Raw genomic sequence first — 72089 nt, 5'->3', positions numbered from 1 at the left:
GGGCTTTGAATTTTTTTATCCTAAATTTCCCAAAACTAGCTTTCAGAACCTCGGCCAGCATTTTGTTTTGATAGCTAAGTTGGAGAAAATTCAGCACAGGTGGCCTAAAAGAACAAATGGGGTAGAAATTAACAAATTAGTGTGCAGAGATTTCCTTATTTAGAAAAACACATGTGCTTGTAAACAGTGTACTTTCATGGGGGAAAATATACAGTATAAAGCATTTGACAGACAAGCTAAGATAAGCTCTGGCATATAACTGTCCTTTTCACTGTAGACTTCCTCTATACTCTAGAGAGCCCACACTGGCATGCATGGCCTTGAAACTTTCAAAAGCTCTTTTTGATGGTGCAGCAAGCATTTTTCAATTAACTCACTTTTACAGAGACATTCAACTCTCTGAATATGTCAATACTAGCCTTGGCTTTCTTTGACCTTTGGGAGAGTTTTTTTACATTTTTTTTTACTTTTTTCATCATAACCTTCACTATTGTGTGCTAATACTGCAAATATGTGGAGGAGGTTTAAAAAAATAAATAAAAAAAACACAGTTCTACTCCAGCTGCTATTCGCTAGGTGCACACCAGCTCAAGGCTAAAGCAATGGAATCTGAAAAGAAAAGGTGGAGGTAGCGCAAGTGTACACACGAGGATGCGGTAGAGTTAAGCGGATTCATGTGCAGAGCTTAGAGGTTAACAAAATCTGCAGCAGCCAAAAAAAAAAACACCAGAATCAGAAGCTGTTCAAGTTCAAACCAAATAGCAGGGGAAATGAAGGCACATAGAGTAATATAAAGCCAATTATTAGAAAAACAATTTAGGGTCAAAAGTACAGAAAATAAATATATCAGTGACTAAAGAACCATTAGCTTAGCCTAACTGTTGAACCTGCAACACTTTGCAGCAATAACTCTGACAAATGGCTTTTAGATAGAACAGGAGTAGCAGGTGTAAAAGCAGTCATTACACAAAGAATGAGTGCTGGACTCCAGTGAAATACTGAGGCATCTGGTATTCGGGTTTGCAGATCATTTTAAGAGATTATTTTCCCTATTTTTCTTATAACACAGTTCCTGCTGACACAAGTTTTAGAAAAAGACACTAATTTGGACTGTAATGTGTATTCTCAGCTTGCGTTATGGGTTCTGTGCAAGGTACCATGCCATTAAACAGGCTCAAGTCTTTGTTTTAATTCTCTGAGTGAATCTGAAACCAGTGCTCACAGTCAGCCCTCTCACCAACCACATTACCATTGACTGTTTACCCAATTACTCAGTCAAAACGAGTCCAATAGTGGAATTTCACAAAGAAAAGTCAACATTTACATACTAGCAAAAACACATGTTAAGCTGTAAAACACTAATAATTTATAATTGCCACACAAAACATGGGGAACCATTTTATTCGTATGTAAGACATTTTGCATTACATATTATTAGGGGCTTCATAAAATTAGCATTATTGTATGAAACAGAAAATATTTGCCCAAATTATGTCTCCGGAAATAAGTACGTTCATGAACATTTCTTTTAAAAAAAAAAAACAGTGTGGTATCCGCACAATGTCGCTAGAGGGTCAAAACCGGTACATTGATTGCTCAGGAAGAGGGTTCGGGACCACACGCCAGCCCATTTAGCTCAAGAAACGGTAAAACTTGCGGATGACTCTAGACTCTGGAGGTGAGTCGCCTTAGGTGGAGGATATGTTAAGAACGACTAAGCTCACGACCAAAGTTTTTCATTACATTCGTATTTCTGCGCAATAATAATTTTATGAACGCCCCTCATTCTCAGTGTAGCCTTTTTATACCAGCTGCATAAACCAGCTGCATAAACCACCTGTAAACTCAACCTGCCACAGAAGGAAAGGTTTGTCTTAAGATATTGGAATATGTAAAATAGAAAGATCATTTTGGTTTTGGGTAGTGAGTTAAAAGTTCTAGACTATAGATCAGAAGGTTAAGAGTTCCAAACCAGCAAGCTATTAATGTTAGAATATTAAGAAAGCCTGTGCTGATGTATCATTGCCATGTTCTATTCCAATAATCTTAGTTTTGCTAAGAAATTACAAGATTTGGGTTTTTCTTATTTTAAAAAAGCAACACATCCTCTATCTTGGTGGCTCGTGCATTTTTGCAAAACTTACTGGCCTTTATGCAGACATGGACTCGCCGGTTGTGCAACCAAAAAAATTGTTTGCTCTGTTAATGAGATATCACAAGTTCCACTTCTAACAATGTCACATACATTTGTAATTGGGAGTCAAGAGATCAAAATTGGTCATGCCCTCTGGGTGGTAGGGGTTCCAGCGACACTAAGCAATTGTGGCTGATGGATGCAGATGAAGGCCAATAACACTATCTGTTAAATGTGTTACACTGAACAGAATCACAGCATGAACTGTACCTCAAAAAACACATGGGGTGTTTGTACCAACCTGTCGTGTTGTTAGTTGTCTTGGTGGAAATTGACAAAATCATATTAAGAGAAAAAATGGGGGAATTTCTTCTTACAGAAAACATTACCATATCCACAGTGTTGCATTTTCCATAGTGAAATAACATCGATTAAGATCCATTAATTAATGTATTAGCAACCAAAATATGTTACTATAGAAACAAAAACATATTTGAACAACCATATTAATATAATCTATTCTTTTTCACCAATACCTTAACCGTTGTATAATAATCAACACCTTCTGGCCAGATTTTTTAATAAATCTTTCTATTTTATTCCTTCCCTTAATCATCATTATCATCATCATCAATCTGTAAGTTGATATTTGTGCAGTAGGTTCCAAGTTTCTCCTATGTGACACTTGTGTGGCATGCTCGCTGTATCCCAGTGTTTGCTGCTAGCCCTGCATGTTTCATTATGTCTGGTGCAAACCGCATTAAACTGGCATGAAATCAAATTAGAATTATATGACATTCCATTGCTGTTTAACACTGTACAGTAAACACTACTGTGCATCATAGATATTTGTGTGCACCGTTCACTGGGATATGCTATAATCTCTAAAATATTCTGGCATATTAATACAAAAAATCAATTCTACAAATATCAAGTAATTAACACAGCCAATAATGTAACCTTTAAATTATATACTAGCGCATGGGTCTTTAATCGGGGGTCTGGGTCCCTGTTAGATTTGCAGAATTTCCTTTTACTATCAGGTGATTCTGCAGTCAAAATAATACAACTTAACAATTTATTAAATTGCAATATATAATATAACTAGTAATATGATTGGTTTCTATTAATATCAGTGGCTATGTTTGACGCATTTTGAATCAGGGGGTCCCTGCCTCATGTCTCTATTGCCTAAGGGGTCCTTGACCTGAAAAACCTTGAAGACCCCTGTACTACTGCATTGGATACTGTGTAAGTAGGATGTGGGGGCATTTACTACAGAGAAGACAGATCAATCCTTCTTCTGATTTAATCTACGTTTGTCAGCTGTGTTCAATATAAAATATGTTTCAATTGTATGTATAGTGTACATTCGAAATGAATATACCATCAATAAATGCAAATTAATGTCTGACATTTCAAACTGTAGTTGAGCAGATAGACCAATTACCTACTCTTGTAGTTTTGCACTCATATCCGATTTTCTCAGACACTCACACACACACACACACACACACACACACACACACACACACACACACACACACACACCAGTCTCAAAAGCAAAAGAACACAGTATCCTATAGATGACAGGTACCTGCAGTGCCATCTCTGTGCTTAGAGAACTAAGTGCACCTGAAACTAAAATACACTATGTTTTGTTGCTCGTTCCCTGGAGTTGCAATTCCATTAGTTTTTAAATGTTCAGGCCAATGAAGTCAGACTTTGATTTTTCTTTTGCCAAAATGTCAAGCTACAAACATTAAATATAAATATAAACTCACTTTTCACTTTATAAGGAAAAGCAAAGTGATACTTGGTAGGACCTTTGCTCAACAGCCTCATTTCTTCTTGGCAAATATTCCACATTTCCGTTAAGATTCTGGTCCATATTGACAGAATTACATTGCATAATTGCTACAGACTTGTCTGTAAATTAATGCTGTCAATCTCGTATTCTACCACATTACCCCCAGGCTCTATTCGATTTAGGTATAGTATATCGGTTAGGTCAATGAAGTACACTGAAGTCAGTGTCATGTTCAGGGAACCACTTGTACTTTGTGACATGGTGCACTATCATAGTGGATAATGCTGTTATGAGCTGGAAATTGTGAAATTGTGCCCATAACAGGATGCACATAGTCACCAGTGTCAATGTGCTGTGGCATTCAAGCAGTGTATTATCAAGAAAAGACTCCCCACACTAAAGCACATCCACCAGCCTAAACTGTTAACACAAACCAGGTTAGGTCCATGGATTAATGCTATTGATGCCTACATATACATTTCAAAAAATTTGAATATCTTTAAAAAATTAATTTATTTTATTAATTTAATACAAAAGGTGAAACTCATATATTATGTAGATTCATCACACACAGACTGATATAATTCAAGTGTTTATTTCTTTTAAATTTGATGATTATGGCTTACAGCTAATGAAAACCCAAAATTCAGTATCTCAGAAAATTAGAAAATGTGTAAAAGTTCAATATTGGAGACTCGTGGTGTCGCACTCTAATCAGCTAATTAAATCCAAACACCTGCAAAGGTTTCCTGAGCCTTTAAATGGTGTCTTAGTCTGGTTCAGGCTACACAATCACGGGGAAAGACTGCTGACTTGACAGTTGTACAGAAGACAATCGTTTTCACCCTGCACATGGAGGGTAAGACACAAAAGGTCATCGCTAAAGAAGCTGCTGTTCACAGAGGGTATCTAAGCATATTAATGGAAAATTAATTGAAAGGAAATAATGTGGTAGAAAAAGGTGAAATGAAGCCCATTCAAGAATTTGGGGAAGATGTACAAATAGTGGACTGCAGCTGGAGTCAGTGCTTCAAGAGCCACCACGCACAGACGTATCCATGGGCTACAATTGACGCGTTCCTTGTGTCAAGCCACTCCTGAACCAGAGACAACGTCAGAGGTGTCTTACCTGGGTAAAGGACAAAAAGGACTGAACTGTTGCTCAGTGGACCAAAGTCGTCTTTTTAGATGAAAGGAAATACAATTTAGCATTTCATTTGGAAATCAAGGTCCCAGAGTCTGGAAGAAGAGAGGAGAGGCACAGAAATTTGCACAGTTAGTGGTGGTTTGGGGAGTCATGTCTTCTGCTGGTGTTGGTCCACTGTGTTTTATCAAGTCCAAGGTCAGCACAGCAATCTACCAGGATGTTTTAGAGCACTTCATGCTTCCCTCTGATGACCAGCTATACGGAGATGCTAATTTCATTTTCCAGCAGGATTTGGCACCTACCCACACTGCCAAAAGCACCAAAAGTTGATTAAATGACCATGGTGTTGGTGTGCTTGACTGGCCAGCAAACTATTGTCAAGAGGAAAATAAAAAACAAGAGACCAAAAAAATGCAAATGAGCTGAAAGCCACTGTCAAAGAAACCTGGGCTTCCATACCACCTCAGCAGTGCCATAGACAGATCACCTCCATGCCACGCCGTATTAAGGCAGTAATTAAAGCAAAAGGAGCCCCCATCCAAGTATTGAGTACAAATACAGTAAATGAACATACTTTCCAGAAGGCCAACAATTCACAAAAACATTTTTTTATTGGTCTTACGAAGTATTGAAATTTTTTGTGAACTGGTGGGTTTTTCTTAAATGTGAGCCAAAATCATAAAAATAAAAATAAATAAACACTTAAAATATATATGTCTATGTGATGATGAATCTATATATTATACAAGTTTCACTTCTTGTATTGAATTACTAAAATTGATCAACTTTTGAATGATATTCGGTGCACCTGTACATTTATTCATCTTTTATTCCCACTTTATCTTGGTTAGGGTTGCAGGCAAAATAAAATTGGGTTCATAAACAAGTACAAGTATACAATAGTTTGCCAATTAAGCACATTTAAAAGTAAAATGAACACCAAAATCAAAACAACTGAATTGAACCCAGCTTCCTAGAACTATGAGGTGACACCTGTTTGTGCTCATGCTACCATGGGAGTATGGTGCTAATCACCACTAGAGCCATAAAAAGGAACATTTGTGCTAGCGTTAGCTTTAGAAAACTACCTGCATTACTGACCAGTTAGATGCAGGCAAGCATGTCTAGAAACATCTAGAAATTCAAAATTTAAAAGAAAAAAAAGATGCTACTAAACATCAAGATTAAGGTCAGAATATTGATTTAGATATCTAATAAGCAAGTCATAAATGTGGAGCTGTGTTTTTCCAATTTTCAGCCGTTTTTTTGCTTAACCCAAAGATAACACTATGGATATGTAATGGTTTAACAACCCATATAACCACAACATGTAAAAAACAAAACAAAAACAGACATGCAGTTCTGCAGTTCACCAACATCTTCAGAGCAGGCCAAATAATAAAGATATTACTCTATAAATTGAGCAAAAGTGTACACTGGAGAGCTGCTGTCAGCAGTATCCTTGCTTGAGTCTCAAAAGTTCACCACATTACACAAAACAACCACAAAGCAATTCCTGGCAAATGCCTTAGTTGTCAGCAAAAGGAGTTAATAGTCAACAACAGACTGCTCTTTCTAGTCAGTTGACCAATTTATGACAAAAATAATTATAAAATTCAAATACAGTGCGTTCAAAAAGTCAATCCGCAGTGGTCGCGTACAGTAGGCTGTGGGAAACTATTTGTTTTTTTGAAACTCATAATTATTCTCACTCATATATTTATTTATTAAATCTCGCACAGAATCACAATGTGGTTTTCTTGTCTCCGGAAAAGCCACTTGAAATTTTCCACACACTAAATCCATGTATTTATCTATTTATTTGCAGAGTCTTCTGTGTTACAGCATTGGATGTTGGTCTGTTGGATGGCTTTGGGGGTGAAGAAGAAGAGGAAGCGAGTGAGTACTAAAAAAAAAATAAGATGGTGGAAACTAAAGAAGGGAGACTGTAGTGTGAGATTCAGGGAAGAGGTCAGACTGGGGATCGGTGGTGGTGAAGAGGTGCTGGATGATTGGGCAACTACTGCAGAAGTGATAAGGGAGACAGCTAGAAAGGTACTTGGTGTAACATATGGAAAAAGAAAGGAAGACGAAGAGAGACGTGGTGGTGAAATGAGGAAGTGCAAGAAAGCATAAGGAGAAAGAGCTTGATGAAACAGAATTGGGATCGGCAGAGAGATGAGAAAAGTAGGCAGGAGTACAAGGAGATGCGGCAGCAGGTGAAGAGGGATGTGGCAAAAGCCAAGGAAAAGGCATATGAGGAGCTGTATGTGAAGTTGTACACTAAGGAAGGGGAAAAGTATTTGTACCGATGGGCCAGACAGAGGGACCAAGCTGGAAGGATGTGCTGCAAGTTAGAGCAATAAAGGATGGAGATGAAAATGTGTTGACTAGTGAGGAGAGTGTGTTGAGAAGATGAAAATGAGAGCGAGAGATGGGTGGATGATGTGTAGATGGTGAAGCAGGAAGAGGATAGGATTAGTGAGGAGAAAGTGAGAGCAGCAATTAAGAGGATGAAGAGTGGAAAGTCAGTTTGACCAGATGACATACCAGTAGAAGCATGTAAATGTTTAGGAAAGATGACAGTGGAGTTTTTAACAAGATTGTTTAACAAGATTTTGGAAGGTGAGAAGATGAATGAGGAATGGCGAAGGAGTGTGCTGCTACCCGTTTTTAAGAATAAGGAAGATGTGCAGACCTGCAGTAACTACAGGGGAATAAAGTTGATCAGTCACACCATGAAGTTATGGGAAAGAGTAGTGGAAGCCAGGTTGAGGAAAGAGGTGACCATCTGTGAGCAACACAGGCTTCATGCCGAGGAAGAGCACTGTGTATGCAATATTTGCTTTAAGAATGTTGATGGAGAATGTCTCTAGATTATGTATTTAACCCTTGTTCCCTGAGGGAACGAAACACATATGGAGTAAGGCAACGGCAGCTTCTGTAAAGGAGAAGGAGGCGCTGCAGGGACAACGGAGGTGTGGCATAAAGACGCAGCATCTCGTTCCCTCAGGGAACTTGGGTTACATACGTAACCTAGAGACGTTCAACAAGTGTCCAATCACGCCAGACTGACCAGTCCCTGCCTAGTGTGTGTCTGTTCAAACATGGCTAGCATAGGACAGGGGGGCCGGGAGTGGCACTGCGGTCCAGGTTATAGTATTGCACAAAGGTCAGCGGGGAAGACCAACCCGCAGCCTTACATATGTCTTGGAGGGGTACTCCAGAGGACCAAGCTTTTGAGCAGCCACACTCCAGGTGGAGTGAGCTCTGACCACAAAATGAGGCAGGAAGACCAGAGGATTTATAAAATGTGATGGCATTAACAATCCACCTGCTCAGAGTCTGCTTATTAGCAGGGTTGGCATTTCCTGGGAGGGAGAGGCTGACAGTGAGAGGCTGCCCTTCTCTGACCTTCCTGAAGGCCGTAAGGATGGCCACAACGTGGGCAGGGGAAAGCTGTGCACACAAAGTAGTCGAATCCCATATGGCATCAAGATAGCTGGTTATCTGTAATGGAGAAAAGAACACTCTTCCTGCCATTCAGCCGAAACCCCAACACCTTCATCTTGTTCTAGCACATTATCTGTGTAAAGCTGCTTTGAGACCATGTTTATTGTTAAAAGCGCTATACAAATAAAAATTTATTGAATTTAATTTAATTCATGTTGGCGAGAACGACATCTCGATGCCGGACAAACCAACTGCTCTGATTGAGATCAACCAATCGTCTATGTAGTTGTTTAATGCATTTTGTGAAGGTACGGGGCGAGAGGGCAAAGCCAAACCAAAAAAAGAAACCGATATTGGTAAGCTTCGACCCTGAAAGCAAACCTCAAGAACTTGAGGATCCTCGGATCCGATTTGAATCATGACCTGCTTGAAGATCAGCTACTTGAACCTGAGTCTCATGAGAGAGCGGTTCCGCTGACATAGATCTAAGATAGGACGCAACCCCTCCGTCCTTATTGTGAACTATGAAGTACCGGCTGTTGAACCTGGAATTTCGTTCTGATGGAGGGACCACCTCAAATGCCTCCTCCAACAGAAGAGTAGTTACTTCTTGTTTTATGACCAAAGCCTGCTGGCTTCACACCAGGGTGGGAAGGATCCTGTGAAAATTGGGCGGAAAAGACTGTAACTGAATCGAGTAGCCTCACTCTACAGTGTGCAGGACCCACTGAGACATGTCTGGAAGAGCTTTCCAAACTGCCAGAAAGTGCCTTAAGGGTATCAGACTCTCATGACTGACCTCTTGTGTGCCTACACCGAGACAGTGCCCTAAAACAACTCTAGGGGCCTCGAAGGAGGCGGCGAGATCTCCTGAAGGCTGAGGCCTGTTTCTTATTCTCCTGAAACCTCTTGACCAAGCTGTGCTTTACTTTTTTTTGAGACAAATGATTGATAGACAACACAACACACAGAGCACTCCGTGAATAAACAGAAGCTGGCGCTGCCTTACTCAATATGCGTGTTATACTTTCTGGATGGCCTGCGTCCAATTTTTATTTTTTTGACTGAATTTTGACGCAGCTCGAGTTCCTGAAAGAGAAGTATAGAGAAGGTCAGAAAGAATTATTGCATGTTTGTGGATTTAGAGAAAGCGTAAGACAAGGTGCCAAGAGAGGGGTTGTGGTATTGTATGAGAAAGAACTATTTGAGGGTGGTGCAGGACATGTATGAGGACAGTGTGACAGCAGTAAAGTGTGCAGTAGGAATGACAGACTGGTTTAAGGTGGAGGATGGACTGCATCAATGATCGGCTCTAAACCCTTTTTTGTTTGCAGTGGTGGTGGACAGGTTGACGGATGAGGTCAGAGAGTAGTCTCCGTGGACTATGTTATTTGCTGATTATATTGTGATTTGTGATGAGAGTAGGGAGCAGGTTAAGAAGAGCCTGGAGAGGTGGAGGAACGTGCTGGAGAGAAGAGGAAGGAAAGTCAGTAGGAGTAAGACAGGGTACATTTGTGTGAATGAGAGGGAGGGCAGTGGAGTGGTGCGGTTGCAGGGATAAGAGGTGGTGAAGGTAAAGGAGTTTAAGTACCTGGGGTCAACAGTGCAAAGTAATGGAGAGTGTGTTAAAGAAGGGAAAAAAGTGCAGGCAGGGTGGAGAAGAGTGGCAGGAGTAATGTGTGATAGAAGGGTATCTGCATTAATAAAGGGGAAAGTTTGTAGAATTGAGGTGAGACCTGCTATGTTGTACGGTTCAGAGATAGTGGCATTGAGTAAAATACAGAAGGTGGAGCTGGAGGTGGCAGAGCTGAAGATGTTGAGGTGTTCAATGAAAGTGGATGGATCGAGGATGGACAGTAGAAATTAGCTTATAAGTGGGGCAGCACATGTAGGACATTTTGGGGACAAAGTGAGGGAAGCGAGATTGAGATGGTTTGGACATGTGCAGAGGAGGGACATATGCGACCCCTAATGGGAGCAGTGGCAAAAGAAGAAGAGTCTTCTGTGTTACCTATCCAGAGCGCTCCAGAGTTTATTTTATTAAATAATAATAATATTATTATTTATTAAAATAAATAATAATAACAATTTTAATAATAATTCTATTGTGTTAAAACTGTAATAATTCCTTTTAATCTCTTCTGGTTCTTTGTGACTTTCTATTGGTAGCATGTTGTATATAGATACCATTAAGGACCAATAGTTAGATCACATGCTGGTGTCTACTGGACACTGTTAGGGACCATTTGGACGTCATTAAGCATCCAGATTCCAATAAAATTCAACAGTGGATTCTTCAGTTTGATAATAATGAACTAATGACTGTGTATATCATTAGTTCATCAATATCAAACTGAAGAATCCACTGTAATAGATACCAACATGTGATCTAACTCTTGGTCCCTAATGGTATAAATACTATACCTAAATGTATTTATATTTTATAAATATATAATATACATTTAGTAATAGTATTTATAGCAGAATAAATTAGATCGTCTGTGACAGTATCTTTTATCAGCAAGGTAGATTTAGTCTTATGCTGATGCATGTTACAAACACATCAGCTCCGACCAAGAAAAATCTAAAACTAATAACTAAAATCTCTCAGCCTGACTAAACTACAATGGTTCTAATTCGCTGTTTGATACATTACGTGCATATAAATATAGTACAACACTTATATTGTTTAGTCTTTACTGACCTCTGTTGGCGCATTAGAGATGGGTACAACGAGAATTCCTCAACATGCCAAATACATAAGGGTCTTTAAAACGTATTTATATATATATATATATATATATATATATATATATATATATATATATATATATATATATATACTCTATATGTATATATATATATATATATATATATATATATATATATATATATATATATATATATATATAAAATATTTTTATTTATTTTATTTTTCAACACTGTCTATATTAATTATCAAACTTTAAAGAAAAAAAATATATATATATATATATATATATATATATATATATATATATATATATATATATATATATATACATACATACAAACATACACATGAACACATACATACAAAACACATTTAGTAAAAAACAATGGCACATTAATATCCAAAATTAATATGTTTATCCAAGTTACCTGGAAAATAGATTCGAATCGGCTTCCTTCAAAAAACCTATAAACGGATTTCATATTCTGAAAAACTTTTCAAGTTTTCCCTAACAATATATATGAGTTTTTTCAAAGCCAAACAATGAGACAGTTTTTGTAACCATTGTTTAAAATGAGGGCTTTCTGTATTTTTCCGAAGATGAGCTAATACAAGTTTTGCTTGAAATAAACAGAATATCAACATTTTCTTATCCGAGCTAATAAAGGTGCACGTTGCAGGATACATATTTAGTATGCAGAGTTAAGGACACTTGGAAACGTTTTGTTTTAACATAAGGGATAAAAAAAAAATCTAAAAACTTTCCCCCAAAAACATTCAACTTGAGGGCATTTCCATATAACGTTCCTTTCTCTAGATTACATTTTATACATTGATCGAGAATGTGGGGATTAAATTTGTGTATTAATTCAGGAGGGATGTATACTTTTATAATCCATTTATATTGCAGAAGCTTGAATCTTATTTTCCTTGCAGTTAGTGTAGTAGATTAGTCTATAAAGTATAGAAATTTGCCTACCCCCATTGAAGTGGTTTAAAGTATCGATCTGGCAATAAAGAGAAATGATGTTGTATCTTGTTAATAAAATTCCTAATCTGGAGATATTTAAAAAAATAAATTGTTTTAGGTAGATCAAACTTTTGTTTTGATTCCTGGAAACTGAGCATATTTTCATTACAAAATAAATCTCCCTCCTTACACAAACCTTTTGCTGCCAAAATTCTGATTCCAGCATCGTGTGTCCCAGGTGTAAATTATTATTACCCCAAATAGGGGTAAATTGTGATAATTGAGGAACCTCTTCTTTGTTTTAAAACTTCATACCATACCACAATAGTATTTTTAACAAAGGGATTGGAAGTAGCGGTTTTCAATTTTGGTAGGGGTGCCGAGTACAAATACAGATTCAGGGGCAGTTGTCCGGAAAGACAGGCCTCAATCCGTAGCAAAGACTTTTTATCCGTGAACCAGAACATTGCTGCTCTTAGTTGAGCTGCCCAGTAATACCATTTAAGATTAGGCAGCTGCAACCCTCCACGTTCATATGGTAAATACAAGAGTCTCTTTCTGGGACGCCATTTTACCCAAATGAAATCGGAAAAAAGGTTTTCCAAGCAAGAGTTTGGGGAGTACATTCATTTTAAGTATATTAATTTGTCCAATTTCAGAAATTGGTAGAAGTGACCATTTATTAGTTGACTCAGTGAATAATTTAGTTATGTAATTATAATTACTGGGGGCCAAATTATATATGTCTGGGTTAATTTTTATGCCAAGATACAGAAAACATTCATGAGCATTCATAAATGGGGTTTGATTTGGGGGGTGTAAGACATTCCGATTCTTTAAGAAATAAAATCATAGATTTGGACTCATTTATTTTATAGCCTGAGAAAGTTCCAAATATTTTAATTTGACACAATAAACATGGTATGGATGTAAATAAGTTGGATAGAAATAATATAATATCATTAGCATATAAAGCTAATTTAATTTCAAGATTATAATTGTAATCCTATATATCTTTATTTCTTCATATTGCACTAGCCAAAGGTTTAATAGCCAATGTAAAAAGGAGCGGTGAGATCTCTGGCATGTGCCTTGTGAGAGCTGTAGAAAGGATATTACTCATAATCTTACAATCCAGGGTTAATGTGTCATGAATAGACCACGCGTCAGAAACCAGGAGTAAAGTAGAAGGGGGAGGGGGGGGGGGTGTAAAGGGGAATGTAAATGGGGAACAGGTGTTGGTGATTAGTAGGAGGGAGAGGCTGAGCGAGAGTGTTGAGTGCAGGATGGAGGCGTGGCTGGTGGTTCTCTGACATCATGTTAGTTCTCACACTCCAGTGTTCTGTATTGTTTTAAAGACTATAATCACACCCTGGATATCACCCAAATGAGGATGGGTTCCCCTTTTGAGTCTGGTTCCTCTCAAGGTTTCTTCCTCATAACATCTAAGGGAGTTTTTCCTTGCCACAGTCGCCACGGCTGCTCATCATAGATAAATACACATCATTCACCTTACTGTAAAGCTGCTTTGAGACAATGTCTGTTGTAAAAATAAACTTGACATGACTTGATCCAATGCAATTGAGTCTTCCTCAGACAGAGAGATTAACTGAGTCCAAGAATGTTTATAGAGAGGTGTTTTCCTTGGGGAAAATGATAACAGCTTTCCAGCTTTTTCTCCCTAGTCATAATATGTTTGTTTGAGTTTAGTCATATTAGCTAGAGCCTTATTAGTAGAGATGTCCTTCAATTGTGCTTTAAGCATCAAAAGTTCCTGTTGAAGTTCAGGAGTATCTTTTTTTTTGAGAATTTCTTCTTCTAAATTCTTAATACTTTACTCTAATTCTATCATTTTATGAGTGGCTCTATTGGTTTTGGAACTAGTTAAGCTGATCATTTGCCCCCTAATAGGCCTTAATTGCCACGCATCTTATTAAAGGTCTGAATTGTATTACACTCAAAAAAATAAGTACATTTGATTTTTTTTTTAAATCAAGAAATTCAGGTTTATGTAACCATTTTATATTTAGATGCCATCAAACTGTGTCTGTAAGAGTATATTTTAGAGATAAAGGTGCATGATCTGATAAAATACTACTACTGTATTTACAATTAGATATATATTCAATCAGGTCCTTTGAAATAAGAAAATAGTCTATTCTGGAGTAAGTATTAAAAGATTTGGAGTAGCAAGAACATTCTTTCCTTGCTGGATTTTAAAACCTCCAGATATGCATTAAATTAAGGTCCTTTATGTATTGATTTAGTATATTCCTACTCTTTGAATGTGAAGCATCAGTACCAGTAGAACGGTCCAAATTAGGATTTAAGGTGCAATTTATATCGCCACCAACTATTAAATTATCCTGAAGAAAGGACAGAATTAAGAAGAGATTATGAAAAAATGTTGTTTTATCTCTGTTTGGACCGTAAACAAGACTTCACAAGATTACAATACAGTGGAACCTCGGAGCTCGTGAGGGTTAGGGACCAAGACCGGTCGCGAGTTCCGAATTTTCGCGACCTTTTGATACGCCCCTTCCAACCCAGTAAAAACCCAAAGAACACTATACGAAATCGATTTAAATGAGTAAATAACACTATTTCACTCCATACATAATAAAAATAGTTTTAAAGCATTTTTTAGACAATTTTAATGAGATAAACCTTGATTAGAAATGTTAAAACTAGCGTTTTGAGCAGCTCGCGGTTGCTCACGAGCCGATCTGAATGAGAGTCGCCGGTCGGAATGAAAGTCGCGAGCATGCGAGGTCGCGAGCGCTGATGCCGCGAGCTCCGAGGTTCCACTGTATTCATAAAGCATCCTACCTGCAATAATTATCTTTTAGGTGGATTACGAATAGTTTTTAATACCTGTAACGGTACTGATTAATGTATCAACACAGCTACCCCTCTTGAACGTGAGCTATAGGATGCAGCTAAAACATGGCCCGGCCATTTTTTACGTAATTTAATAACTTCATCTGGCAATAAGTGTGTTTCCTGTAGAAACAATATTTTAGAAATGAGATATTTAACTCTATTCATCACTTGCTTTAATTTGATTAGATTACAGAGCCAACATTCCATGATGTCAGTGTGAAACTAAAAGCCATTGACATTTACAGCAAAATGTAATAATATACTGTATTTTTCGGACTATAAGCCGCTACTTTTTACCCACATTTTGAACCCCGCGGCTTAAACAACGAATCGACTTATTTACAAATTTTTCCTGGGTTTTTCCCGGTTTCACAAACTCCAAGCCAAAAAAACTGAGCGACATAACATTAGACCAATGACATTTCCGAACGGAAACGAAAAAACGCACCTCATCTGTGTTCTGAGCTGCACGGCATCGGGAGAAAAAACGTTTTTTTTTTTTTAAACGCACAACGATGCCAAAAGATAAACTCCTGAGAAAAATAGTTGTGAAAGGAAGGTGGAAGACAGTGAACAATGACTTACTTGGTAGGCTACTGTTTAGATACAAGTTGTTGTAACGCGTTGAGTCTGGGTTAAGGGAGAGCTCGCTAACTCCAGTTGCAACAGAAATCATATAAGCACAGACAGGTTTCCAAAACTCGTGCTTTTTTATTTTTCATGGCAACAGCGTTACGGGTTAGTCAAAGAAACTTAGAAATGAGCATCAGAAAATAATAAGGACATATTCCTCGGTCTTGCACACATGCAGTAATAGCGGAAAAATGTGGCAGCAGGCTATTCCCAAAATGCCGCTCTGCTCTTAAAGGAGCCACAACATATTTCGCCTGTGTAAGAGACACTGTCTCTCGTTAAAGCCTGCGTAAAGTTCATTAGTTTCAGTGCGGCTTATACACAGGTGCAGCTTATTTATGTTCAAAATAAAAATCTTTGTCAAATTCAGAGGTGCGGCTTATATATGGGTGCGCTTAATAGTACGGAAATTACGGTACACATTTTGAGTGTAATTATTATAATGATCTGAACCACTGTGCACCCTGTTCGTTTGGATCGAACAAAAATGTAGCGGACAATTGAAGTGTGTAAGTATACATGCATACATAGTAAGGCAAGAGAGAGGGAAAAAGGGGAAAGGAAGAGAATATAAGGGGGAAGAAATAATAAAAAAGAAAAAGCACATCCGAACTATACAACAAAATAACTTCCCAGCACATTTACATCAAGCCTTACATCATGAAATCCAAAATTACCAACCTTACTAGCTTACATTGTAGTGAGATTAAACACATGGAAAACGTAAAGAGCAGATAAAAAACCTTCAGCGTGTACAAACAACTGCTCCGCTCCTTCAGCATCCTTTTGCAGGCCAGCGATGAATTTGTTGTGTTGAAGAAGCGACGACGGTGTTCGTAGTTGGCTAGAAGTTTGGCGGGGAAAAACAAACCAAACTTAATCTTCCTTTTTTGAAGATCTCGCTTTACGTCGTCACTTCAACACCTCGGGTGATAAACCAGGAAAAAACATAATGCGATGGTTCTGGAACATTACCGTATCCTTTTCCCAAACTGCTCTCAATACTTTGTCGGCATAGTTGAGAAATTTTTAGTATAATTGCTTTTAGCCTTGTTGGTGTATTTCCAGTTTGATTACCACTGGGTAACCTGTGTGCCCGTTTAATGATCACTGGTGCCGGGAAAAAGTCCGCACCCAGAACCTGAGGGAGCCAGTTTTTTAAAAACGAGGATTATTTCCCTCAATTCTATTTGAAAGTCCCAGAATGCGAATATTAGAGTTCCAGCTTTTACATTCGGCCTAGTCAAGAGCAGAAGCAAGATCCGATACAGTTTTCTCGTGTTTGGAAACCCCGCCTTGAAGATCGTCAATGTCGGCTTCGGTTTGACCGACCCGGTTCTCTGTCTCGGTAAGTCTAAAGGTAGAGAAAGCCTCTATGGCTTCTTTCACGGTTGCCAATACCTCCTTGTACTGGGATAAAAATTTTCTCTTCAGACCGTTTATAGCCGAGAGAATTTCGCTGTTATCAGGTTGAGTTTCAGACTCAGAGTTAGCAATGGCTCCAGCTTGTATAACATCTGATTCAAAAGTGGATCCTAGATCATCCACAGCCGAATCCATGATAACTTTTTTATCTCTCATCCTCTGCGGTCACGAGGATATGCTCAATGTTTTGCAGAGCACAAGTCAAAAAGAAAAACAAGTACTTTGGTCATCAGGCTTGGCAATTATGGGAATCCACAGAGTGTTGAAAAGCACAACCTAACCGTAAGTCCTGTATTCATATTTTCTGCAGATTTTTCATTCCTGATGTTAAACAAATATACATTAGATAATGCAAAATACCTTTTAAAAGACTCTTGTTTGAATCTATATATTGGGAATTTATATCCCAGCGTATCCAACTGCATTGCATCTGCCTGTCCAATATACGACACATTTTGCATTTTCTTTGCTATTTATCTCAACAGAGAAAAATAAAGTACAGAGGAAACGAGTCATGAGTACTGTGGTGTGGAAAGCACAAACTTTTGAAATGCAATCATATATCAATAATACAGGCCTATTTTAAATTTGTCCATAGTTCTTTGGTAAAATGGACAAGACCACATTTAATTACTCTGAATGTATTGGAACCATTAAGTTTAAAAAATTAAGCCAATTTTTTTATTTTTTTTTATTTTTGCTATACAGTGAAGATATTTGGGTTTGATCCAAAAAGACAGGAACAATACATACAGTGAGGAAAATAAGTATTTGAACACCCTGCTATTTTGCAAGTTCTCCCACTTAGAAATCATGGAGGGGTCTGAAATTGTCATCGTAGGTGCATGTCCACTGTGAGAGACATAATAAAAAAAAAATTCAGAAAAAAAAAAATTCAGAAATCACAATATATGATTTTTTAAACTATTTATTTGTATGATACAGCTGCAAAAAAGTATTTGAACACCTGAGAAAGTCAATGTTAATATTTGGTACAGTAGCCTTTGTTTGCAATTACAGAGATCAAACGTTTCCTGTAGTTTTTCACCAGGTTTGCACACACTGAAGGAGGGATTTTGGCCTCCTCCACACAGATCTTCTCTAGATCAGTCAGGTTTCTGGCCTGTCGCTGAGAAACACGGAGTTTGAGCTCCTTCCAAAGATTCTTTATTGGGTTTAGGTCTGGAGACTGGCTAGGCCTAGCCAGAACCTTGATATGCTTCTTACAGAGCCACTCCTTGGTTATCCTGGCTGTGTGCTTCGGGTCATTGTCATGTTGGAAGACCCAGCCTCGACCCATCTTCAATGCTCTAACTGAGGGAAGGAGGTTGTTTCCCAAAATCTTGCAATACATGGCCCCGGTCATCCTCTCCTTAATACAGTGCAGTCGCCCTGTCCCATGTGCAAAAAAACACCCCTAAAGCATGATGCTACCACCCCCATGCGTCACAGTAGGGATGGTGTTCTTGGGATGGTACTCATCATTCTTCTTCCTCCAAATACGTTTAGTGGAATTATGACCCAAAAGTTCTATTTTGGTCTTATCTGACCACATGACTTTCTCCCATGACTCCTCTGGATCATCCAAATGGTCATTGGCAAACTTAAGACATGCCTGGACATGTGCTTGTTTAAGTAGGGGAACCTTCCGTGCCATGCATGATTTCAAACCATGACGTCTTAGTGTATTACCAACAGTAACCTTGGAAACGGTGGTCCCAGCTCTTTTCAGGTCATTGACCAGCTCCTCCCGTGTAGTTCTGGGCTGATTTCTCACCTTCCTTAGGATCATTGAGACCCCACGAGGTGAGATCTTGCATGGAGCCCCAGTCCGAGGGAGATTAACAGTCATGTTTAGCTTCTTCCATTTTTTTTTCACCAAGCTGCTTGGCAATTTCCCCGTAGCCCTTTCCAGCCTTGTGGAGGTGTACAATTTTGTCTCTAGTGTCTTTGGACAGCTCTTTGGTCTTGGCCATGTTAGTAGTTGGATTCTTACTGATTGTATGGGGTGGACAGGTGTCTTTATGCAGCTAACGACCTCAAACAGGTGCATCTAATTTAGGATAATAAATGTAGTGGAGGTGGACATTTTAAAGGCAGACTAACAGGTCTTTGAGGGTCAGAATTCTAGCTGATAGACAGGTGTTCAAATACTTATTTGCAGCTGTATCATACAAATAAATAGTTAAAAAATCATATATTGTGATTTCTGGATTTTTTTTTTTTAGATTATGTCTCTCACAGTGGACAAGCAACTACGATGACAATTTCAGACCCCTCCATGATTTCTAAGTGGGAGAACTTGCAAAATAGCAGGGTGTTCAAATAATTATTTTCCTCACTGTATCTCATACCTGGTGCTTCCAATTTCATTACCAGTTGTTGTCTTGGGGTTCAACTATTTGGACCAAGGTTTGTTGTTGAACACCATGGGTGTTCATTTGTTTGATGTGTAAACAGGTGTGAGTTCGAGTCTGAATGATGCAGTGTCAGATTTGTATATTTGCATACAAATGTTTGTACTGATGCTCATGGTAACTTCAACTGTTTGAAAATTGCTCCTAATGAAAAAAACAGATTTTTAAAGGTGCACACTTCTTTTTCTGTTCTGAATTGCTTGGTATTTCCCATTAAATCAAGGGCAAAAATGCCCTCACTCTAAAGGCAGGCTGTTGTTAGCCAATAGCATACCCTTAATTAACTCATTATCATGTGATCTGTCAAATTTAAACATCTAAAAGTAATGACTTCAAGTTCTGGAATCTCAAACTATCAAGAGGCAGTCAATGTGGTGTAATATAGTAAGTTAAATCTGTCTTTAATCACTTGTATTAAAATGACCTTGTACGTGAACAGATCATATGCCCTAATTGATGTCACAAAAAATTTACAATAACATGAAATGTGTAAAGTTGTAAAAACCTGAGATTAAATATCTTTAGCTTAGATGTATGCAAACCTTTGACCACAACTGTGGCTCTTTCAGGGAATCCAAGTTTAGGAACAACCTCAAATAATCATATATAATTTGTCAAGTTTATTTTAATTTGATCATGCTTTTCATTCATTCTTTGGAACTAATTTGTATTTAATGTTAATCGACAGGATCAAATAATTTGCCCAAGTGAGAATTGAATGCAAAAGACACATAGATGCCACTTTGTCTAAATAGAACAGAACAGTAGTCTCATCCTGTTATGGTAAACATCAGGATTATGTTTGAAATTTCTATATATTTCTACATTCAATAAAAATAAAATCTCTTTACATTCTGTCACGTGTGTGATAATGCAAAGCATGGAAAGAGACGTGTAAGCCATTTGTTCCAATTCAGTCAGAAAACACGCAACAATACAATTCAAAGTAACAATATATATATATATATATATATATATATATATATATATATATATATATATATATATATATAAAATTACTAACTGTTCAGTGCAAAACAAGATTACAGCTATATTCTGAATACAGTAAACATCTAGTCCACACTGACTAGAGTAAAGCCGAGAACACATTTGGTACCATATTCCAGTTTCATAATCAGTGGGACGGCTCACGCACACATTGTTACTATAACCTGCTATAGTGGAGTTTATCATCTTACAAAAGTGGAAGTTGTTTGGAAGTTGCAGTCAGAAACTAACAGCAAATTAAAAAGATCAAAATCTTGAAAATTCAACAAGAACAAAAAAAAAAAATCAGACTTACATAAGAAAATGATTAGCTCCCTAAGTATTGTTATTCTAATTCCTGTATTTGTGTTTTTTTTTCCTCTTGAACCTCTTCTGTACGTACAAACTCATAATTTGCTTACAACTATTGCCACATTTTGCCCATCATGTCTATGAGCAAGGCACCATAAAAGTCTAATGATCAGTTAGAACTCGTAGTGACAAGTTCTATAAACCTTGGCCACACCCACTAAAGAGACTGTGGCATTTCACCCAACATGACGAATGTTATTTAACACTATTGGCACAATAGCATACTGTAAACTGACACACTTTGGTGCTCCAAACTCTGTCCAAATGACATTTCATTTTATACATTCAGCAATTGTCTTTAAATAAACCTCTCAGTGATGATGGCTGAAGATTAAGTTTCTCCACTATTCTCCAGCCGGTCCAGTGTTTCGGTGCTGTGGCTCTCGGGTAGTGATGGGGAAGCCCAAGCAATAGAGGGGTAGGGACGCCCTTGCTCCAGGTTCACGTAAGTCACCTGCAGGTTAACATAGTGTTCTCCTTCCAGCATAGAGTGAATCTCTTGCAAACTTTTCACCAGCGTAGAGAAGGTTGGCCTGAAATCAGGCTCAGGGTTCCAGCACTGCAATAGGATACACCACCTGTAGGGATTCAAGAAATCACACTTTACACATAGTCAGTAAACCCCCCTTTATGTCAACACCCTTGAGTTATGCACAGACACATGGCAATGAGTGCTCACAACAACTGATTTTTAATCCTGCTATGAACTGAACTTCTGACTAAAAAGTTTTCTTTATTAATGTAACTATAAAAAGTAACAAATGAAGAAAACAAACATCTCTCAATTATAATAAATGGCAGTCCATGCAAATATTTTGACCTATGAAAATGATTAATAGTCCATATAAGCAACATTCAACAGTTATATTTTTATTCTATGATCATAGCAGATTTCCACGTTCTCTTACAGAGAGTCGAGGCAGTACTGAGGCTGTGCTAGTCGCCGTCCCTGTAACAGATACGATGTTATATCATAAGGGTCAACATCAGGATATGGACTCGCTCCTCTGGTCAGCATCTCCCACATTAGTACACCAAATGACCACTAGAAAACAGACCAGAGACAATGTGTCAGAGTTACGAGCTAAGATAATATTGTTTTAGAATAACATGATCACTATAAAGAAATAAAAGCACCAGTATATTGCTAACAATTGCAAAAAACATTTACAATAACTTACCACATCAGATTTGGTGGTAAATTTTTGAGTCTGTAAACTCTCGATGGCCATCCATTTGATAGGTAGCTTGGCTCGTTTGTGGTCTTGAATACTGTAATACTCTTTATCTAAGATGTCCCGTGCCATGCCAAAGTCAGCCACCTTGACGGTAAATGTTTCATCCAGCCTGGAACCACAATTGCACAAGACTTCAAATATGCAGTGCAATATCCTGCTTTGCTGGTGCTACTCTGTGATTTAATTTCAGTCTAGGCTGAACATGTCAGTGCTTTTCTTCATCTTCCTCGGAGAAAAATACAACTAGATTAACAATTTACTGTTTTCTTTTTTGCACCAAACTCCAAACTCTGCGGTCATCTGATTTAATAACTATCCATCAAACTACACAGTTCCATCACTTTCTATGCAGATGATACATTGCATTGGAAAAAAAAGTAATAATTTTTTAATATTATACTGCATATAAATATTTGGCTGCTGCTATTTGCTGTGTTCATTTTTTCTGCGTGCTTATCAACGACTGTTCCCCAAACACTTCCCGAATTGGAAAATAATGAAAATAGAAGCTTTAGAAAAGGCACTTCATCATCTGGGTCATAAATCCTCAACTATACACAGTGCCTGGGAAAGCATTTAAATGAATAAAGGATTAAAGAAGCCAGTATAAAGGCAGGTAAAGGTTGAAAACATTACCTTACAGTATACCGTATTTTCCGGACTATGAGCCGCTACTTTTTCCCACGCTTTGAACCCTGTGGCTTAAACAACGAAGCGGCTAATTTATGGATTTTTCCTTGGTTTTTCCCAGTTGACCAAGCTTCAAGCCAAAAAACTGAGCCCCATAACATTAGACCAATGAAATTGCCGACCGGGTTCAGGTGAACCAATGAAATACTTTATATTAAATCAGATGCGCTCCCACTGAATCGGGCCGCACCACATCATAAATATGGATGAGGTGCCTCTGACATTTGACCTGCCGCTCACTCGGACTGGCAACAGGAAATGCGAATCATTCGTCACGCTGAAAACAACCGGGCATGAAAAAACGCACCTGTGTTCTGAGCTGCACGGCATCGAGAGAAAAGATTCACCGATGGTGATTTTTAAACGCACGACAAAGCCAAAAGAGAAATTGTTGTGAAAGGAAGGAGGAAGACAGTGAACAATGACTTTCTTGGTAGGTTACTGTTTAAATACAAGCTGTGTAACAGACACTGTCTTTCGTTAAAGTCTGTGTAAAGTTCATTAGTTTTAGTGTAGACATATACAGGTGCGGCTTATTTATGTTCAAAATAAAAATCTTTGTCAAATTCAGTGGGTGCGGCTTATATTTGGGTGCGCTTAATAGTCCGGAAATTACGGTATTCACATATGCCTGGTATTTAAACCTTTTGGTTTTCTATAGATAATGAGTATTTATATCATTGCAAATAAATATATATGACACTACTAAGAGCAGCCAGAACATCACCTCATTTATACCAGTAACTCCTTAACAAACAATCCTTCCGGTTACCACACTGTGAACCTGAATAATCACTCACATGCAGTTGCGTGCTGCCAGGTCTCTGTGCACAAACTTCTTTTGTGCTAAATATTCCATTCCCTTAGCAACCTGAAGCCCAAAACCAATCAGGTCCTTTACAGTAGGATTCTGAAAAAAAGAAAAAGAAAAAAAAAAACATGAAAGTTATGTGGCTATATTTCCAGTATCAACCAGTAAAGCAAAACCTCCTATGTTCCATTTTTCTACATAGCAATGAGTGTCTATTTAAGTCTGGTCACCTCTTTGGCTTTATAGCAATACAGTTATAATTGGCTGCCCACGACCCTGTCACCAGTTCCTTCCTTGGACCATTTTGATAGATACTGATCACTGCAGACTGGGAACAGCCCGTGAGAGCTGCAGTTTTGGAGATGCTCTAACACTTTGGATGTTTTCCTCAATTTTCCATGACAGACCTGGTGTAACTCCTATTTGCCCAGACATGCGTCTTCAGTACAGTCCACCTATGTTTTATGCAAGATGCCATCTCCCATTTACAACAAAACATGACTCTGCCACCCCCATGCTTCACAGTTGAAATGGTGTTCTACAGATTACAAGCCTCAGACTTTTTCCTCCTTTTTTTCCACCTGGTCAAAAAACACTCCCCCGAAATAAAGATGCAATCTTCATTCTGACTTTTAATGCTGGCCTCAGAATAGGGGCTTTATTGCACAACAGCCTCTCTGGTCATGATGATGAATACAACAGATTTTCTTTGCTGTTGTTTTAGAGAACAGTTGAACCTACTGGTCTTTCCAACATACATTTTATAAAGATGCTAGTGGTATCTTCAGTCATTTTCAATTTTCTCAATAGGAAAATAACTTGTGGAGTCTTTGCCTATGTATAAAAGGCACTAGCTTTTCAGCAAGAGGTGGACTAAAGATGAACCCTTGGTTTTGACAATTGGTCAGTCAACTTGGTGTATCAATGCTAAAATTGTGACCCACTAGAATTGTGTTACGGCTGTTAACAAAGAAGACGACTTAAGTTACCCGGCATTAGAAATGCATGGTCAAATAAAATATGTGGATTTATAATATTCATGTCAATTCTAAATTTGGAATACTTAAGCCTTAACTGTATATAAAATCGTGGAAGAAACACACATCAATTCAATACACATAACACAAATCCTTATATATATTTGAATGAAGGCAGGAATGTCCAATAAGAGATGGAGGTCATGTATCAGGAGCTAAAAAAAAGTTTCACAGGTTTAAAAATCAGTCATTTGAATAGTTGCTTCAAGCTATAAGTGCCTGTGATTGCTGTTCATTTGTATTCTAGTATTACAGATGAGCTGAAGAAGTCAATTATGGAAAATACAACAACAACATCTAGCCATCCTTACCCTTTCTTTAGAGCGGATAAAGTGCCGGAGATCTCCATGTTTCATGTATGGCAGAACCACAAGAGGAAGGCCTTCAGCAGGTAACAGGATTCCCAGCAGTGACAGCACATGAGGGTGGTGAAAGGCTTTCATCAGGATGCCCTCTTTTAAGAAGAGCTCCACCTCTTCCACATCTGTAATTCCTGTAAATACACAGCCTTCATATCAAACTATAATCGCTTTCAGTTAAACTCTACAAATATAATTAATTTGTAATACAGTGGAACCCGTTTATGTCGATGTCCTAGGGGGTCGCCAAAAAGCATCGAGGTAACCGATGATCGAGATAAACGAAAATCAAAATGGCGGCAATATATTAACGTGCTTGAAATTTCTTTATGTACATGATGTGCGTTAATAAATGAGAATGTGCATGCACGTGTTTTTGAAGGTTTTTTTTACACAACAGCATTGCCGCGATTTGTTGGATGAAGGCATGCTATAAAAATACATACAGTACGTTTATCTGTCAGGAATCCACCTGCCACGCCCCCTTCGGCCCCCTTCAGTGTGTCAGGTGCTTTCTCGGCCGCTTTCTCTGAAGCTCTCGGCTTCAATCGCGCACATATGGTGCTCGTTTAGCATCATCACCAGCTCCTATTTAAACTTCCACACTCTCACTGTCCGTTATTGTTGGTATATGTTGGTTCATGGCGGTCGTTGTTATCGCTCATGCGTATCCCGGTACGTGTCTTCCCACCCGCACTCTCGCAACGGCTGCTCTTTTCTTCCCAAAGCCGCACCGGGCCCCTACTAACACTACGAACACATCGACATAACCGATAAAAAATGCTTAGAAAAAGCGAGAATTTGGCGGTTCCACTTCAAAAACGTCGACTTAATAGGGTTGTCGAGGTAACCGAGGGCGAGATAAGCGGATTCCACTGTAGTTTATTATAAAAAACAATAATTGATTAATTTATTTTAAATTGTACATTATCATTGTTACATAATTGAGTACATTGTTAATATTGAAAACTTTCTTCAAGAAATATTAGACACGTATTTGTTAATCTAATATTATAAATATAATATAATAATATTAATAATCTGAATTCACTCACTGTTTAATGACTTCACTGCACAGTGAATTTCATGATTCTCACAGTCTTTAAGGTAGCCGTGATAAACTGTTCCAAAATGACCTGCAGAGATCGGAGACATAACGAGATGGAAGGGGATGTCAGATGAAAGTGGGGTTTATATGACAGTGAATGAAAGATAATGACAGAATTAAAACGTGAATGAGAGAGAATGACAACTCAATACAACTAGATAATCTAGAGCGATAAGCATTAAAATGTTAAATACAGATATGCTGACATGTACCTTTGCCAATAATGTCGTCCCGCTGGGTACTGAGCTGCTCAGGAGGAATCAGCACATCCTTTACCTCCTCCAGCAGTTCAGGCCGCAAGGCCGACAAGCAAATGGTCTGTGGTGACACAAGAGGAAGAGCGGCAGGATCTACACCACTGGCGTACATCAATCCGGAGAATGCCATGCCCGATCCACGAGAGTTATTAATGGACAAATCTAATTTATAGAAAAATTGGTTATGGCTGTAGACTTTACACAGGGATAATTGTAGTGCTGTGTATGTTTAATCAAAATGTAATGTAGTGTTTAATTTGTTTTTTTTTATTTGTTTTCAATCAAATGTTTGACAATTTTCTGCAACCTTACTCATGCCTGTGATCCTAACATACTCTCTAATGGTTTAAAAGCTTTTTACTAGTGTGTCAGAATCATGTTCATTTTACTATGAATTCACTATTTACTATGAAGTAAAATCTAGTAAGGAGATTTGAGTGACCATTATAATAGCATCTACTTTACCTCGTCTGTAGTCTCCCATAGGTGACACTTCCCCATTGCGGGTGGAAAACATCGACAAGCGTAGCTCTGCCTCAACAACTGTAAAATGATTGCTAATATTAACATCATTTATTTGTATATGCCTATTATTTTAATTCCTGCCAGGCAAACTTTTTCACCTAACTTAAATAACAATCAATCCAGCTGGCTGATTTCGTTTAAATGATACAGTATGTTATGTCAGCGATTAGCCTTTAATGCGTATGTGGCATCACATCTATATTTAAATAGCGTTTTACTTAAAATTACATTTTTAACAACTGGATTTAGAACATAGGTTCATAACAATAGGTAGCAGAGTCCTTTATCTAATGCTGTAAGTAACAAGTATCCTGCAGATCCTTAGAATGAACCTAAAATCTTTAGCAGTTACCAAATATAAAGCCTTACCTTTTTTCCTTTTGCGCAGATGGGTCATTACTGCGAATGCTAAAGCAGCCCCTACTGCTATTGCTGCAAAAATCCCTAACACAATGGCAACAGGGAGGATGTCTTGGGAATATGCCACTCGGCCAACATCAAATATCTCCCCGTTCAGTGACACCTATAATGTTTGAGAAGAACTATTTTAAAATGAAATATTTGTCTTTTGCTCTAGGTTAAATTCAACTTAATAAATATGAACAAGAACAAATCTTTATGTTCTATACAGAATGGAGAAGTTGATGCAAATTCAGTTTCTACTTACTTGACCTTTTACCTTACCAACACGATATCTCGTAATACTCAAAAATAATGATTTCAAAATGGTTGGTTCTCTCACCATGACTGGTGCCCCCTCTTTGGGGATCACAACACTTTTAGGGATTCTGCAGAAGATTTCATTTTCCCGGACCTGAGCGTTGCAGTTCACACCATTTATAGTCATGATGATGTCCATGCAATGGCTCACCAAGCTCAGTCTCTCATGCTGAGGTCGAAAACAACAATCACATTCAGTAATAAGCACTTTTAACAAATAATGAACATATCATTTGCCTAATTTGATAAACATTCTTAAAAAGAAGATAGTTTTAAATGCAGACACACATGAAGTGAGACTCTGTCCATTCCTGGTTCGAGCAGAAGCATGTGGTCATCATGTTCAAAGGGAATTGGCTTGCCATTGGGGTAGCATTGAAAAGGCAATGAGATAATATTTTTAGCTCCATCCATGTCCACTGAGAGGACACCATCTGAATCCTCACATGCTGGTGTCACACATTCCATCTGCGTTGGACTCACAGAACCCCCGCACACCTGAGGAATTTCAGCTGAGTTCATATTGGTGGCACAGTACAAATAAGTTATGTAAAAAACAGCCAATGTCTTAAAATGCTTACACTTTGGACAGGATTCGAGTTCTTGGGATTGTAATGAATTGTAGTCTGGGACACGGTGTCCAGATTTTCCCCCAGTATGATGATTCTGGAACCTCTGTATACAAAGTCAGCCAAACCAAAGCATATTTTAGGACCTAGAATTCGCTGCATTTAAGAGGTCTACTTGATACACTATTCAGGCAAATGTGTGTGGATATCTGACCATCAAATCAAAGTCTGTTCTTTACCAAAATGTTGGCACAATGTTGGAAGCACACAGTTGTGTAGAATGACTTGTAGAAAACGCTGTAGCATTACAAATTCCCACACCATACCCCAAAGTGCCAAAACACATTCCAGCATAACAATGCTCTGTGAACAATGCAAGGTTTATGACACAAAGGTGAGAGGAAAAACTCGAATTGCCTGTGGACCCTGACCTCAAGCCCACTGAACACATATGAGATAAATCTGGATGTTAAATGCAAGCTAGGACTACTCATCTGACAACAAAGCCTGACACTAATGATCTTGTATTTGAGTGAGCACCCCAAAGCCATCCTTCAAACTATAGTGGAGAATAATGGGGGTCATTAGAACAACAAGGTGCGACTAAATCCAAAATGAGATTTTAAAGCCATATACAGCTGTGAGAAGGAGGTGGCCACATACTTTTTCCCATATCACCTATATGAGTGAAAATTGTTTTTGTAAGTTCATATTACCAATGTTATGCCTTTGTTGTGGATCCATGGCAACAAGCACTTTAGTTTGCTTAAGTTTGTTTCGGTTTCTTTTTCAGTCTTGTTTTCACCCCATCTTGTCATGAGTGTATTAATCTGTTTTAATTTGCATTAATTTTAAGTAAACCTATGTCTTAAAAAAAAATAATACTGTGCATCCTTTTTCCTAGGCTTGAATTTACATAAAGTACATGCAAATACACAGTATAAAAAGTTCTTAATGTGTAGATTATAAGTAGTATTAGTATGACATCTTATATATAAAAATATACATACATACATACATACATACACACATACACACATACATACATACATACATACATAAATACATACATACATACATACATACCCAATGTAATCCTGGGACTCACCTGCTAAAGCTGCAGTTAGGCTTCAGCTCTTTCACTGTAGGATTCTCTCTGTAGCTGAATTGTTTAGATTCAGATATAACTGATTTGTCAATTAGAAGTGTCACATTCACCTCTGTCAGATTATCCACCCCCTCGGACATGCAGACTACAGAGGACCAGGTCCCATTGTTAGAAGTGCTATTAAAAAAAAATGCTTCAGTTCATGACAGAAGGCCAAGGATAAAGTATATTGCATAATCAGAAACATAATATATTGCTGAAAACCTTTCAACAGGGCAGTTCTTATCTCCTATTCGAACTGTTCTTGTCTGTCCAGCATCCAGGTGTTTCCCTGACAGTGTAATCCTTGTGCCTCCAATCTTGGGCCCGAAGTTGGGACTGATATCCATGAGAACTGGTTTCTAAATAGAAGAAGAATAAAAAAAATACTTTTTTTAAATTACATCAGGGTCATTACTGCAGACTTTGTACAGGCTCACAGCCAAATCAAACACAACACAGTGAATATCAATACAGCTACATTTGTTTAGATTCTGTTGCATTTTTTTGTCTGATTTGGGTCGAAAGGGATTAAAAAATAACCTTTTCTTACCACAAAGCTGAAACCTTGCAAGCGTGCTTGTCCAGAAATGGAGAAACCACGCGCTGTTCTCTCCTCATTCACATTAACGGTAATCTCTGCGGCTTGCGTCACATCGGGAGACTGAGCAAGCATCTGGCATACAAGCCTGAAAAAAGTAAACAGGATATGAGTTTGTTGTTGTGTGCGTGTACTGTATGTATATGTATATGTTAAGGTGTGTGCACTACTCACTCTGTGCTTTTACTTTTGCTTGGTATTATGGAGCAGCTGGTCTGTCCCACACTGACTTGGTGAGTAGATGCAGTGATGGCAGGCTTCATGGGAGATTGTAAATCCCAGCCACACAGTGTAATCTCTGTTTCACCATCAGGTGGTGCAGTGTTTGGAAAAACCTAAACAAAGATTTTGGAAAAACACTGAATAACAGATTTCAGAATTAATCCCTAAACAAAAGATAATAATAAAAAAACAAACAAAAGTTAAATGACCATTACTGTGCCATCCTCTGAATAAAGAAATCAATAGATTTAACTTTAAAATTTAAACTTTAAACTTTTCTTGTACCATTTTATATTATATATATAATATTTGGCCCTGGTATACAGGAACCATGCAGACATATCCAAATGATGATTCAATCTCGCCTGACAAAAGCATGATTCTTTGCAATGTAATGACAAAATGGTTCCCTCCCTCTCAATAAAAGCAGGATTCTCTACCACCAAGTCAAAACTTGATTCCCTTCCACTCGCTGAGAACATAATTCCCTTCCCCCAGTGACATCATGATTCCCTCACACTCAATGAGAAAAATTTTTCCTTCTCTCAATAAGAAGGTGGCCACTACCCAAAAAAAGCATAATTCCCTCCTAACCAATGAGTATGATTCCAAGTGATTTTGTTTCCAGGCAATGGGACTATAATACACACATTAGTGTGTATTAAACTGGTCCTTCATTTAATCTCAATAATACCATAGTTACCAATGTACAATGTATTAACACCACAATTCTTTATGTATGATTTATTCAGTAATAAATGAACATTCAGGATAATTTATATGAGTGTGTAACATGCTCCTGAAAGAGAACTGAATATGTTATATGAACATGTCTAAATCAACAACCTAGTTGTTTTGACAAGCCTCCTACATGTTTTCCCAAATCCAAACAGATGTTGAATTTACCAAACAGTTGTTAAATTTAAGACAACAGTCATTAGTTATTCCTGCAACATCAGAAGGTCTATCCAATTTATTACTGATGATTTTGAACTGCTTAAGAACAAACTCACATCATTCCATCTTGCAAAACATAAAACAAAGTATTTTCATAGAATTGGCAATCACCTCGGTGATAACTGGAGGACAAGTGTTGTCAGTCCACTGGCCCTGGCACTCAGAAAATCTTAAACACCTTCCATCACACCATCCACAGTCCATAAAGCGAGGGGCCTGCATACACTCTGTACAAGTTAACAGATGTTTGCAGCCTGGTCCTTTAGGAGACACAGTCACCATCTATACACACAAACAGACACAAAGACAATGGTACAAATACTTACTTTCATCCTGTACAAAAGACACCACATAACAAGCAAAAATTCATAGAGGACTAAGGATAGAAACCGGGGAAACTGCTTTTCCACTAGACTGGCATTTTAGTGAAAAAAAATGCAATATAATTCTTGTCTGAAGGTCCACTGAACATGTCTAGTGATTTCCCAATTACTACAACGCACAACAAACTTATATATGTGGCCACTGCGCAGACACTGCCACTTTACATGTACTGCTTACTATATGACCACAACTGCTCATTGTTACAGTTTATAACCTGAAAAGTTGTAATATGTTTTGTACAGTTAGGCTTAGTGTATCCTGGTTTATATCAACCTTTTAAATCCTTTCATAAAGGGATATATTGAGATTTTGGTGCGCACTGTTCGTTAAGTCTCCTTATTCCTCTTGCATTGTGGCAAATTGTGCCTCAGGGATTAATAAAGTTCCCCTCTAAACAGGACAACAGAAAGACATTTAAGAGAGGCTTACGGATAAAGCAGACTAGATAATATGGCATCCTGACCTTTACAGATATAGTTAGTCACATAGATATTGCGAATATTTATTTGTAAATATTTAAAGCTTAGTCATTTCGCTCTGATACTTGAATGCAAGTTAGTCAAATTACTTACAAATCGGTCAGCATCCACAAGAATGAGTATGCAAAACAGAGTGAGAAAGAGATAAAGAGACAAAGAGAGTGAAACACAGCATGACCTTAGTATTATTTGGTTCTACCTGAAGGATAGGGAGAGAGATCAAAACAGAGAAACGGTACCTTGTTTCCAACCGCGAAGAGCAAAGACTCATTAGACTGCACAGCAGCAATTCGGGACACTTTTCTTCCTCTTCAACAAGAGAGTAGTTGGCAAACACGATAGGGTTTGACTTAGTTAGAATGACCTGTGTAAAAAAATGAACACACTTAACCACAAATTCATTCAATCAGAAGACGGTTCATTTTGGGCAATTATAAGGTGATCACCTGCAGCAGTCTACCGCGATCAGTCCCAATGTGCGCTATAGTGTCAGAACCAATAGTGGTAATCAAAATGGATGTGAGTAATTCTGTCATCTGCCCACTGAAGAAGTCTGTTCTAGAGTGAGGAGTTGCCACCATGGTGGGCATGGCTTCACATTGCTGTCTGCTCTCTCCCTGATGGGGAACAAGGAAACACATAACAAACAAAATAAAAAAAAACTGTTTTAATACTTATTCAGAACATATTAAGGATTATTTTGTCACCTTAGACTTATCCTCAGTGCATAAACAATACTTGCACGACCTCGCAAAATGGCATTTCTTCACAAATTCATTCATTGAAATAAGAAACGGCCTAACTACAATTTGCTGAGATTAAGACAAATAAGGATGAGACATTTTACATGCCAGTGAACAGAGTTTGCAATGTTTTGTAATGGATACATTCCACATTCAAGCCTGGATAGTGGCCACTTAAACAGGAAGAAGCAACTACATATCAGGAAGTCTTTGGATGCCAGCTGGCCACTTTTCAACACTGGAGTCATAAACCTAGTAAGGTGGGGACAGAGTGTGTCTAACCAATGACAAATGTCATTTATTGTAGATGTTGCAGTATATGCAGAATTTCGTTAAAAAACATCCATGCCTATGCACTATTGACTTGTGGCATTACTATACCTTGCTGTGAACTTGGCTTTGGAAATACAAATCTAATTAAATGATTGTATCTAATTAAATGCTGATGCTTTCTTTCCTGATGTTAAAAAGACGGAAAAGCAGCTTTGTGTCCTGACCCAGTGTGTTTGCAGTAGCAGTCACAGGAAGTGCACACTGTCACTAGAACTGCTTACTGAGCAGAAAACAAGCTGTTCTGCCTACTTGTTAAACAACAGCAGCTGGACACAATAACGTGTTAAATACGCACAACAGGTATTGATAACACAATATATGACGTGTTAGATTTTCAGTATGCACATTTTTTTTAATGCCATAGAGAATTGCATAACCAATACAATATTATAACCTAATACAAGTCATCTTATGAATAAATCTAATTTAAAAAAGCAACCCGATTTCAGTACCTTGGGAAAACTTTAGTTGATATATATATATATATATATATATATATATATATATATATATATATATATATATATATATATATCAATAAAATCTTGAGTAGGGCTGTAGCAAATAATTTTTTTATCGCATATGTCTATTATTTTATTACTTGATTATTAATATTATTGACAGCTTATATATAAGGTATCTATAATGTAATTACAATGGCCAATGTAAATTACAAATAAAATCTTACTAATGACTTAATTGTAATTAATGAATACAAAATTTGTTTGTGTTTTTCATCAGTTTCTTTGTCTTTTTCATCTTTATGATACTACATTGGCACTATACATATAGCTTGCACATGAACACAGACATACAAATAAAATAAATACAATTAAATAACATAAAATAAATGACCAGACTATTGTGACCAAACCGTATAAACAATTTCTGTATCAAACTTTAATGAAAGATGAACGTGGGAAAACATGTAGAAGTAAAAAACTTAACCTTACTACCATTATACCATGTTGTAATGGTTTTAGTACTGGTTAATTAAACCACCCATCGAATCGATGTTGAGTTAACAAAACTCTTCTTTTCAAATAAATTCCATCCGTTTCAAAAAGAAAATAAACCCTCTATCTGTGCACTTTTTTCAACCGCTCATTATTATATTTGGTTTCTGTGTGTTGGACTTCATGACCTCCAGATTACAGAAAGCTATTGTTATCAGTCACAGCAGATACACTGCTCTTGACACACACACACTCAAATACTAACAGGTTTGCCAGTACATTTATAATTCAAACCCGTGTTTGCTGTCTGTGTGTGTGAACAATGCTCTAAAAGAACGTGACTGCATTCGTTTTATATTTAAGATTTTTAAAGATTAAAAGTTTCCAACTTGTATCCACAAGTGGGTGAAGGTTTGGCATTGTTATGCAATCAGTATGTACATTACGTTTTTATAAACAATATAAATGAGTCACTTCCTGGTTCTAGCCACAATTCAATCTCCTCAATTTATGCCACAGGCAATATTACTTTAATTTAAAAAAATGAATGATTGACTAAGGTCCGGCACTACCTAACAAAATGACAACCTATATAGAAATCTGTTTACCTCATGAGGACAGCTAGTACTCGGCTGGAAGTGATCCAAACCCCGGGAAAGTTGTCCAGATCTACTGCTGCAGCATGCATCCATACCTTGTGTGATTAATGTGTTGACATTCACTATGGGAAATGCGCAAAGAGCAGACTTTCTAGTAGGATTTCCATTTTTATCGGTAATAGCAAATACGATGTACAAGACGCCATTCTCGTTCTCATCCGTCATGCCTAGTTCATTGGCCAGGTCCTTCTCTGCTATGCTGAAATGAGCTGCTTGCGCTGCATTGTACACAATGTTCTCAGTACTCCTCCGCTTCCGTTTAGGCCTGAAGTGGCACTCTAAGTTGACTTCGCGATACATCCACGCCTCGCTATCCCTATTTGGCAGCTGCCCCAGATGAGTCTGCAAATCAGAGTTTTTGGCGTAGGGGTTCTCCCTCTGGACAGACAAAAAATAGGTATAGTGCTGAGTGGTGAAGGTATAAATGTAGTCGATAGGATAGGAATCCTGGAACATAGGAAGTACTGTCAGGCCCTTGACGTCGGCATGGAATCCATCTTCTGTTGCAAGCAGACGTCGCATTGAGATAGAACGTCTGCCATAATCTCCTGCAATCGTGCTGTTGATGGTGGCAGCCACAAAGAAGAAAGACGTCTGGCCTTCTTCTACAATGCTGACTTTCGTGCCTAGAGGACTAGCAATGCAATCAGGACAAAGTGTGTCTGAGTTCTCTTTTTTATTGAAAAGGCATATGGCTGTAGATGGTTTGGCACTTTTTTCAAGTTCAACAAAGGCACAGCTCCCATACTGGTTGCTCCCGCAAATGTACAGGAACAGCAAAAAAGGTTTCGAGTCCAAAAGTAGAACTTGATTATCTGTGTTCAATGACGCGTTCGGATCATCCCCAATACCACAATGGCAGGTCTGACACTCGGGATTGCCAACAGGGCCGGTGCGTAACTCCCAGATCTTCTTGAGACTGTTGTCCAGAGCCTCGATCACATTCTGTGAGGCTATATATACCTCGGAGAATTCTTGGTACACTGCTATGTTCTGGATGGGTTTTGACGTTTCGAAATAACGTGACGAATATGAAACGGTAAAATCAACAGCCTTTCTTTCGTCTACAGGACAGGTTTCAGCATTCGTGGTCACATGAATCTGTAGCCAGACACATGCTAAGAATGTCCAAGCCCCAAATAGCATCTCTGTGTCTGCTGTCCCTTTGTGCAGCCTAAGGAAACAACAGTCACTGTTCCTCAAATTATCTTGATCATCACCAGGGATCTATAAATAAAATAGGATGACAAAGTCAAGGGAAGGAAATTACAAGTCAAGCTCAAGGAATAATGCTTTTTTGAGATCAAATATCAAATATATGCATACATTTTTTTTTCTACACACATTTACATCACAAAAATGCAAACAATTTGTTTATTTGTCCAGTGTACTACATTTGATATTTGTAATATTTTGTGATATTTATAAATATGAACAATCCTCGAGAGCTAGTTATTAAGGCTTATTAAGGCTTAGAGCTAATTGTTAAGGCTTTTTATGTCATAGGAAATTGAGCAAATGTAATTTTTTAAAGGAAATCAGCAGCCGTAAAGTGAATGATGGCAACGCATATTTACACCTTACAACAACATATTTGTGAATATGCCTTTTAGCATTTCCCATTTTGGAGAAATCTTATCTGCCTTTTTCAGAATGAGCTACAATATTCTGATTATAACAAGGTCTTATATTGTTTATTTCTCTGTTTTCAAAGATAATTCGCAGAGAAATAAAAAACGTTTTCATTGTTTATTTAAAAAAAAACACTATTTTATAATAATAAAATTACATTGCGATTACTAACCTTTAAATAAAGGACAAATAACTTTATATATTTTTATCATTAAATATAATCTAACTAATAATAATAATAATAATAATAATAATAATAATAATAATAATAATAAACAATAATAATTGAAAGAATCTTTAATCAAGCACAAATTAACAATAACTGAAAGGAACACAATTATAGTCATAACACAATCTATAGTATTTGTTGATCATTAAAGTGAGACTTGCAACTAAACATAAATAATATTTTTTTGGATAACAAATTAAAATCCGGTTCAGCAGTGACTGTTTTTTCTTTAAGAAATGTCATAATCTCTTTAGGAATCATACAGACACAGTTATGTACAGATGGAATTTGGTCAAAACTGCTCTGGCGGCCAGAAAACATCTCCAGTATTTCTTTGTTTGAAAAGATTTTTTTCTAGCCTAAGTTGATTTAGACCACTAACACTGTCTAAACTAGATATAATAACAGTATTTAATATGGATTAATTAAGCATTAGCTGGTTACGACACTGATTTGTTATCTGTTATGAAATCTTAAATGAGGGGAACCATGGCAGCTTTAAGTGTAATATATTGCTGTATTGTATAATGCAATTTAATCTTCAGCCCTTCAATGGAAAATGTTAGGATACCTCTGTTCTAGATGCATTTTCCACATTAAGCCTGACGAGGACACCTTAAGAAGCAGTCTGGGATAAAGTAAAAAATATTGCTCAATGGAAATTTGGCAGACTTGGATAGAGGGAAAAGAGCCTTATCAGTGTAATCCAATATAAGCATTTAACGCAATATATCTGCAATGCTCCACATTCCATAGGTCTGATCATGCATGAATCTGTTTTTGTTTTTCATTTAAAGAGTAGATGTATTGGGTGCTCTCTTACATATTAGCTGTTTTTGTTAAGTCTCATGTTTCTTACCATTATACAGTATGTATTGTTTCATTGTGTCTAATTTGTTTTCTGACATCATATTATACAGTATTTTCCTCCTTATTACCTGCAATTACAAGTACATGTTTCTATTTTATTATTTTAGCAATGATTTACTGTATTATTAGAAGTCTTTTTGATTTTCGATTTTAAAATGCTTTTATTCAACCCATCTAGAAAACATGTTCTTTTCTTGCTGATGTTGTTATGCTGACTTACTATTATCAAACAGGGTACTGTTTTAATATCTATCATAATAATTGATAGAAAGACAATTGGAAAACGTTTTATAAAAATGACAAACATTTTTCTAAATGGTTCATTTACATTTTTCTACTGGTGTAAGGACGGAAAGAAGAATATAAAAACGAAATATGTATTAATTCGTTTAAAATGTTCTTCTACGTACAGGAACGGCAAAAATTTTTTAAATAAAAATAAGTTTTTTTATGCTTTTAAATTTACACGCCAATTTTTCCATATGGTACACTGCATACTGTAATTTACTACTTTTTTAGTAGGACAATATAAAGTAAATAAACTACTGTCTAAGGACAATATGAAGTATATACAAATTGAGGAGGGTTATTTTTTTCTTGTATTCTTATGATTTTTCTGACTTACTTTAGCACTGCATACGTGTAATAAGTAGAATATAAAGTCATAAGAATGTATTATGATTTACCAATTGGCAGGAATGTATACACGTGTCATTTTGGTGTAATTGTAACCTGTCATCCGTAGATGTATAGCATTAAAAAATATTGAAAACGTATTTTTCACAGTAAGATGAATGATATATGATGAAATTGTAGATTTGGTAGATTTTGAGTAACCAGCCTATACCGGTTATTGCCCCCCGAATGTGGATGTGGCCTACCTGTAACCTACATACAGTGTTGATTGGAATTCCTACCGATTCAAGTCGACTCCCAAACGAGTCAAATCGACTACAAATCGACTCCCATTTAATTCTGACTCATTAATCTCGACTCCTGTTTAATCTCGAACTGCACAAAGTTTGCACGTTTTCCCTCCTCATTAATAATGACGGAGAAACAACTCACATCTCATATTTTCAGATAGACAGACAGATACTGACGAAAAACAAACATTAATCGTGTTTGTTGATTGAATTGGCTACAAAACCAAACGACACCGCGACGTCAAAGTAAAGATGAATGAATTGCACTGATAAATAGTTCAGGTGTTATAAAAAGGTGAAAACATTTAACTACAGTAAAAGAAACACACAAAAAAAAGAGAATAATTTTTGCGAGGGGAAAAAAATGCTAATATACAGTATGCGATTCGGTGAGTCGACTCAGATTGGTAACTCAGACTGTATACCTATTCTTAAAGTAAAAAAAAAGGGCAAGTGTAGGATTCCCCTGCGGTGGATTTAATTTGTAGTGTTAGGGTTAAACACGGGGAAAATTGTATATACATAGTTAAAAAAAGAGTGTGAATAGATAAATAGTTTGAAAGCTGAGTAACTTACCTGAAGAGCACCTAGGAGAACCCGTGAGACAAAATCTGTACGTATGGACTTGGTCTTGGATGTACGAGTTTCAGTAATAGCCCATATAAAATGTAATATCAGCCTGTTTCTCGCCCGGTAACGTTAAGAACAAAAAAATCTCTATTTGGGACAATCTGATCTGTACGAGATTGTTCAGCTGTCCTCGTTTTTCGAAAACACTCATTTGACTAGTCCACGCCTTGCCCGAGCTTCATAAGGAAGTAATACCGAGATTGCATAATCTTCAGATCCAGTCACTATTCCCTGTGTGAGCGCGACAGTGAGATTTAAAACATGTCCCATACTGCAGTTTATTCTGCAAGAAAACAAAAATTCCCAGATTTATTGTCTACAGGATGCCCCCCGGCTGCTGCTTTCAGTGCAATAAACTTCCTCCCAGAAGCATGAATGGAATGTGGTTTGGAAAAGTGGAAAAAGAGACAGAAAGGGAGTTGCGTGTGTGTGTTAGGTGTCCCCCCACGCACACACGCACGCACGCACGCACACACACCAGCCACTTTAAAAGAAAGAGCCTATTTAAAAGACCTGTTCATTCATACAGTCGTTTAATCAGCTAATTATGCAAAAAGACAATGTAGAAAAGCAGGCAGAAACAAGTCCGAGGCTTTAGTTAATGTTCAAACTGAAATATTAATATAAAGGAGACAAAAAAATAATGCAATGATGTTACAGAGGTTGTTGGAGCAGACAGGCCTGTTTGAGTTTTTTCCTACATTGTTGATCTCTTTAAATTTCCACACACAACAGTCTGTAGATTAAAAAGATTCTGCAGTTCTGTGCGCAAAAACTGTGGACTTCTTGATGGCTACGGTGGGCAGAGGATCACAGAATTAAAGGTGAAAAAAAGATTGAATCTTTAACACAGCTCAAATAAGTCCAGACATTTTCTTCTGTCTGTCTAAAATGACTAACTGCAGGAATGTCCAGGTGAATAGGTTTTCTTATCAATGTGACCAGTGAGTGTGTGATAACTAAAAGGAACACCAGTTTATTGCAGGGCACAATCCTAATACACATATGTGAATCAGGAATCATGATATTATATGATGCCTGTAAGTATATATTTATACATATAAACACTGATTCCTTAACAGTATGCATTTATGTTTGTTGATGCATTGGGCTTTTTCTCTTCGGAGACAAATGAGCCTGAAACACATCTGTTATAAAAATGCCTAGAGTAGAAGACAGATGGACGAGGGTCTCCACCTGCTGGTACTAGCTCTTAATTCTTGGAACCCAGAGCAAGCCAGAGTGCAAACACACATACTGAACAAAATTATTACTTCTCCTTTGCCGAGATAATCCATTCACCTCACAGGTGTGGCATATCAAGATGCTGATTAGACAACATGATTATTGCACAGGTGTGCTCTACGCTGGCCACAATAAAAAGCCTATCTAAATTGTGTAATTTTACTGTATTGGGGGTCTGGGGGGTCCGAAAACCAGTCAGTATCTGGTGTGACCATCATTTGCCTCACGCAACACTTCTCCAAAGTGCCAGATGCCATCGAATGAGTATTTGCCCACTCAAGTCGGTTACAACGAAGAACTGCAGTCAGGTCGAGACCCTGATGAGGACGACGAGCATGCAGATAAGCTTCCCTGAGATGGTTTCTGAGAGTTTGAGCAGAAATTCTTTGGTTATCAATGTGGAGGTCCTGGGCTGGTGTGGTACACGTGGTCTGCGGTTGTGAGGCCATTTGCATGTACTGCCAAATTTTCTGAAACGCCTTTGGAGACCGCTTATGGTGGAGAAATTTAATTCACGGGCAACAGCTCTGGTGGATATTCCCGCAGTCAGCATACCTACTGCACGCTCCCTCAAAACTTGTGAAATCTGTGGCATTGTGCTGTGATAAAACTGCGCATTTTAGAGTGGCCTTTAATTGTGGCCAGACTACGGCACACCTGTGCAATAACCATGCTGTCTAATCAACATCTTGATATGCCAGTAGGCCCTATGCAATTGGAAATGTGAAAATTTAATTGTCACAAAATCAGAAACTGCAACTTAGGGATATACAGTGCAGTACATGTAGAATTTGGAAAACCATTTCAAGAATTGTGAAGCTTTTGCTTACAACATAGTGCAAATGAAGGAAAAATATAAAAGTATAAAAATAGTTGACACACACAAGGATTTTGCTTTCAGCTGTTAGTGACTCTCAAAGTACAGACATAAAAAACACTATACATTCAGCTTGGACTATACAAGACAAAACAGACAAGGCAAAAACAGACAATACATGACAATACAGACAATGTGAGACAATATAGACAGTACGAGTACAAGATCATTGACAAGTTGAATTAATGCAGATTCTGACAGGAGTTTTAGTCATTGAAGGAAAGGAAAAGTCCATAAACAAGATCATTTAACAAGTAAAGTGCAGATTTGGTTTATCAGATAAGTTTGGAGGTTTTCATTGTCACAGATCGAGTCAATTAAACCAGTTAGTTAGTTCCTTTCAAGGATATGAACGATAATAAATGTAAAACATATATCTGCAGAGAGTAGTTCAAATGTGTATGTGGGAGTGGCTGAACATTACTGTAAAATCAATGAACTTATCTGCTGTCTCATTCTTCAAATATCCACCCTCTCAGACACACACACACACACACACACACGAACGCAATCACATTATTTTGTGATTTAGGTCAGTCTTTTAAATGAAAAATTAATTGCATTATAAATAATTTTATTATTTGTTAAAGTTTCTGATAATCTGTTTCTGATGCACTTGTTTGCAACTTTAATGGTATAGCAGACCTTTATAATACCCCTTTATTTAATTTTGATAATGCTAATATTGGGTAATGGTAAATGTAAATGATAAAAATGAAAAAAAGAAAATAATAAATATATATATATAATATATATATATATATATAATATAATATATATATATATATATATATATATATATATATATATATATATATATATATATATATATTCTACATATATATATACTCTACAGTTTGCAGTATGTATAGGCATACAGTTACTCTGTGCCTATCCTCAATCTGCCTCAATGTGCCTGACAAGATAGTATTCAGATTAGCACCTTTTGCTGACACACCATATTCTACCTAAATCTCAGGTGACCTGTTACCAATCCCCCACCCACTGTGTCTCTGTCCTTGTTCCTCATTGGTCATCCAGCCCCAGGTGGTCAACCACATCTCCAAAATCCAAAATCCCTCTAAGACTCGAAACAACTGGTCAACTCAGCACAGAGAGGGAGCCAGTGTAGGTGAGAACTGCATAGTTGACCACACTTGGTGGGCAACTTAGTAGTTCTACATTCACACTAACTTTATAGTGAACATGGGGGCTGGGGCAAGCGCTGAGGAAAAGCATTCCCGTGAGCTAGAGAAGAAGCTAAAGGAAGATGCTGACAAGGATGCCAGGACTGTCAAACTACTGTTACTAGGTAAAGATCACTGAGCCTATATGTATGGGTATAGAACAGCAACTTATGAACACGCTGATGGCAGTAAATTGATAGACATAATTATTTAACATACAGACCTGTTGTATGATATGACAACATTACATAAACTATCCTGAAGTTTTCACTTGTTATTGTTAACAGTGAGGTTGTATCTTCTTGTTTAGGCAGGCTTTATTGAAGAAATAATCTTAAAAAGAAATGACTCAAGACAAATATTTGCCCTGTTTATTAAATTGTATTAATTTCTTTTTCCAGAACATTGAGTTTGACTTTGTGTTGGATCTGGGTCAGGGATAAGTTTGCTATGAGCTCTTGTACACATCAGCTTTGAGAGGCTTAGTACTAAATGAATGATCCTCAAGCCTCTTATTCTAGTCCTGTGGAGATATAGATGAGAGGGAAGGAGAGGGACGTTTCCAAAATGGAAAAAATCCAAATGTAGTGTCAGTTATCTTTTGATATCATAAAAGCAATAATAAATGAAAAAGCCCTGCTCTCTTCCTAGTTCATTTAACAGAATGATCAAACCTAATTATTTGCAGGTTTATTAATAAATTATCACTGACTATGGGGTACTTAATCAAATCAACCAGCAAATTCAACCATAAATTCAAGCTTCAGAACAAAAACAATATAGTCGCCCTTTAACATGTAATACACTAAAACATGAATATTATATGTGGTGTTTTGGGGTCATTCTTTATATTTGGACAAATGACCTTGTTTTGTGTACATCAGACATTCCAGGCCTTGACTTGCAGTGTTTAAACAAACTGTAGCCCAAAATCAACAATGCTACCTTCTGCACAGCTGCATTTAGTTCAATTGTAGATGCCAGTTCAAAACTGGTGATTTAACTAATCTAGTTTTGAAGTATTTATTGAATTGATTAATAATCATATCTCATTATCAATGACTGTTTCGGAATCAAGACCCTTTTCACAATATTTTTGTTTTATATACACTATATATTGTATTTTGTACTCCAATATTTCACATTTATCATTTGTGCTTCTCTTTCTTTCTCTCATTTTCTCTCTAACTCTCTAACGCCGATACATTACATAAAACTGGGGTCAAATTCATGTGTTTCAGTGAACCTTTCACTAAATGCATTCAATCACAAATACCTTCATTGCTTTTGCTTTTTACAGGTGCTGGTGAGTCAGGGAAGAGCACAATTGTCAAACAGATGAAGTACGTGTTTAGTAAATATGAGTAAACATTTCCATATGAACTATGAAACATTTTTTCATCTAAGTGTACCTGTTTCCACTACAGAATTATCCACAAAGATGGTTACTCCCTGGAAGAGTGCCTGGAGTTCATTACTATCATCTACAGCAACACTTTGCAATCAATCATGGCTATTGTAAAGGCTATGAACACACTCAACATCAGCTATGGAGATGCTGCCCAGCAGGTATTGGCTGGAGGTGTCTGCAATTTTTCCTCATTATGATTGCATTACACATAAATATTGATTATACATAGAGTACGTAGAATGTTGACTATCCATACTATTGTCTGCTTCATTACCAGCTATGTGTGTATGTATGTTATTTTACAGGACAATGCCAGGAAGCTGATGCACTTAGCTGACACTATTGAAGAGGGCACCATGCCCAAGGAGATGTCAGATATTATTCTGCAGTTGTGGAAAGACACTGGCATCCAAGCATGCTTTGACAGAGCCTCGGAATACCAGCTTAACGACTCAGCTGGATAGTATGTTCCAAAGTCATGTCTAACTTATAAAAAAATAAATGTAAAACATCTTACAGTGACCCAACCATTTACTACATGGCCAAAGGTTTGTGGACACCCAATCTTCAGATCCAAATATGATCTTTGAATATCTCATTCAATAATTATTTCCCACTGTTTGCTTTTATAATAACCTACACTCTTCTGGAAAGGCCTTTCACTAGATATTGAAGAATGCTAATTTAGCCAGAGGAGCAGTAGTGAGGTTAGACACTAATGTCAGGTGAGGAGGCTTGGCGAACAGTCAGGATTCCACTGTATCACAAAGGCATTTGGTGAGCTCTTCTGCTCCAACCTTTGTTAACTACGTCGTCATGGAGCTTGATTGCAAACAGGGGGATTGTCATGCTGGAACATGTTTGGGCCCTTAGTACCAGTTCCAGTTGTTTTCTTTCAGTCTTTTGGGAAGAGTTTAAGGAATGCCAAAATTTAGGTGTGATGTTCAGTTATCTGCAAACGTTTGGTCAAATAGTTAATTAAATGGCAGTAATAGTTTCCAAACATCTTCAGAAATTATAGTTATAAATGATATGAAACCAATAAAACCCTTCTCTGTCTTTTAGCTATTTAAATGATTTGGAAAGGTTGATCCAGCCTGGCTATGTCCCCACTGAGCAGGATGTACTAAGATCTCGAGTTAAGACAACTGGTATCATTGAGACTCAGTTTTCCTTCAAGGACCTCAACTTCAGGTACAAGCTAACTAAATAATCAAAGTATCACATTTGCTTCTAACCATGCTAGCTATAAAAAAAAAAAAAAAAAGATAGTGAGAAGTTGTTAGCATGGTCTTGTTAGCATAATGTTTTTGCACAATATTAGCAATGATAGCATGGGACATAGGTGAATACCTTAAAAAGACTATGGAATTGAGAGGACGTCACTGACTGGAGCATCTGCAGAAGAATCACATCATATTCCCATTATGTGTAGGATGTTTGATGTAGGAGGTCAGCGCTCGGAGCGAAAGAAATGGATCCACTGCTTTGAGGGTGTCACCTGCATTATCTTCATCGCTGCTCTGAGTGCTTATGACATGGTACTGGTGGAGGATGATGAAGTGGTAAGATCTTGTGTCCTGACATGCTAAATATGCTTCATTCAAATGCTATTTTGATGTGTTTAACCTTCAGCTGAAACCTAGTACAATAATGGTGCTTGGGGAAAATCATTCCACTCTCTTCATTTGTCATTTGTAGAACCGAATGCACGAGAGTCTGCACTTGTTCAACAGTATCTGCAACCACCGCTACTTCGCCACAACTTCCATTGTACTCTTCCTAAACAAGAAAGATGTCTTCCTTGAGAAGATCAAGAAGGCCCATTTAAGCATGTGCTTCCCTGAATATGATGGTAATTTCAGAAAACGGCATTTCTCAACCCAACCCTTTTAGAATGATGCATCTTTTAACCCTGCTTTCAGAACCTTCACGTACAGTACAGGATTCAGTGTTTACAACAAGCATCATTAAGTTGTATTGGAAACAGTTATAACAGTTGCACAACAAAATGGAGAACTATTTGACAAGACAATTAAAGTCATTTCAACACAATTGCCATTGCTTCTCTCATAATGTAGCATCTTTTAATTATTACTTAATTTATTAATAGGCTTTAAACTCAATCACCTATTGTATTTCTCTTTTTTTGTTTGTTTTAGGACCAAACACATATGAAGACGCTGGTAACTACATAAAGCTGCAGTTCTTGGACCTGAATATGCGGCGAGATATCAAAGAAATCTACTCGCACATGACTTGTGCCACAGACACAGAGAACGTGAAGTTTGTGTTCGATGCCGTGACAGACATTATCATCAAAGAAAACCTCAAGGACTGTGGACTCTTTTAAACTCCTGAGAAAAGGTAATAGATAATAATATAATATAATAAAAATATAACAATGAGGATACAGGGCAAAAGGAAAGGACACACAATAAAATTGTTAATGCTTTGATATAAATTATAAAATATCATTTTGCTTATGATGTCACAAAGAAAATGACTCCTCCCATTTTTTTTTTAAACATTGCAAATGTAAAAATCATTTTTTTAGACATGAGCCATGAAACATGACTTAAAAATATTCAATTATTTATTCATCTTGTATATTATTTCATATCCTGCTAGAAATAAATTCTTTGTTGTGTTGCTCAGATAATATTTGATCATTTAGATGATGATTTAGTTATACGTGCTCTAGAAACTCTACAAGTCTAAATATCTTCTTTTTTCCTAGGCATGGAGAGCGCCTGTATTTTCTCTTTCTCCAAGATGACAAGGCATTATACATGTCAAAGAAACTAGAATCTAGAGAGGAAGTGATAAATACTTTATTGCTGCTAATGTCTTTTCTCATTCCAAAAGAATAACATAGAAAGATGCTGCACAGTCACATGGTCCCAATAGTGTCTTACAGCAAAGGAATAATAATTATAGCAGAATTTTATAAGCTGCACTCAATGAGGCAGAAACGCTCTTTTTTAAAGATTCAGCTGTTATCGGTTCATGCGGTGTACTTTATCATAGTCTCTTATTTTGGTGCATGGTATCTTCTCAAAACACCTGCATATGCACTTCAGAAAAAGTAATTACATGGAAAACTTAGCTACTTATGTTGCATTGCAAGCAGAGTAGGTCATACATATTTCCCAATTTTTGATTATGTACTTGAAGGCATCAAAAAGATGAGTTACAGATAAAAATGTATTTGTTCTAATGACGCTTCGCTCTTGAAGAACAGTTGAATCATATTTCAGTGTAGATTGAGGTGAGATGTTCGGATGGACTTCACGGCTTTGGCTTTGGAATAAAAAGAAATATGGAGACAATATGGAGGAGAGCATAAGGATGTATGGACGAACAATAAAGCTTCAGTAGACACAAATCTTGCAATATAATTTTTCTTCGAGTGTTATTTTGCACACATCTAGTCGCATTTAATAATTACAATTTTATTCGGATAGTGCTTTTAATAAAGGATTTTTGCCACATGTACCTTTACAGAAATATATTAAGAATATATATATTAAGAATAATATATTTTATATTCATAAATTAGTCTCGAAGTTTTATTCCTAATGAGCAAGCCAGTGGTGACCACGCTGAGAAAAACAAACCTCCCTGAGATGATATAAGAAGGAACTTCAAGAGGAACCAGGCTCTGGAAGACAATAAATATATATTTATTATAGTCTTATCATTGTTGAGGTTCAGGGTTCAGTGCTTAAATCCTTATTAAAATAAGATTATTTAAAGGTAATTCAATCCTGGTCAACACAAAAAAGACTAAACTTGACTTCGTTTAAATGATCAATTATACATGCATCTGTACACCTGCTCATTTACGAAGCCCATCATGTGGTTTTAAATAATAATAATAATCATAAACATAATTAACAATCAAATTAGTGATTGTTCACATCAAAAATTTTAATAAAAAAAAACACAATCTTAAACGTAATATGGATGTTGGTAGCAGATAGAATTCTCTCAACAACAAAACCTGCAGACCCTGAACACAAGGATGTTTTCAATTTTTTTGTACCAATCTTATTCTTATAAATCAAACCAGCCCATTTGGCAACACCCCCCATAGCTAAAGTCATAAACACGAGCATTGCTCTTCAATTTGATGTTTGATGTGAACAACAAAACGTTTGACCGGTATTTCCTAAGTGTTCCTATTAAAATGTACAGAAATGTTAGAACAGATTGCCACAAATATCTACTTATATCAATTTAAAAAGAAGAAATCTGAAGCATGCAAAACATACTGGAATGATATGTTTATTTTCAACACCTGCAACAATTCCTTTATAATCAGCCATCGCTAAAAGATTTCCCTGAGTCTTGTCAATAACATGAGATAAAACAAAGCAAGATTTTATTATTTCTTTCAAAATGTAACCCAAAACACAAAAATTGTGGTCATGACAAACAACTGTGCATTCAAATTAAACCGTATTCAAACCGTTAATGAATATTTTATGAAATCATTCCCTTCCCAGCAAAATTCCTGCTTTTTAAAAAGTACCGTCAGCTGACATATTTAAGGCAAAACCAAGATAAAAGCGGTTAGTAAGGTGTTGGCCTACCATCGCAAGTGTGTCTAATAAAGTCCCTGGAACTGTACTGGAGGCATGAACTCGATTCGTCCTAAAGCTATTTCCTTAGCAGTTACAATTCAGTCCACAATCTGCCATCAGTGTTCAATGGCTTGACATCTGGTGACTGTGAAACCTGTAGTATGAGAGTTATTTGCATTACTCAGTAAACCATTCAGTTAGTCCTTGTGCCCTGTGAATGGGGACATTTTTATTGTGGAAGAGACCCCGCACTTTAGGATGGAGATGTTGAAGTGTAATATGATTAGCCAGAATACCTTCAGATTAAATTGCAGAGACAAAACAAACAAACAAAATAAACAAACAAAAAAAAAACCAAAAAAAAAAACAAAGACAGTATATAATACCCAACATAATAATTGTTTGGTATTTAGTTTTTAAGAAATGAATAAAACTCAGTGTCAAGCCAGTTTCAGGAACTCCTAAAGCCCTTTAAACGTCTCATTGCACATTGAATCGATGTACATTTTTTTTCACATATGCAATCCATTACACCACTCAGTGATGTTCATGGAATGATTATACTTAAATCAACATTGAATGAATTCAATTAAAATCAATCAAGATCTTAAAAAAAAAGTTAAATTCTCTGAGCAAGTGTTGATCGATAGCCCCTTAAGAAAAGCCCCAAAATCCTGTTTTATGGCTTTGTTCTAAAAATCGTACACCAGTCCAATCCATGCATTCGATATCAATACGATCTAGTTATCGCACAGTTTCTGTTATTTATCTTTCGCATCACATTCACGTCAGTCCTTGAAACCGAATATAATTGAATGAATACATACTGGAAAGAAGAAGCAAGAAAAAAAAAAGAATAAGTTGATCCTGAGGACTAGCCAGTGATTCTGGGTTATATAAGGCACAAATGAGTGAGACTTTGGAGAAAGACATGAATACAACGTCAGCAACAGTGCAAAACTAAAAATAACATGGGGTAAGCTTAAAAGCTCACTTTTTTCGGTGCTGTGGCACTGCAAAGCAACGCAAACTAAAATGAACAGCAAGAGTACAGAATAAGCGAATGAGTGAATGAAGGTCTTGTAAACAGTTTCACTCAATGCGTTTTTTTTTTTTTGGAAGGCACAAATGTCAGAACATCTGACCAGGAAGCTACTCCGAGGATGCAAAACAACAAGCTCAACAAAAACGTAACAAAAGTGTCCAGGGTCCGTTGCAGTAATCAGAATTTGGCACAGAAATACTGGTTATAAATGGAATAAGAACACTGCTACTTCTGGCACCAGCCAGCCCTGAAGAAAAGATTTATTTATTCATTTATTTCTCAGGATCGAATGTTGGAAGCAATCCCACAGAGCTACAATGCTACAAATAATGTTCTTAATCACGCTCTGTAAGAGACCCCCTGACAAGTTAAAAGTGTGTAACCTATCATCATATGATGAGCTTCAGGCTGGGTGAATATTAGGATTACACTGATTTTAAATGATGATCCCTCAGACTTCCATCACACTTCACTGGAAATAGGAAGCATGTGAACCAAAATTAACGAAAGTGTGTTATAAATAGGAATGCAACCTAATTTGTAAAACCGACTGGTTAAAAGTAATGACTGTTCACTATTATCGACGATAAAAATAGTGAGGAAATGCACCGATTCATGTCACATCCCCGTAAGTGTCTCCTTGTCAAAGAATCCTGCACTGAACGCAGCAACGCCAACACAGACTCAGAATAACCAAAAAAGAACCACCGAGCTCTTAAATGCCTCATTTGAGGTTCTTGTGCAAACAAACCATAATACCAAAAAAAAATAATAATAAAATTCTCAGTTTGGACAGCCGCACTGCTAAAACTCATCCGAAGGATGTGATTTTATACTAAACTCCAGCTGATGATGTCATAATGAGGTCATGAAAGGCCAACCATGTGGTCAATCTGTCTCATGTACACACTCTTCAGAGGAAGATTGTAGCGTCGCTCCTCAGGTATCCTTTCGCACTGCAAGAGACACATTTAGACATATTAGACTTAATATCCAATTTTAAAGGAGCAGACAAGACTTCACAAAATTAACCTTTACATTCTGTTCGGGGTTGAAGATCAAAAATTATATTTTAAATAAATATTTATGTGCTTGGATTAAAGTTTTCTTATTAATATTAAGAAACGGAATTAAAAGTGACATATGATCACTTCTCACCCCTGAAATCTGGATGGTGCCCAACACTGTGAATGTGCTGTTTGTGCTTATATGATTTCTGTTGCAACTGGAGTTAGCGAGCTCTCCCTTCACCCAGACTCAACGCGTTACAACGGCTTGTATCTAAACAGTAGCCTACCAAGTAAGTCATTGTTCACTGTCTTCCTCCTTCCTTTCACAACTATTTCTCTCGGGAGTTTATCTTTTGGCATCGTCGTGCGTTTAAGAAAAACGTTTTTTCTCCGATGCCGTGCAGCTCAGAACACAGGTGAGGTGCGTTTTCTCGTTTCCGTTCGGAAATTTCATTGGTCTAATGATATGGGGCTCAGTTTTTTGGCATGAAGTTTGTGAAACCGGGACAAACCCGGGAAAAATTCATAAATAAGTCGCTTCGTTGTTTAAGCCACGGGGTTTAAAACATGGGGAAAAAAGTAGTGGCTTATAGGCCGAGAAATACGGTATATGATAATAATAATAATAAATATATATATTTTTTTAATTAATAAATGTTTGATTATTTTTTATTTATTAAGATAATATACGAGCTTGATTTCTACCAATCAAACATTCTTGTAATAACAAAGAAAAATGATAAACCATGAACCCCAAGGCCCTGCTTCATTCAACTTTAAAACAACTATTCTAGAACAAACACTAACAAGATTCCAGCATTTAATAGTAGTGTAATCTTATCAAAATGTTGCAAACTTGTGAACAAAAGAGATCACAGCACTACATAAACATTTAATCCGCTGGACTCTTACATTGCTGGTGTTGGCTGGAAGTTCCTTGGTGAACTCCTTACATGAGACCGGTTCTTCCCAGGTTTTCTGCCTAAAGCGTGGATCTATGGGCACTACGTGACCTTCAGTTGTGAAAAGGTATTTGCTCCCAGACTTGTGCAGAGGGTTGTCTTCATCAAAGAGCTACAGAAAATCAACATACATCAATGAGTAGCTGTAGACATGCAGGTTGCATAGCAGATTTAAACCTATATACTTAGTCATTTTATGGTTTATACCTGCCTCATTCTCAGAATCAGGGAAAAATTACAAATGTGCTGTTAGTATAGTTTGGAATCACTTTAAGCTCAGCATTATGTGAAAGGTTATAGAAAGGAAAACACATCAAGGTGTTCTAGACATTGGATATGGGAGGCATTAATAAAAATGCTTAAACAAAACTACAGGTTTATTTTCTGCAGTTGGTTTTTAGCCCAATATGAACACATGAATGCAATTTGCAGATTTTGTTATTAAATACCTGTGTGTTACTATAAACCATATGCTGAAACTACAGCAGGTGAAATCCCACATTTTTAAAATAGATAAGATCGCAAACTAATTATGATGTACAACATCTAAATAATTTTTCACTTTAAAATTGAGATTAAGAAATTACATATTTTAGGTTTTCCATAGCGCTACATATAAACTACAAACTACATTTCTACAATGTTTGATATTTGGGTTAGATTATGTATTTGACTCTCATTGATTGATTCTCATTGGTGGATTAAAAGGCGGTCACAATCTCACTGTTGCCAATCTGGGATCCAATATTGAGAGAGACGACTTTGTATGATTACAAAAAAACGTTGAGCGTGTTTTGTAAATAAATCTACATATCGCTAAGAAATATTTTCTTTTTTTCCCCTATGTATGGAGATTTTTAAAACACCTTGTAGAAGAGGCACATACCAGATACAGGTATTTGCAAGTCTCACTGAGAAAGAAACTCTCCATGCGGTCCTCCTTCGACTTGTCTACGACATGATGGAGTGTGGCATAGCCGCATCTGCACACAGCAGTAAGATATAAACATACTGTATATCCAGATATGGATAGCTTAAAAAACAACAACAAAAAAACCCCAACATGAGTGGTCATTTGACTTACTTGACTTTGGTAGTCTTTTCAAGGCTTTGAAGTATGTCCATGCCCACATGTAAATAAAAAGGATTCTTGGTGGCCTGTAAGGAGAAAAAGATAAAATAATAATTAAAAAAAAAATCTTAATCTGTACAATTTATCTCGGAAATTGTGACTGCAGTATCACATTGCACTAATTTAATCATTCTATTTTACACTGACTACGATTCAGAGAGTTTGTCAAAAATTTCCATTTTGTATTTTCTTAAACCTACAATACAATACAAGCCACCTACAAACATACAAATGCTCCACAGTGCTCAAAAGTGATGTTGCATATTTAACATACCGGTAGTTTATATTAATAGTTCTGTTTCATTGTGATAGATATTTTCATTAGATTAAAGTGAGCAATGTTTGAAATTAGGCAAAATATAGATGCATACAACTCTTATTTTTTTGTTTACTTTCATTTAATTTGCTGTATGAACAATAGTTTACTGTTTATATGTAGATGCCTATACATGCACCCTCGGCCTCTGCTACTGTTCTATTTTTTGCCTTTTTGTACTTTGTAAATATATTTCATAAATAGACATTGAATCATTTAATGTCATAAAATGTCATAGGGTGCTCTCAAAGCTGCTGCAGTTTTACTGGTGTTAGGCTTAATGCTTTAAATCTTATGAAACAATCTATATCTGTGGTGAAAAGGGGTGTGCCATATTCATATAATATGCAAATAAAAGACTGATTATTTCCACAGGGCCAAACAGACTCCCAATCTGTGGTCAGATCACTGCTTAGTGTAACATCAACATGACTGTGTTAATATAATACATTGTTCCGAGTGATGGAATCACTGCATCATTTCATAAATAAAGGTCACTGAGAGCTATACAGAGAACTTAGCAAAAAAGAGGAAATGAAAGCAAGTGTTTCTACCTGATAAAGCAGGTATGTAGACTCAACTAGCTCAGGTCTTAAAGGGTAAAAGAGAACATCTGGAGCCTGCAGCTGCCAGTTGTACCTTTCCGGCAAGGCCCCGAAACGCCTCCAGATTGCATAGTAGAAGGCATGGAGACAAATAGCATTTTCCACATCTCCATTTAAAACCTGAAAATAATTTGAAATTAACAGGTTAAAGGTGCACAGAGAATGCCCGTGAGAACCCTTCTAGACTCTTAAATGTGTTCAGAGACAATCTTTTACTACAATTCTCCTGGGTACATGCAAATGAAAAGTCCAAAAGCAAAAGAAAAGATAAACAATTCGCCAGCCTACAAGATATCCAAGGTTGCCAGATTGAACTTTAAATCATGAAGGCCAATTGACTGGAAACCAGCACCAATAAAAAACATGAAAACCAGCGAGCTCGAGGTGATTTGTTGTACTCAGGGAACTAAAATATAGGATTACTGTTGGGCTTAATTTGTGAACTTTGTTGAATACAATTTGAATGTAGATGAGAACAGAATCAAGTAAATCAGCTTTAACCAAAAGCACCAATGCCAATTCTTAATGAAATTATAATTTATATGCTTCTGTATTTTTTATTATTATTTTTTAAATGAAATGTCTGAATTTAAGAATTGCATTTTTTCAATGAAATTTTAGTGCATTTAAAGTATGCTATAAATAAAACACAGTCACATTAACACACCTGCAGTCCAGGAAAAAATGCCTGAAGAGAGTCGATCCAGGTGTTCATGATCTGTCCGTTAAACATGTTCACATTTACATAAAGAGGAGGGTCACCTTCACCTTCATTACAAGCCTCTCTCCTGTACAAAACAAAAACAAACAAACACAGTTCTACACAATTTTTTTTTTCTTATACTTGGCAACTACAATCAGCAGATCCTGAATCACAGAGCTCCTAGGGGCTGTTATGATATAAATGTACAAGGTGTATTTCATCTAAATGTTAATAAATACAAATTAGGCAAATATTTGGAGTAGGAGGGGTCCAAGTATGACAAACAATATCTCAAGATGATGACTAGCCGACCAGATAGAATAGTAACTGGTTTAACTAGTTAGCTTCCTGGTTACCTTCTTAATGAATACATGCACTATTTTTTTTTTTAGTCCTTTCTTTATCACATATTGTTTTTATAAATATTTATCACAGTTTCCATTTATTTTTTGCTTGTGAAAAATATTCAAGTGCTTTACGAGCAGGTGAACAAAAAACACGCACGACATACACACCCTCTCCTCAGGTGACTCTGAATGCTCGCATAAGCAGCCATAAACATCTTGTGGTCTTCTTTTTCTCCAAAGAGTATGTATGACTTGAGCAGGTATTCATAGAACGAATCCATTCCTGCACCCAAGCCACTTTGCTTTCCAACCCACTGACCCGTCTGGATGTTCACCACATTCCCTGAAATGAAGGAAAGAATAAAGTGATACACAGAAATGAAACACATTCTTCCGAGCAGTGCTAATTATAAACATGCTCTCTGTGGCTGCTACCACACACTTTTATTAGGCAAAAACCTACCACTACAAGTGCATGGAAGATACCAGTTATAGACTACAGCCCTGGCTTTTGTTTTGGAGCGTGCACATCACTCCTCCTCTTGTCTATTATATCAATGAAAAGGAAATAGCCCTAGGTGAAGGTACTATTCCCCCGACTCCGGCATTAGAGCCCTCGCAGCGGGGCGAATGGGTGACGACTCGGCGGCATACTCGCAAAGCCAAAGCTAACGCTAAGGCCCGCCCACGGGAGCACCATTCCTCTCCGCTTGAGAAACCTGAAAGAGCTCTGGTTTTAGGAGACTCCATTCTGAGGCACGTGAAATTAGCTAGACCTTTAGGGGCACCAGCAGCACAGGTTATGTGTATACCGGGAGCCAGGGCGCCGGACATAGCAGGTCAGCTTAGATTCTTAGGAAAGCACAGGTTCTCTAAGATAGTTTTTCACACAGGAGCTAATGATATATGCCTTCGACAGTCAGAGGTTACTAAGAGTAATATTATAGAGGTGTGTAAATTAGCGAAGGCAATGTCCGATGCTGTAGTATGCTCTGGCCCCATCCCAATGTGACGTGGTAATGTAGCCTACAGCAGGTTATGGTCGCTGAACTGCTGGATGTCCGAGTGGTGCTCCAAAAACAATGTGGGCTTCATTAATAATTGGAGCATTTTTGAGGGCCAGGCTGGCCTGTTAGGGCGGGACGGTGTCCATCCCACCCGGGAAGGTGCTGCTCTCATTTCTTGTAGTATAGGTCATAGTCTCAGAACAGCACTAGTTAACAAGTGACTGTCTAGAGCCAAGGCCAGGAGCAGACAGACAGGCTAAACCGACCGTCTGCTAGCTGCACAGAGTCGCCACTCAGGATCCACCATATTGAGACTGTGTCTGTCCCCCGAGCAAAACCAAAATATAGGAATTATCAGAAAGTCTGTTTAAGTAACCTGATTAACATTAAATTAAATAGGACTGAACGCACAGCCAGCACCTCTGATCTAAAAATAGGATTGTTGAATATTAGATCTCTCACGCCAAAAGCGCTTACTATAAACGAAATTATTACCGACCAGGAGTTTAATATAATGTGTTTGACAGAAACGTGGATTAAATCGAATGAATATGTAGCATTAAATGAGGCGAGTCCTCCTGGGTATAGTTACATACACCAACCCCGTCTAAATGGCAGAGGAGGCGGAGTAGCAGCTATTTATAATAATAATCTAAACGTCACAAAAGACTAAACACAAATGTAAAACATTTGAAGTTCTTTACACCAACATAAAATATTCAGTGTCTGAAAGCAGGTCAAGTCAGTTAATTCCACTAATTATTATTTATAGACCCCAGGGCCCTACTCTGATTTTCTGATAGAATTTGCAGATTTCATTACAAATCTAGCTACTTCTTTAGACAAAGCATTAATTGTTGGAGACTTTAATATTCATTTTGATAATCAGGAAGACTCCTTAAGAGCAGCAGTTGTGTCCATTCTAGATTCAGTCGGAATTAATCAGAATGTTATAGGACCCACTCATAGTGGTGGACACACTCGATTTGTTGTTAACATTTGGATTAAAAATAAAAAACTTAGTCATAATTCCACAGTCTGAAGCTATTTCAGACCATTATCTCATCTCGTTTAAAATTTGCCTTAGTCATTGCATTTCTACGTCACCACGTTACCGTGTTAAGCGTACATTCACGTCAGCTACAGCAGCGCGTTTATTAATAATCTTCCGATATTACGATATTAGATAGATCTCCGTCAGACCCGCAGAGCTCGACTGGGCCACTGAACATCTAGAAACAACGTTACGTTACACTCTAGATGATGTAGCTCCCTTAAGACCAAAATGATCAGGGAGAAAAATTAGCACAGTGGTATAATGATCATCGCGCACCTTAAAACAGAACACTCGAAAACTAGAACGTAAATGGCGTCAAACAAAATTAACAGTATTTCAAATAGCATGGAAGGAGAGCCTCTAAATTATAGAAAATCTCTTAGTGCTGCCAGATCAGCATATTTCTCCACCCTCATAGAAAATAACAAGCATAATCCTAGATTTTTATTCAGCACGGTAGCAAAATTAACAGGGAATAAAAGCACTACACTAACATGCACACCACCAATAGGTAGTAATGATTTCATGAACTTTTTTAATAATAAAATTGAAAACATCAGGCAAGAAATCCAGACGGTTAATATAAATCCAAATTATTTTACAAGTAACCCTGTAGACAGCAGTGTCATTATAGCAGACAATCAATTACAAAGCTTCACTCCTATTCATGAGAGTGACTTAATTTCATTAATCTCCTCATCAAAATCATCAACCTGTATTCTCGATCCCTTGCCTACTAGTTTCTTTAAACAGATAGCTCCAGAGGTAATCAAACCTGTTTTAAAAATAATTAACTCTTCCATTAGCACTGGTTATGTACCTAAATCCTTCAAACTGGCAGTTATCCACCCCCTTATTAAGAAACCTGACCTTGACCCATGTCAGTTGTCCAACTACAGACCGATATCAAATCTCCCCTTTATATCCAAAATTTTAGAAAAGGTTGTAGCACAGCAGTTATGCTCACATCTGCTTATGAATAACATTTTGAAATGTATCAGTCAGGATTTCGGCCTCATCATAGCACAGAGACGGCGCTAGTTAAGGTGGTAAATGACCTGTTATTGGCCTCTGATCAGGGTTTTGTCTCCTTACTTGTTTTGCTCGACCTTAGTGCAGCTTTTGACACCATTGATCACACTATACTGCTTGCTAGACTTGAGAACGTTGTAGGAATAAAGGAACAGCTCTCTCTTGGCTCAGGTCTTATTTGACTGATCGCTATCAGTTTGTGGATGTAAATGGTGAGTTCTCCACACTCTATGAGGTAAAGTTTGGTGTTCCTCAAGGATCTGTCTTGGGCCCACTGCTTTTCTCTTTATATATGCTGCCTCTTGGTGAAATCATTCATAAACATGGGATTCGCTTCCATTGCTATGCTGATGACACACAGCTGTATATTTCAGCAAAGCCAGATGAGAGATCAGCTTAACAATGTTGAGAAGTGTGTAAAGGACATTAGACAGTGGATGCTTAATAACTTTCTTCTGCTCAACTCAGATAAGACGGAAGTACTTTTACTAGGACCACATGCAGCTAGAAATAAACTTTCCGATTACGTAGCATCTCTGGATGGTGTTTCTGTTTCAGCATGTACGGCTGTCAAAGACCTTGGTGTGATTATTGACCCGAGTCTTTCCTTTGAGTCTCACGTGAATAATATCACCAGAATCGCCTTCTTTCACCTTAGAAATATTGCTAAGATTAGAAATATGATGTCGTTACAGGATGCAGAAAAACTAGTTCATGCTTTTGTTACTTCTAGATTAGACTACTGTAACGCTTTACTGTCTGGGTGTGCGGTAAGTGCATAAATAAGCTTCAGTTAGTCCAGAATGCAGCAGCAAGGGTCCTCACTAGATCTAGGAAATATGACCACATCACCCCTGTTTTAATCAGTCTACACTGGCTCCCAATCAAATCTCGCATTGATTATAAAATATTACTACTGACGTATAAAGCACTTAACAGTCTCGCACCGCAGTATCTGAGTGAACTTCTGTACCAGTATGATCCTCCACGCCTACTTAGATCAAAAGGTGCTGGCTATCTGTTGGTTCCTCAAATAATGAAGACTACAGCAGGGGGCAGATCTTTCTCTTATAAAGCCCCACAGTTATGGAACAGCCTTCCAATCAGTGTTCGGGACTCGGACACAGTCTCAGTGTTCAAGTCGAGGTTGAAAACTTATTTATTTAGTCAAGCCTTTTATCAGTAGATTTTCTTAGGTAAAGGCACAGATCTGGAGGAACATGGATATAGAGTGTTTGGTGAACTGGTATATTTGTATGCTGTCGTCCCTCACATTCACACGCTCACTCAGGTTTGTTGAACGGTGGTGTGGTGGGTCGCCTCTTATCCCAGAGATCCCTCATGTCTGTGTTACCTTCTGGTTCTCCCTTTTAGTTATGCTGCCATAGCGAGTCTTGCCGGAGTCCAAACTGCACAGTGACATTAACTTTCATACACCAATAGTTACACTTAATAATCCATATCCTTCTCTTCCCGTCACCCTCTCTCTCTCTCTCTCTCTCTCTCTCTCTCTTTCGGTCGAGTTAAACATGCTCCTGAGGCTCCAGTGACCACTGTTCCTGCCCCTCTCCCTCCATGGATCTTCACACTTCTGTGCAGCTCGGACGGTCTCTCATCAACACCTTGGGTGGTTCCATATAATTCCGGAGTAGAACCGGTGCTTTTGAGGACGGATTGGACTGTAGTTGGTGTCAGCGGTCTGCTGCACTGACTCGGGAGTGCAGTTTGCTTCTGATCATCATCACTGTACCCCGCAACTTTGCATATATGCTTCAAATGGACATTTGGTGCAACCCAGATGAGGATGGGTTCCCTCTTGAGTCTGGTTCCTCTCAAGGTTTCTTCCTTTGCCATCTCGGGGAGTTTTTCCTTGCCACAGTTGCTCATCGAGGACAAACATACTTACAAAGAACATATTTACATTTAATCACCACATTATCTGTGTAAAGCTGCTTTGAGACAATGTTCATTGTTAAAAGCGCTATACAAATAAAAATGAATTGAATTGAAATGCCATGGGACCACTAATGTTATCAGCAGAGCTACAGTGTGCACCTCCTGTAGTGTTTAGCTATAAGATGTAAGAGATTTAAAAAAATAAATATGTTGTATAACACCATGATCAGTAAAAATATACAATGCTTGAGGGGCCCTGAGTAGAGAAACTAGTTAGGAGATTCTGATGCGACATCTGATGCCAATATTTCCAAATATATTTTTAGACGAATGGAATAACTTTACTCTTTCACCCCTCCCAATCACAATACCACTAGGTATGAGGGCAGATACTGCTTTCCTCCAATTTGTCTCTGCTTGATGTGGGACAAATAAATACTCACACAACTAAAAGGCAATTAGCCTAAATTTGATCACAGTGCTTAGAAACATGATAGCTTAATTGTTAAGGCTCTAATCAGAAAGTTAGGAGTTCCAAGCTGCCACTGCTGGGCCCTAACGCAAGGCCCTTAACCCTCTCTACACCAGGGGTGCTCTATCATGGATGACCCTGCCCTCTGAAGCCGGTCTCCTAATGAGCTTGGATATGCAAAGAACGAATTTCACTCCACTGTAATATATGTGACATTTTTTTCCCTCTTTCTCTTTTCTACTTGTCTGAAAACTTGTTCACTCCATCTTGTCCATATATCCTGCACTGGGTCTTACCCAGCAGTCCTGTTTGGTTGCTCCTCAGGTTCCAGAGAGCTCGCACGGCCCTCCTCGCCACCCACTCAAACGTAGAGTCGCCAAGCAAACGGCTTAGAATGCCAAACTCGACCAGAAGAGAGCCTGCGCCTGCTGTGCACGTCTCGTTTATGCTGTCTGGGGGCACGCCGCTTTTCAGGTTCACCTGCAATTGATTTACAAGTATTTTGCATTAATACCGCATTCGCAAAATTTCCCACAATAGTAATATCAGGAGGAAAAATGGGACACCGGAACAACCAAAGTTCACGTAAGTAGCATTAAATTACTCAATGTTAACTGTCTGCAAAATACTACGTATAATAATGAAGCAATGACAAGAGGAATGAGAACAAAAACAAAAAAGACCATCAAACTAAACATGTAAATAGCTTTAAAGCACACTCACATAACTCATGTTAATGATACAGACAATAATCTGAGAGAAATTAGATTTTTTGAATGAAAACAGAGGTCTGACCCTAGGGTAGGGGATGCCAGTGCTGGTGTTCTCAAATGCAGGTAGCAGCCTAACAGCCAGGTCATGGGCCAGATGCAGCAGCTCATTATCGTAATCTTTCAGCCCCACGTCTCCAAACGGGTGTCGCGGATCAGTCAGAAGGATGTGGGCAGAGATCAGACTGCCCAGGATTCTGCGAGAGAAATTGAACACCTTCACAATTGAACCATATAATAAAAGCACTGATTTGTCGATATATACACGTATCCGGTGTTACAAAAAGCTGGAACACTGTAAAACTCTTAGTACTTTAAATACATTATCATGCTCATCAGATATCCCTTTTAGACTGGCTTTGTTCCATACCTGCTATGGTGTACTGCAAAAAAAAAAAAAACCAACATCTGTAGGCCGAACAAAACCGTCCTCCCTGCCACCCACTCAAACATGAATAAGAGCTCACACCTAGTAAAGCTATGCATTGCTGTTTAGACTCTACTAAACAGTGTTCAGGAGAAAAGGAATGGAAAACCTCAGTGCCTGGGTAGAGTGACTTAGAAGACAGATGGAAACACAAACCATAGCTCCAGATTATCACTTACTTATCAAATAAATTGGTGCAGCTGTAAGCACCTATAACGTTGCAAATAACGTTGGCGTGTTTGCAGTGAAATGATAAATCCCACAAATGAGTGAAATCCTTTGAAACCTTTTCATCATGTTCGAAAAATATTTGAGTATAAAAACCATAGTGTGTAATGGTTCCTTTTCATCATTGGAGTCATCCTTACGATATGCAGATATGCACATATATTCAGAGACACAATAAACTAAAGAGTTTTTCCTCAATTCTATGAATATTTAATACAGTGGAACCTCGGAGCTCGCGGCCTCAGCGCTCGCGACCTCGCATGCTCGCGACTTTCATTCCGACCGGCGACTCTCATTCAGATCGGCTCGTGAGCAACCGCGAGCTGCTCAAAACGCTACATTTCTAATCAAGGTTTATCTCATTAAAACACACTTCAGCATACTATATAAAGTGAGTACCCATTACTGTATTTTCTGTACTGTATTGTACTGTATTTTCTGTACTTCTCTACTGCATACTTTACTGTACCTGTACTTTATTTTTTTTAATTAAGCATTGTAATTGCTGTTAATTTACATAAAGTATTGTTAAAATAGTCTAATAATTAAGTGTTATGGAGTGAAATACTGTTATTTACTCATTTAAATCGATTTCGTATAGTGTTCTTTGGGTTTTTACTGGGTTGGAAGGGGCATATCAAAAGGTCATGAAAATTCAGAACTCGTGACCGGTCTTGGTCCCTAACCCTCGCGAGCTCCGAGGTTCCACTGTATTTTAGAGTAGACTTTTATGACTCAGTTTATAAAGAGAGGTTTCCTCTTGCCTTTCAGGCATAACCACAAACTCATCCCGGATGCATTGCACAAATGCTGTTGTACAGGCCTGTCATGACTGTTCATTCAAGCCACAATGCACTGCATGTTCTACACACGTTGTTGGCATCGCTCAGGCTTTATTGTCTATTCAGGAAAACGAATGGCAAAACGTATAACTGCGTCAATAATACCGGGTTACAGATCAAATTGGGCCAGCTATAATAATAATTTTTTAAAAACCACTAAAAACATGGTGAGACAGCGAAATAATCATTGCATAAAAGTTATTATATTTATGGCATTTGGCAGATGTCCTTATCCCCAAGTTACATACATTTATCTTGTTACAGTTTGTCCAGAATGCAGCAGTCAGAGTTCTCACAAGGTTGAGAAAATATGACCATATAACCCCAATCTTATCATCCCTACACTGGCTACCTGTTAAATTTCAAATCGACTACAAACTACTGCTACTTACTTACAAAATACTAGATGGTTCAGCTCCCATGTATCTATCCAGTCTTCTAACACGCTACAATCCGTCACGCTCCCTGAGATCTCAAAACTCTGGACTTCTAGTAGTTCCTAGAATAGCAAAGTCCACTAAAGGCGGTAGAGCATTCTCACATTTAGCTCCTAAACTTTGGAATAGTCTTCCTGACAGTGTTCGGGGCTCAGACACACTCTCCCAGTTTGAGTGCAGATTAAAAACTTATCTTTTTAGCGAGTCCTACATATAACATACATCACACATCATAACCTTGTGCTCCAGTACATCTGATCAAATGCACATTATCAACTTGTGCTGTTAATATCATGAACAACAATGTCAATATCCTCTCCACTGCTTCTCTTTCTTTACCTATCCCGAGGCATCCTAAAGCTGCTCCAGCCCCAGTCACATCCAACCTCATGAAGATTGTGGACCTTTACATCAGATGCTGACCGGCAAACATCCCGAACCATCTAGAGACGTACCAGTGCCAACTGGAACCCACTTCATGTGGGATTTTGACATTGGACCTCTTTGAGTGTTTAAAGGCTCTGGCATGGAGAAGCTGGTGTTGGATCTGTGATGATCGCAAATGTTGAGCTATTTTGCTCAGTAGCTATTAGTTTTATAACCACAATGACTGTAAAAGACTGTAGAAAGATCATTACCTATAACCTTACACTCCAGTGCTCATGTTAGTTCTCACTCTCCAGTGTTCTGTATTGTTTAAAGATTCATGTTCAGACTCTTGATGTCACCCAAATGAGGATGGGTTCCCCTTTTGAGTTTGGTTCCTCTAAAGGTTTCTTCCTCATAACATCTAAGGGAGTTTTTCCTTGCCACAGTTGTCACGGCTGCTCATCAGGGATAAATACACATCATTCACCTTAACTCTTAAAATTCTGTAAAGCTGCTTTTAGACAATGTCTGTTGTGAAAAGTGCTATAGAAATAAACAACTGAGCATTTAAGGGTTATGGGCTGTGACCAGGGTCTTTCCCATCAGTGACAGTTTGGTAGTTCTGGGATTTGATTCTGATCTTCAATGCGCCTCTGAGAAAGCTGATGGATTGAAGCACTTGTTCCTTCTAAGTCTGAGCAGTGCATCGTTCCGTTTAAGCACGTTTGCTCTTGAGCAGATTGCACTGAGAAAATAAAAGCAAAACGCTCACCTGATGTTGGCCTCAAACACTTGCACTGTGGAATCCTTGTCAAAGCTGACCGTGTCAATGACCAGCTTAACAGCGCGATGAAACTCGGACACATTCCCGAGCACCTGGAGGAACAGCATATTTGCCATTATGTCATTCACTGCAAAAATCCTTAAATAAATATATATATATTTTTTTAAATAACACTTTAAATATATCATCAAAACATATCCTGCTTCCCTTAATACTACTGATAAAAAGACAATACGGGGTAAGACTTTCTTGGGTAAGAAGTACAGGTAATCATCAGAAAAAGGTTAGTTATAAAAAAAATGTATGAGGATATGAGTAATTTACATGAAAACCCCATAAACTATGGGCTTAATAACAAATGTCACTTTGTTTCATAACCTGCACTTACCAACAGAGTATCAAGGGTGTCGATTAGTGTCAAGGAGTAGTTGCCAAGCACGTCATTGATGTTGATATTCGATCTAAAATGAAAATAAATAAAAAATTGAGTCCACATTATGAATCATGTGACTGAATGGCTCATGAATATTTTACTAGATCAGGTTCTTATATGACAGAAAAAAAAAAAAAGAGATTCTGCAGTCAATTCCACATTATAGCATTCAAGAAAAGAAAAAAAAAAAAGATTATAACCAGCAATTTGCAAATGATAAGTTAACATGCCTGTTTAAAAAAAAAAAAAAGTGGTCTACAAATTTGTGAGAACTTCTCACCCAACCTTTAGAATTCACACAGAACCAGAGACGGTTAGTAGTAAGTCGTGAGGGTGGATAAATGTTCATGTCAACCTTTGGAATGGGGGGGGGGGAAGTGTGAGTTCAATCATTTGGACCATGGTATGATGGAACTAACTGCATTTACTCAGGTTGATACAATAAGAGGGGAAAAAAAAAAACATGCAGTCAATGAAAGATCTGTGAAGAGCAATGCTGTATTGTTCCTAATATGTAAAGTGTATAAACACTTATGACATCTCTGGCCTACAGAGTTTATCTGAGTGGTCGAGAACTTTTGAGTCGTTGGTGTTGGCTGCTAAAAGAATATACAGTAATCCACGGAATCGAATATTTTGCAATTAACGAAAAAAAACACAACTAACGGACGCCACCTCAAAAATGCTATTTTATGTATACTGTACTGTATTAAAATTTTACTTTATTTTATAATTATTAATGATCTTTTTTATTAATAAACGCCATTATTTAAACATAAAACTCCATAAAAACAGTCCGCTATACGTTTTTTGGTCTATCGTGCTATCCGTGAGAGACCGGGAAAATCGGCGCAACAAATTAGTTACGCGGCAAACGCAATTTCGCTGTTAACCCGGGGGCGCGAGAGTCAAACCGCGGTAAAGCGGCGGATTACTGTATCGACATGGTTGAAAATCCTCAGATATACTGTTAGAGAAATAATGTTTAAATAAAACGCATAAAAATAAAATACAATAAAATAAAGGTAGCAACTGGAGTTACAACGTTTGCAAATTTACAAACAGATGCAACCTTTATCTCAAAAAGCTATTTGGAAGATGTGCCGGAAGAAAAGCTGCAGCTTTCACAAACTCTTCTAACCACAAACTCAAGCACCTGGAGTTCGCTACAATCTAATCAATCTAGAAGAGAAGGATATTGTGATAACGTGGGGACCTTTTTCTACTTCGTATCATAAAGTAATAGGGGTCTTTGTTGTACCTCTAGAAAGGCCACATGATACAAAAATGATATAATATATAACATGTCTAAATCAGCATAAAAGGGTTCTCCATTAGAAAAGGTGTGGAGTGAGCTGAAGAGGGATCTCATGTAGGACCCAGTGATCTGTAGAAGGAAGTGGTGTCTTGCTCTATATTTTCATATATTAGCATTATAAGAAAAAGAGTGGCCTGTAAGAGTTTTCTTTAAAGGATTGAATTCACTCCCAGCTTTGGTATATTAACAAGACATTTTTCCCCATAACAAAGTCTCATGAGATTACTCAAGAATGTGAAGCTGGGTCCAAATTTCCAAAAATTGATACTTGAAATAGCTCTACTTACAAGTTTAAGGCCAAGAGTCTTTTGGTTGAACCACTATCGAGGCCAATGTTGCAGAAACATATGGCTGATCAGCATTAAAATGGTTTTCCGTTATAAAGGTGTGGGATGAGCTGATGAGGGACCTACTGTAGGACCGTGTCTTGTTCTGTATTCGCAGTTCTTATTAAGCATTATAGAAGAATGTTTGGCCATGAATGAGTTTGGTTTTATTGGTAGAAAATGACTTTCTTTACAGGAAAGAACTCACTCCTGATTTCTTTAAAGCCTTGATTGCACTCCCAATTTTAGTAGATTAACCAAACATAAAAAGGCTCACGAGATTACACAGGAATGTAAAGCTGTGTTCCGAATTTCCAAAACATATGTTTGAAATACCTCAACCTAAAACCTTAAAGGCCAAGAGTTTGAATTTTAAAAGGATTTTTTTTTTTTATAAAAAAGCTGATTATGAATTATAAAGGTGTGGGATGAGCTGATGAGGAATGAACTGTTAGACCTCAGTGATGTGTAGAATGGAGTGGTGTCTTGCTCTGTATTCTCCGTTCTCTGTGCATTATAGAAGAAATGGTGGCATATAAAGTGCACAGTGCCTTTAACTTTCATACAACAATAAAGACACATAATAATCCATATCCTTCTCTTCCTGTCACCCCTCTTTCTCTCTCTCTCTCTCTGTCGAGTTAAACATACTCCTGAGGTTCCAGCGACCACTGTTCCTGCCCCGCTCCCCTCCCCGAATCTGCTCGCTTCATCCTTGCCTGCCTCTGGATGGTTTTCTCTTCGACTGGAGGCCACTCCGAGGACGGTTTCTCATCAACGCTCTGGGGTTCCATGAAATTACAGGCGAAAGAGCAGGAGCTTTGAGGATGGATTTGGACTGTAGTTCATGTCAACGGTCTGCTACGCTGACTCAGGACTATAGTTTGCTTCTGATCACCATCATTGCACATCGTTTCGCTGTAAAAACGGATATTTGGTGAAACCCAGATGAGGATGGGTTCCCTCTTGAGTCTGGTTCCTCTCAAGGTTTCTTCCTTATGCCATCTCGGGGAGTTTTTCCTCTCCACAGTCGCCACCGGCTTCCTCATCAGGGGCAAACTTACACTTATAAAGAACATCATTCATTTTTTATCACCACATTATCTGTGTAAAGCTGCTTTGAGACAATGTTCATTGTCAGGGTTTTGTTGTATTGGTATTGAATTACTTTCTTTAATGGATATTCATCACTCCCACGTTTCTCTAAAGGATTGATTTCACTCTGACGTATTACATTTTTGTTTGTTTGTTTGTTTTATAACCAAAGCACACTGTTAAAGATCACTTGGCTGTAAATGAAGGATGTGTGCAGTTCTGAAAGGCAGAACCTTATACATGTAACTTACGGGTTTAATACATCTGGTCCTCTGCCCCGACAGTCGATGGGGTTAAGCTCGTCTTCAGGAAAAGCGTATTTCATGTAGTTGTCATAGCCGAAGTAGAACATGTCCCTGGCCATCCCCTTCATTTTAATCTTGAGGGCGTCAGGAAAAGAGCCATACTTCCGATCGTACTCGTCCCTGCTGGCCTTGAAGAAGCTGAGGTAAGACTTTTTTGGCGTGTTTTCGCTGATCTTTGAGCAGGTTCCTACCGGAGGTTGGTTGTTCTCGTACACACGCTGCGACCAGCCATTGGTCCCATCTATCGGAGTCTCGGTGTGTCTGTGCAGGTTGAAGCTGAACTGGAGCGGGAAGTGAAAGCCCCAGCTGGGTCCGAGTCCGAACGCGAGCCACAGGATGCAGTTCAGGGCCACCCGCAGCACAAGAAGACCCACTACTATTGACCTCCATTGCATCTTTGCTCGACGGCGGCCGTCAGAGTCATAATTCACGTCGACGGGTCAATTTTTGATAAACGTTTCGAAGCGCAAGCTGGCCGACAGTAACCTCCTTTCCCAGTACTCTTTTCAAACGCACAGTCACAGTTCCTGTCAACAAAACGAGCCCTCGTCGACTGTAGGAGCTGACTGGCGCGCCGCCTTAGTCATCACAGTGGATGGCGATGATTGGCCGGCGTGAGTGTCAATCAAGCGAGAAAACACGCCGCTGGTGTCGTGGCGTTGCTAAGTTCGGGTCACAGAACTGGCTCGAGCTGCTCAAAGTCTCGCGAGATTACACGAGAACGTCGCGCTCAATCCGTATTTCCAAAACGTGAACTTAAAATACACAACCTTTCACACTCAATAGTGTTAGCTTAAAAGAAGCACACACACACACACACACACACACACACACACACACACACACACATATATATATTATATATATATATATATATATATATATTTTTATATGAGGAAAATAAGTATTTGAACACCCTGCTATTTTGCAAGTTCTCCCACTTAGAAATCATGGAGGGGTCTGAAATTGTCATCGTCGGTGCATGTTTACTGTGAGAGACATAATCTAAAAAAAAAATCCAGAAATCACAATGTATGATTTTTTAACTATTTGTTTGTATGATACAGCTGCAAATAAGTATTTGAACACCTGAGAAAGTCAATGTTAATATTTGGTACAGTAGCCTTTGTTTGCAATTACAGAGGTCAAACGTTTCCTGTAGTTTTTCACCAGGTTTGCACACACTGCAGGAGGGATTTTGGCCCACACAGATCTTCACAGATTTTCTCTAGATCAGTCAGGTTTCTGGCCTGTCGCTGAGAAACACGGAGTTTGAGCTCCCTCCAAAGATTCTCTATTGGGTTTAGGTTTGGAGACTGGCTAGGCCACGCCAGGTCCTTGATATGCTTCTTACAGAGCCACTCCTTGGTTATCCTGGCTGTGTGCTTCGGGTCATTGTCATGTTGGAAGACCCAGCCTCGACCCATCTTCAATGCTCTAACTGAGGGAAGGAGGTTGTTCCCCAAAATCTCACAATACATGGCCCCGGTCATCCTCTCCTTAATACAGAGCAGTTGCCCTGTCCCATGTGCAGAAAAACACCCCCAAAGCCTGATGCTACCACCCCCATGCTTCACAGTAGGGATGGTGTTCTTGGGATAGTACTCATCATTCTTCTTCCTCCAAACACGTTTAGTGGAATTATGACCCAAAAGTTCTATTTTGGTCTCATCTGACCACATGACTTTCTCCCATGACTCCTCTGGACAATCCAAATAGTAATTGGCAAACTTAAGACATGCCTGGACATGTGCTGGTTTAAGCAGGGGAACCTTCCGTGCCATGCATGATTTCAAACCATGACGTCTTAGTGTATTACCAACAGTAACCTTGAAAACGGTGGTCCCAGCTCTTTTCAGGTCATTGACCAGCTCCTCCCGTGTAGTTCTTGGCTGATTTCTCACCTTCCTTAGGATCATTGAGACCCCACGAGGTAAAATCTTGCATGGAGCCCCAGTCCGAGGGAGATTGACAGTCATGTTTAGCTTCTTCCATTTTCTAATGATTGCTCCAACAGTGGACCTTTTTTCACCAAGCTGCTTGGCAATTTCCCCGTAGCCCTTTCCAGCCTTGTGGAGGTGTACAATTTTGTCTCTAGTGTCTTTGGACAGCTCTTTGGTCTTGGCCATGTTAGTAGTTGGATTCTTACTGATTGTATGGGGTGGACAGGTGTCTTTATGCAGCTAACGACCTCAAACAGGTGCATCTAATTTAGGATAATAAATGTAGTGGAGGTGGACATTTTAAAGGCAGAATAACAGGTCTTTGAGGGTCAGAATTCTAGCTGATAGACAGGTGTTCAAATACTTATTTGCAGCTGTATAGTTAAAAAATCATATATCGTGATTTCTGGATTTTTTTTTTTTTAGATTATGTCTCTCACAGTGGACATGCACCTACGATGACAATTTCAGACCCCTCCATGATTTCTAAGTGGGAGAACTTGCAAAATAGCAGGGTGTTCAAATAATTATTTTCTTCACTGTATATATATATATATATATATATATATATATATATATATATATATATATATATATATATATATATATATATTTTTTTTTTTAATGGAAAAAAGAGAAAATCCAAAAAATTCTACATATCGATGGAGTGAATAAATGAAGGATGGAAGGAATTAAGACATTTGTTAAATATGCTAAAAATAAATAGAACAGTTTAATTAAATCAATTTTATTTAAGGCAATATAAATAATTACTTAATTTAATCAATATAAAAAAAGTGTATTGCATTAATTTGATCTATATACCTACATGCATACATACTTACATACATGAACATTTTTAACTAGTCACATTGTATGGCTACTGCAAGTCAATCTTTTGGTTTGGTTCAGCTACCAAATCAGACATCAAGAGGCTACAGCGGATGGTCAGGACTGCTGAGAGGATTATTGATGCCCCACTGCCCAATCTTCAAGATCTTTACTTATCCAGAGTGAAGAAAAGGGGCAAAAAAATCTCTCTTCGCCCACTTTCTCTTCGAACTGTTGCCTTCTGGTCGTCGCTACAGAGCACCGTCCACCGCCAGGCACAAAAACAGTTTTTTCCCTCAGGCTATACTCACCATGAACAAATAAAATATCTATAACTACACATTGCCCATCATAACTGACACATTTGTACATAGTATCCAATGGTCCATTTGTAAACTGCACACTTGTAAATAACATCTGTACATTCATTTAACAATATTTTTACTCTGTATTTATTGCATTATTTAACTGTCTGGTTTACTATTCTGTTACATTTAGTCTGTACTTCTCCTGCACTGGAAGTTCCTGATGACAAGTCAAATTCCTTGTGTGTGTAAGCATACTTGGTAATAAAGCTATATCTGATTTCTGATTCTGATTTCTTCTTCTTCTTTCGGCTGCTCCCATTAGGGGTCACCACAGCGGATCATGCGTCTCCATACCCCTGCTCTACATCTGCCTCTTTCAAACCAACTACCTGCATGTCTTCCCTCACCACATCCATAAATTTCCTTCTTTGACTTCCTCTTTTCCTCCTTCCTGGCAGCTCCATCTTCAGCATTCTTCTACTGAAATACCCCATGTCCCTCCTCTGCACACGTCCAAACCATCTCAATCTCGCCTCCCTCACTTTGTCTCCAAATACATACATGCGCTGTCCCGCAAATAAACTCAAGAGTCAAGTCAAGTCAAGTCAAGAGGCTTTTATTGTAATTTCTACTATACACAGTGGTACACAGTACACAGTAAAAATGAGACAACGTTTCTCCAGAACCCTGGTGCTACACTAAACAACAAACAACAAAACAACATTAAGCTAAAACACAAGTTACATAAAGTGCATCGAGTGCAACCTGGTGCAAACAGTGCAGACAGACAGTGCAGACAGACGACACAAGACAAGACACAAAACCTTATATAGCGCCGACCAGTAAACCTACTGTATACTAGATTATACAGTACTGTACAAGAAAACTGTAAAAACTATACAAAAATATAAACTATATCCCAGAAGTGAGTGTAAACAGTGTAGTGCAAAAGAAATACAGGAGCAGTCGAAGGTGCAAAAACAGCATGTAAACAGCATGTAAACTCGTTTCTAATCATGTCCATTCTCGTCACTCCCAACGAAAACGTTAGCATCTTCAGCTCAACATCGCAGGTCTCACCACAGTCCTATAAACTTTCCCTTTCACTCTTGCAGAAACCCTTCTATCACAAATCACTCCTGCCACTCTTTTCTTCACATCTTTAACACACTCTCCATTACTTTGCACTGTTGACCCCAGTTACTTAAACTCATCCACCTTCACCACCTCTTTTTCCTGCAACCGCACCACTCCACTGCCCTACCTCTCATTCACACACATGTACTCTGTCTTAGTCCTACTGACTTTCATTCCCCTTCTATCCATCGTATATCTCCACCTCTCCAGGCTCTTCTCAACCTGCTCCCTACTCTCACCACAAATCACAATATCATCCGCAAACATCATAGTCCACGGAGACTCCTGTCTGACCTCGTCCGTCAACCTGTCCATCATCACTGCAAACAGGAAAGGGCTTAGAGACGATCCTTGATGCAGTCCAACCTCCACCGTGAACCAGTCTGTCGTTCCTACTGCACAATTCACTGTTGTCACACTGTCCTCATACATGTCCTGCACCACGCTCACATACTTCTCTGACACACCTGACTTCCTCATACAATACCACAACTCCTCTCTCGGCACCCTGTTGTACACTTCCTCTAAATTCACAAACACACAATGCAACTCCTTCTGACCTTCTCTATACTTCTCCATCAACATTGTTAAAGCAAATAATGCATCTGTGGTGCTCT

General features: G+C 37.9%; 3 protein-coding genes across 3 annotated transcripts; 1 reads left to right on the top strand and 2 right to left on the bottom strand.

Moving 5' to 3' along the window:
• Positions 1 to 20803: 20803 nt before the first annotated feature.
• mst1ra (macrophage stimulating 1 receptor a) lies at positions 20804 to 39391 on the bottom strand. The gene is given in 22 exon segments (XM_046855457.1): positions 20804 to 21522; positions 21853 to 21989; positions 22126 to 22291; positions 23673 to 23782; positions 25032 to 25213; positions 26135 to 26215; positions 26400 to 26606; positions 26910 to 26987; positions 27339 to 27492; positions 27712 to 27858; positions 27978 to 28187; positions 28271 to 28364; positions 29367 to 29543; positions 29631 to 29767; positions 29959 to 30094; positions 30181 to 30341; positions 31297 to 31467; positions 32288 to 32350; positions 32353 to 32412; positions 32495 to 32665; positions 34689 to 35966; positions 38973 to 39391. Coding segments are annotated over 21 exon segments (4086 nt in total). The 5' UTR covers positions 35886 to 35966; positions 38973 to 39391; the 3' UTR covers positions 20804 to 21275.
• A 2838-nt stretch (positions 39392 to 42229) lies between these two features.
• gnat1 (guanine nucleotide binding protein (G protein), alpha transducing activity polypeptide 1) lies at positions 42230 to 47134 on the top strand. The gene is made up of 9 exons (XM_046847207.1): positions 42230 to 42460; positions 43636 to 43678; positions 43763 to 43904; positions 44052 to 44209; positions 44812 to 44940; positions 45182 to 45311; positions 45448 to 45601; positions 45909 to 46113; positions 46487 to 47134. The coding sequence occupies exons 1-8, from the start codon at positions 42355 to 42357 to the stop codon at positions 46097 to 46099; spliced, it is 1053 nt and encodes a 350-aa protein (XP_046703163.1). The 5' UTR covers positions 42230 to 42354; the 3' UTR covers positions 46100 to 46113; positions 46487 to 47134.
• Positions 47135 to 48020: 886 nt separating this feature from the next.
• On the bottom strand, positions 48021 to 67884 carry edem1 (ER degradation enhancer, mannosidase alpha-like 1). The gene is made up of 12 exons (XM_046847196.1): positions 67200 to 67884; positions 64165 to 64237; positions 63765 to 63868; positions 60715 to 60886; positions 60216 to 60399; positions 54624 to 54798; positions 54073 to 54193; positions 53355 to 53525; positions 52437 to 52510; positions 52239 to 52335; positions 51303 to 51464; positions 48021 to 50336 (listed from the first exon to the last, which is right to left on the bottom strand). The coding sequence occupies exons 1-12, from the start codon at positions 67646 to 67648 to the stop codon at positions 50247 to 50249; spliced, it is 1872 nt and encodes a 623-aa protein (XP_046703152.1). The 5' UTR covers positions 67649 to 67884; the 3' UTR covers positions 48021 to 50246.
• Positions 67885 to 72089: the final 4205 nt, after the last annotated feature.

Source organism: Silurus meridionalis, chromosome 1, assembly GCF_014805685.1.
Source record: "Silurus meridionalis isolate SWU-2019-XX chromosome 1, ASM1480568v1, whole genome shotgun sequence".
NCBI lineage: Eukaryota > Metazoa > Chordata > Actinopteri > Siluriformes > Siluridae > Silurus > Silurus meridionalis.
Note: the sequence above shows the minus strand (reverse complement) of the source record. Positions and strands in the feature narration are given on the sequence as shown.

Coding starts and splice junctions, on each gene's coding strand:
- gnat1 (XM_046847207.1), top strand. CDS start 42,355: ATGGGGGCTGGGGCAAGCGCTGAGGAAAAGCATTCCCGTGAGCTAGAG. Junction 42,461..43,635: donor TGTCAAACTACTGTTACTAG/GTAAAGATCACT, acceptor TGCTTTTTACAG/GTGCTGGTGAGTCAGGGAAG. Junction 44,210..44,811: donor CTTAACGACTCAGCTGGATA/GTATGTTCCAAA, acceptor TCTGTCTTTTAG/CTATTTAAATGATTTGGAAA.
- edem1 (XM_046847196.1), bottom strand. CDS start 67,648: ATGCAATGGAGGTCAATAGTAGTGGGTCTTCTTGTGCTGCGGGTGGCC. Junction 54,799..60,215: donor CAACCAAACAGGACTGCTGG/GTAAGACCCAGT, acceptor CCTTCATTTCAG/GGAATGTGGTGAACATCCAG. Junction 53,526..54,072: donor CATTTTTTCCTGGACTGCAG/GTGTGTTAATGT, acceptor AATTATTTTCAG/GTTTTAAATGGAGATGTGGA.